This window comes from Bufo gargarizans, chromosome 4 (genome assembly GCF_014858855.1).
Source record: "Bufo gargarizans isolate SCDJY-AF-19 chromosome 4, ASM1485885v1, whole genome shotgun sequence".
Lineage (NCBI taxonomy): Eukaryota > Metazoa > Chordata > Amphibia > Anura > Bufonidae > Bufo > Bufo gargarizans.
The window spans coordinates 309,475,428-309,547,516 of record NC_058083.1 but is presented as its reverse complement, the minus strand read 5'-3'; the positions used below and the strand labels follow the sequence as shown (position 1 = coordinate 309,547,516).

Sequence of the window (72,089 nt, the reverse complement as noted above, 5' to 3'; positions counted from 1 at the left end):
AGAGGAATTGCTCCCCCGGTTATAGACATGCTACAGTGTCTGGGTTTTGGAACATTTCCACCCATTTAGGCCACTTTTTTCAGTGATTTTTTTGTATATCCTTTAACCACAACAAATAGCAGAATGGCTGCATGTTACTTTGGCTGCAAGACATATACAATACAATGCCCCCTTTCTGGCATTAACTACTGCTCTGCAGCTATTGGATGAAGCTGTAGCTTACAGACTTCCTGATCTGCACATCAGAGCACATAGTACTGTTAATACTGAGAGCTCCTTGTTTCCTTCGGCTAATTATCCCTGCTCTCTGGTCAAAATGCAGGAGGAAGCAGCTAAAATGAAGAAAGTTTTCACTATGAGAATTGTGAGGAATATGGATTAATATTTACTGTCAGCCATGTCCTCACACCCCCTATTTGCAGACAACAGAGGTAGGGATTTCCCTGCTTCAAAGCCCCCCAGCCCTGATTGTAATTTTATGCACCTCTTGGCATGACTCAGGGTACATGCAAAATAAGTTTACACCCCCCATGTGCTGACAGATTGCAGAGGTAAGGAACTCCACAGGAGGGCCCTGCTTCAAGGAAAAGTTCACACCTCCATGCACCAGTTTGGAGCCAGCTGAATCTTGCAGGAAACCCCCCCCCCCCCAGCAGGGGGTATCTGCTTTTGCCTGGTTCAATGAGATTTCCTAGACATATTGGCACCTACCTCTCATAAAGAATTATGAATCACCTGGCCACCGCAGACGCAAACCGGATACATATTTGTGTCCCGGTGGCCACGAGGTACGGTCCCATGGTCTTTGTTTACTCGTACCCAGTCGGGGTAGGGAGATACCCATATCTCCCCATAGAAGCCACCTACCGGTACCAGGTTTGGGCTCTAATTGTAGCCGGAACCCAGGCAGGTCCATTAGTCCCAGAACCATCTCCCTGTGACCCTCTGGTCTGGAGCTATGACCCCTAAAGGGTTTTGTGGGTCATTCACCGTCCACCCAGAAGAGGGGGAGTTGACCCCTCCCTGAGGCAGGGAGGGGATGGACCAGCTACAGGTTAAAAGCCTGGTGCCAGCAAGTAGGCGGCGTCTTTTTCTGAAGAGGGGTCACATGCTACACATGTGTTTAGAGGGACCCAGGAAATAGCAGGAGATCACAGCCCCTCGTGTGGCCTCCGGTTCAGGACATCGCCAAGGAACTTTCATCATACTTGGTAACTTACTTTCACCCTGCTTAATCCTATTGTAACCATATACCCTGTAATCTGTAACCTCAGACCACTGTATATATATTGTCTGTGTATAGTGTGTTATATCTAGTGTGCTCTTATAGCGATTAAATCTATAATTTAATCTTGTGCTATCTTGTATCTCGATCACGAATCCCCACGTCCGTGTTTTGGCCTAGTTATAAGCTACCGTGGGTTGGTTTCTGACCCTATATAATCCCGTTAGCGGACCGGGCTTATATCAAACGAGAAACTGGTGGCAGTTACCCGGGCTGAGTGTGGGCTGTTTTCACTGCGGCAGTGAAAAGGCCCTTCCAGCTTGTTGCCTCTCTGTGCCCGCGTGGACAGGAGGTGTGTGTGTAAACTATACCAGCCTGACCTTACGTGCTCCTCTGGAGGGCGTAACTTCACGTTTTTGGTAAACTCTGTGATCATACCAGGTCTCGTGAGCTCGACGTGGTTGACGTCAGCGGACACGAGGGGTGGTATTCATCACAAGAATTATGTGCAAATGCTGTAACAATGGGATGGTCAGAACAGAAGGTCTGTGAGGTGAAGCTTCAGCCAATAGCTGCAGAGCTCTTAGTGATGTCAGAAAAGGAAGCATGGTATTGCCAACTTCTTCTGTACATCCCAGTCACATGCACACATTTTATTTTACTATAGCTGTATAGATGCAACTGGTCACTAAGCATACCACTGACTGACAAAGGGAAGGTGGGTGATAGCATGTACAAAAGTTCATGTTATCCCTCCCCTTGGGGTCATGTACAGCCACAATCAGAGGTCCTTTTTTTTGTTCTTTAAATGGGTTTTCCTAGATATTGGTTATTAGCTTTTGAGATGGCACCAGGCTTACAGTACCCTCTACGGCACTACTGCCAGCACCTGTACCTTCTTAAACAGCTGATTGGCAAGGGTCCCGGGTGTCAGACCCCCACTGATCAGATTCCAAGGATCTTTTAAATAGAGAGTATTGCTCCAGTTCCATCTGTACATATTATAGTGCAGTCCTAATCATGAGGAAAAAAGTGCCATTTTCCCAGGGTTACTCTTAGGCACAGGCATCCTCTGCCTAATGGAACATCTGTCTCTGGTCATTTTACAGCTTGGGCATCTAGGAGCAGTGATAGGGGATTGTCTATGTAACTAGCTGGGTGGGAGGAGCTATAAACTATCTGGGTGTTAGGGGCAGTGATAGGGGAGTGTCTATGTAACCAGCTGGTGGGAGGAGCTATAAACTAGCTGGGTGTTAGGGCAGTGATAGGGGAATGTCTATGTAACTAGCTGGGTGGGAGGAGCTATAAACTATCTGGGTGTTAGGGGCAGTGATAGGGGAGTGTCTATGTAACCAGCTGGTGGGAGGAGCTATAAACTAGCTGGGTGTTAGGAGCATAGTAGGGGATTGTCTATGTAACTAGCTGGGTGGGAGGAGCTATAAACTAGCTGGGTGTTAGGGCAGTGATAGGGGATTGTCTATGTAACTAGCTGGTGGGAGGAGCTATAAACTAGCTGGGCATTGTTAGGGGCAGTGATAGGGGATTGTCTATGTAACTAGCTGGTGGGAGGAGCTATAAACTAGCTGGGCATTGTTAGGGGTGGTGCTGAAGCTGTAGAAGAGAAAGGAGAAGTGCATCATGGGATTCGTTGGATGCAGCAACATGATTTATTTATTTATTACACCTACTTATATAGCGCTGACAGATTCCACAGCGCTTTACAGAAATTAGCATCACACTGTCCCCAATGGGGCTCACAATCTAAGTTCCCTATCAGATTTTGTCCTTGGTTGGATGTGCTACATACAGGATTTAAACAGGTCAGGAGAGTCCAAACTGAAGAACAAAAGAGCATAGTGAAGATGTACAAGGTAAGCAACTATATGAGCATATCTGTTAAAAACCATAGTACTTCCAGAAAACCCCTTTAAGAAACCACAGCACTACTCTGGAAATGCCTATGCTTCCCCATTCTTACCTGACCACACATCTCCATTTAAGCAGAATGGAGAAGTCCCAGGATCACTGTTGTCCTGCCATTGGTACTTTCACTGCTCAGAAAGTGGCTGAAAATAACCATTTAAATTACAGTGCCTTACATTTTCAAGCATGTATAGGTGGCCTCTTAGCCTTCTGTTTAAAAAAAATGACATTGCAATTACCCTAAATTGGCAAAAATCCATTTTTAGAGGCATTGGATAATTTACATAATGTGTTCTGTTACAGTAAATTGTCTGGTGAGCAACAAAATGAGAGGAGGCGTTGAATTTTCAATGTAAAAATGCTAGCATTGTGAAGGGTGTTTTACAGAGCTCAGTTCTACATTTGTGAGTAATTGCTGTATTATGAAACATCAATTTTCCTTGATTTTGGAGTAATACGTACCACTATGTTTTTTATAAACAATCAATTAACTTGTCAAAAGCGATCATTTAAATATATCACTGCTTTAAACCACGGTTTTCTACCAACATCCAATGCAAACTAATATGCTTTTCTTGTGTGCTGGAAATCAAACAATTATTTTGTGTTACTAGTTCACTTCCTGCCACCGATTCCTCTCATCTCATATTTGTAAGCTTAGCTATATTTTACCGTTCAACCAACATTATCATTTACAAGAAGTGGTTGGTTAATACTTGATCCCTAATGATTACTGCCTCTACAAGTCCAGCCTATGATTTCCTGCAACGTAAGCCTTATCCAGAATAAAATCAAGACTTCATAAAGTGGCTGGCATCATTCTGTCCTGATTACATATTTATATTTAGGTATAGTCTTAAAGGTCTGAAAATTAATATGACATGTTGGTTGTTTATATATTTTTTTAATCAGACGGCGGAGGCGATTGCATAAATCATATTTCTGTTTCTGGCATTGATGTATATCGTATCATGAAGGGTATCTTCTAATGTGGGAAGTGGTTTTACCCTTAGCAAGTAAATAGAATTTGTGTCCTCAAAAAGCTTACACTACTAAGGTGGCTGCTTGCTATCAATAAACTACAGCCATTTATCATACAAAGAGACACTTTCTAGCAGTTTTGTGCAACCAAGTGTTGAATGTCCTTTACTTTTAGTATAAAGTTTTAAATACTCAGACAACCCCTTCACAATTATCAGAGTGGCTGATGCTGGATGATAAATCTGTTGCATCTTTATACTCTGTAATGTACATTTACCTATAGGTTGGCTAAGTTTTACTCCAAAAATGCAATAAACATTTTGGCATATTTTTTGCCGCACAGAGGTGCATTAAAGTCATGCCCCCTTTCCACTAATCCATGTCCCTTTGTTGGGCGAGTTGAAAAGGATAAGAAGACCGTCTAAAGCCCTTGACAAATTCAGTGCAAAACCATGTATGCCAAGGTTTTTTGGCACAAATAGCACCAAAAAACTTGGCCATTTCCAATAGTTAGGCTGCATTTAAACGAAAAAAAGTGATTCTGCAAAACGGTGATTAAAAATGGCCCCCTAAAATCAAATTGGGGCTGTCGGGACGTGAAAATGGACAACATTGTTAATTTTTTTTACATCCATTATTAATGGCCAGTGAAAAAACGGCTGTGTGGATAGAATCAGACTGCAATTGTTCTGAAAATGGCCACGTGATGGATGTTTTTCACTGTTGATTGAATGTAGCCTAAATCTGTCCCATTGTCTTGACCGTCAGATTTACATCAACCAAAATTAACAACACTGTTCCAAAGAGTTCTTTTTTGTAAACCACCAGGCCTTTTCTTATTTTTCCTTCACGATGCTGCTCTGAAAGTGAATATAAATATCTTGGTCAGAAGCTGGACCACAGTATTGTCTGAACCATTTATTTGTTATAATGCGGTTTGTAGCACACGAGAATCACGTTTATCTACTTAAGGACAGCTATAATGTAGCATATCAGAAAAATCTATGGCGTTCTCTTTGCTTGAGCTATTCTTATAAATCATTATTATTATTATTATTAAAAACTGCATAAAGCACATCAAGTTTTTAAAAGTAGAACGGTAAAAAGGTTCTGTTCCTGAAGGAGAGATCAGCTTACATTACTTATTCCTTGGGGAGCTTTATTTTATCTCTTCCTTGGTTCTTTTCTTCCTTTTGAGGGAGAGCTCATTTGCATACTTTATTCCCATGGAGTATTGCCTGTAAGTGAAGCCAGTATTACACTGGCTGATTGTCGGCCAGATAATCAGTAACGTGTGTTCGTAGGAAAACGCTCGTTCATCTGGCAATCCAGATTTTTAAGCATCGTTTGCCGATGGCAGATCATGCTGTCTAATCACATGTGCCACCAGCAAACAACTGGTCAGAATGGGGACGAGCAATGGCATTAGCGATCATTCATTCCAATATGGAGGAGGAAATCACTGCATGTAATAGCAGCGATATCCTCCACTAATGAGTAGGTGATTGCTCAGAAGGAGCGCTTCCCTCCCGATAATGCCTGCTGCATCGCTTTATGTAATACAGCCTTAAGTCCCCATATACTAGCTGGATCTCTCTCTTCAATGAAAACCAGTACACCTAAAAAGCTGCATCAAACGCATCACAACTAATGATAAAGCCTGTGTTATGAGCAGTGTGGTATGGAACCACTGCACCAACCAACAGGTTTGACTTTGGGCATATCCTAAGGGTATTATCCTGGCATTCCCCTGATTTTCACCCTTTAACCTCTATACAGGGATCTGGACTTTGCTGCAGAGAACACACCAGGCCACTACCTCTTGGAGTAGTCCCCGTGTCATTGACAGCTGACCCACGGTAGTCAGAGACACTAGTGTGGAGCACTAAGGGTTAAAGCAAAACCATAGTGACAGGACAAGGTCAGAGAAGGCAGAGTACATTCAAATCTGTGAAAGAAGTCTGAGATCAGAGCAGGCAAAGGGTCAATACAGTAATCAGTTAAAGTTCAGGTCAGGCAGCGAAGGGTCAGTCAGGAAACAGGCAGAGATTGGTACACTGGCAGACAAACGGAACAGCACACCTTTGCAGAAACTAGCAATTAAGATTAACCTATTGCTCAGGAACCTTCTCACAGATGAACCAACAGCAGAAGCAGAGTTAGTGGAGTGGTACCCATGCCCATCTGGAGTAGAAGAGTGGCAGTGGGCACGGGCTGCAGATGTAACAGGCTGTCTGTATATAGGTATCCTTTCGAAAGATTCTCTGGCTTAGCTGATATATTTTTCTTCCTTATGGAGGAGAGCTAATTTGCATAGAGCATTGTCTGTAAGTAGTCTTCATACACCAACTGGAACTCTTTAATGAGAACCAGTACTGTTCGGACCTTTGTTCTTTGGAGAGTTCTGTAAAGGGCATTTAGAGGGATCTTTCGAGTAGCATTCTGGTATACGGCCGATGGTTTCCAACTCCTATAGGCATTACGATGCTAAAGCATTTGTGTTCATCCACAATAATTACAAATGTTGGATGCTAGTGAAGATCAATGACATCTGGAAAAACACATACATTACATGACTGTTGTTTCTTAAAATGGAGCTTTGTTTGACAGAAGAATGTTTAGAACAGCTGAATGAGAAAATGGAAGGCCCATTTATATCCTGGTGGAAATTCAGAACATATCGTAAATCTCTGAACGATAACAGCCAATTTTGATCTTCAGAAGCACCTGTAACCAGCATCCAACATGGCAGAAAGTTTGGCCAGTGTGCCACCAGCTTTAGACATTCCATCTAAGAGGTAGCAGTTCAGATTAATAAAGTGTCACTCATGCCCCAGATACTTCTGAATTCAGGTGAACGGATTAAGATGGCTTCTAGCTTTGGGTGTCTGGAATTTGAAGGCTCTTATAAAATTAGCATATATTTCCAAACATTGTGTGTTTTATGTGTCAGACATAGCCAAGTACGTTTTTTTTTTTACGATATATGTTTAGTCTATTGAACTGCATTGATGCATATCTTTATCTCATGTTATACCTACCCCTGATTATAAGCACTTTACATTACATACAGCCTGCTTAGAATTTGATTAACTATGTCAGTTGTGAAGCCCGAATCCTTAACAGCAGGGCTCAGCTATTCCAAACCAAAACTACATATTTCAGAGGCATTTATTTGACCTGCACACGCGTTAATTAGCGCTGCTGGAAAGCCGACTGCTACTTGCAGCATAGGAGTGATTACATTATGCTTATGTTTTTCCATTAAGTATAATATCCAAATTTAGAAACGTCACATTTTCACCAAACATAGGCCATGTGCCAAATTGTATAATGCTTTCCATCTCTGCCTAGAGGGATTTAATTACCTTGATTATACGAGACACCGAGGCCCAGCATCAAGCCATTGAATTATCATAAGTCAACTTAAACACAATCCATCTTAGCAGACCCACCAGCCGGGAGAAGTCCCAATTTCAGTCTTTGCTATCGTTTACTTCATAGCGCCAGGTGTTTACATAAAAAGCTGCACTCTCTTAATGGCCTTCTTGTTCTTCTCTTGTCTTGTTTTACCGCTACATACTTTTCGGTATTAGACGTCAAGAATCATTTGACTGAAGAAGGAATGCCATAAGGTTTCTCACCCTTCCAGGTGATCTCGTATTTCTTTTTAACATTTGCTGAAACATTCATAGGGATTTGTCTTTCTAGGTCAATGTAATGTGGTTTTGAGAAAAGCAATTTATTCCATATGCATTATGAAAACAGTAAAAAAAATCAACTTCTGGTGCTGATTCTGGACCAGGGCTACAACTTCATGTGCCCAGTAATCAGCGTAAAACAATTCTGATGAAATACTGGGTTGTGCTATGTGCAAAACTGAACAACCTTAGGGATCATGAACACATAAGCCTCCGCATAACTAGTCGTACAGTCCAATAATAGGTGCACTATGAGGCTACACTGTGGCTCTGTTTGACTCCAGTATTCAAAGAGACATGGAGGTTTTAATATGGATGAGAATAACCGCACTATAACTATTAACTATCCTTTTGCACTGTTATACTGTTCTGTTGGTATGTGTTACCATTGGCCCTGCTAAGCAGGCCATTAGAGATGAGTGAATCGATTCTAAATTAATCAAATTTGTCTCAAATTTCCAAAAATTTCAGATTCCAGTTGAATCGAAACCTTTAGCAATTTGATTTGAATAGGCCTCTCAAAATGATGCCCATCATTTATACATTAGAGGATGGAGAGGAAGGCATCTGCCTCAAAAAGAAATATTTTTTGGACCATATTTGAATTACAAAAAACGCTATGATGATATGTAACCCTTAGGCCCCTTTCACACAGGGGAGTATTCCGCACGGATGCGATGCGTGAGTTGAACGCATTGCACCCGCACTGAATCCTGAACCATTCATTTCTATGGGGCTGTGCACACGAGCGGTGATTTTCACGTATCACTTATGCGCTGCGTGAAAATCGCAGCATGCTCCTCTTTGTGCGTTTTTTACATAACGCACTCCCCATAAAAATGAATGGGGTTGCGTGAAAATCGCAAGCATCCGTAAGCAAGTGCGGATTCGGTGCGATTTTCACGCACGGTTGCTAAGAGACGATCGGGATGGAGACCCGATCATTATTATTTTCCCTTATAACATGGTTATAAGGGAAAATAATAGCATTCTGAATACAGAATGCATAGTACAATAGCGCTGGAGGGGTTAAAAAAATAAAATAAAAATATTAAACTCACCTTAATCCAGTTGCTCGCGCAGCCGGCTTCTCTTCTGTCTTCTTTTTTGCTGTGTGCAGGAAAAGGACCTGTTGTGACATCACTCCGGTCATCACATGGTCCGTCACATAATCTTTTACCATGGTGATGGATCATGTGATGGCCCATGTGATGACCGGAGTGACATCACCACAGGTCCTTTTCCTGCACACACCAAAAAAGAAGACAGAAGAGAAGCCGGCTGTGCGAGCAAGTGGATTAAGGCGAGTTTAATTCTTTTTTATTTTTTAACCCCTCCAGCGCTATTGTACTATGCATTCTGTATTCAGAATGCTATTATTTTCCCTTATAACCATGTTATAAGGGAAAATAATACAATCTACAGAACACCGATCCCAAGCCCGAACTTCTGTGAAGAAGTTCGGGTTTGGGTACCAAACATGCCGATTTTTCTCGCGCAAGTGCAAAACGCATTACAATGTTTTGCACTCACACGGATTTTCCGCGCATGTTCCTGCAACGCACCCGCACCTTTTCCTGCAACGCCCGTGTGAAAGAGGCCTTAGAGTTCTGGAATGTATTGTATTACACTGACAGCATTATGTCAGTGTAAGGCCACTTTCACACTAACTTTTTCAATTCTGCTGTTGAGATCCGTCATAGGATCTCAATAGCGGAAGAAAACACTTCAGTTTTGTCCCCATTCATTGTCAATGGGCAGCATGGTCATTTCATGATTGTGATGTGGCTGTACAAACTGCAATGGTCTTTAATTAAACTAATTAGAACAGTGCTGTTTAATATGCTTGCTTGTTAAAGGCTAAACATCTATTAACAATGCAGGCAAAATTAGTTCCATTAGGGCTTGTCGTAGCATGTACAGCCACATGGTCCTCAACTGCAACCGCAACAGTTGCTTACTGCATCTTAAAGGGGTTATCCCATGACTAATTTAAAAAATGAAAATCAGACATGCAGTACATGACAAAGCTAGAACCAGCCCTGTTCCTCATATGGGTCCAGAGATCTCCCCATACAATGCTCTGCTAGGTTTATATCAAGCTGCTAGCTCAAAGGGAGTGTCTTTTCTGCTGCAGCTCAGAGGGCGTGTCCATGCTCTCCCTATCACAGCTCAGGGGGCGTGTCCATGCTCTCCCTATCACAGCTCAGGGGGCAGTTGAAAGATGAAACGGAGCATGTGCGGCCATCTCAGTGAGCAGGTCAAAGAAATAAGAAAAAACAAACAGCAGGTGGGACTACAGATACATTTTTTATTGAATAACTCAGTGGCTATGCTACATTTCTAATAACATGCAATTACAAAAGTATTCAGATCAAGATGCTGGTTTTAAAACTGCAGAATATTTTCCGTGGCACAACGCTTTTAACCTCTTAAGGACACATGACGTACCGGTACGTCATGATGTCCTGGTACTTAAGGACACATGACATACCGGTACGTCATGAATGGTTCCGATCACCGCCGCTCGGCGGGCGGTGATCGGAACCCGGTGCCTGCTCAAATCATTGAGCAGGCACCTGGGGCAAATGCGCCGGGGGGTCCTGTGACCCCCCCATGTCAGCGATCGCAGAAAACCGCAGGTCAATTCAGACCTGCGGTTTTCTGCGTTTCCGGGATATTCGGGTCTCTGAAGACCCGATAACCCGGAACAGGATGGTGATGGTGGTGTGATTTCACTCCACCAATCACCATCCAGCGATCCTGAGTGGTGATGGTGACATCACCACTCAGGATCGCTTTCTGATTGGTCTGTGGGCAGTCCGGCGGCAGATTCAAAAGAGGCAGGCGCTCCTCTCCTCCTCCTTTTGTGTTCCGGAGGAGAGAGGAGCTGCCTGCACGTGTGTCCGCCATCGCTGCCAGCACCCCCAGGACCCGATCTCTGTCCCCAGGACCCGATCTGTGCCCCAGCACCCCCCATCAGGTACATAGGGACAGCACAGGGAAAGTTTGGTTTAGGCAGGGAAAAAAAAAAAAGGGAAAGTTAGTTTCTGAACTTTTCTGAACTTTGATTGCATCACCCTAAGTTAGGGTGTCTGGGGTCCACTGTGTGACCCTAGACCCCCAGGGGTGCTGCCACTTCCCCCCCCCCCCCTGCCCCACCCTTTTTTGGGGTGCATTTTATATACAGGTCCTTCTCAAAAAATTAGCATATTGTGATAAAGTTCATTATTTTCTGTAATGTACTGATAAACATTAGACTTTCATATATTTTAGATTCATTACACACCAACTGAAGTAGTTCAAGCCTTTTATTGTTTTAATATTGATGATTTTGGCATACAGCTCATGAAAACCCAAATTTCCTATCTCAAAAAATTAGCATATTTCATCCGACCAATAAAAGAAAAGTGTTTTTAATACAAAAAAAGTCAACCTTCAAATAATTATGTTCAGTTATGCACTCAATACTTGGTCGGGAATCCTTTTGCAGAAATGACTGCTTCAATGCGGCGTGGCATGGAGGCAATCAGCCTGTGGCACTGCTGAGGTGTTATGGAGGCCCAGGAGGCTTCCATAGCGGCCTTAAGCTCATCCAGAGTGTTGGGTCTTGCGTCTCTCAACTTTCTCTTCCCAATATCCCACAGATTCTCTATGGGGTTCAGGTCAGGAGAGTTGGCAGGCCAATTGAGCACAGTAATACCATGGTCAGTAAACCATTTACCAGTGGTTTTGGCACTGTGAGCAGGTGCCAGGTCGTGCTGAAAAATGAAATCTTCATCTCCATAAAGCTTTTCAGCAGATGGAAGCATGAAGTGCTCCAAAATCTCCTGATAGCTAGCTGCATTGACCCTGCCCTTGATAAAACACAGTGGACCAACACCAGCAGCTGACATGGCACCCCAGACCATCACTGACTGTGGGTACTTGACACTGGACTTCAGGCATTTTGGCATTTCCCTCTCCCCAGTCTTCCTCCAGACTCTGGCACCTTGATTTCCGAATGACATGCAACAGTCCAGTGCTGCTTTTCTGTAGCCCAGGTCAGGCGCTTCTGCCGCTGTTTCTGGTTCAAAAGTGGCTTGACCTGGGGAATGCGGCACCTGTAGCCCATTTCCTGCACACGCCTGTACACGGTGGCTCTGGATGTTTCTACTCCAGACTCAGTCCACTGCTTCCGCAGGTCCCCCAAGGTCTGGAATCGGTCCTTCTCCACAATCTTCCTCAGGGTCCGATCACCTCTTCTCGTTGTGCAGCGTTTTCTGCCACACTTTTTCCTTCCCACAGACTTCCCACTGAGGTTCCTTGATACAGCACTCTGGGAACAGCCTATTCGTTCAGAAATTTCTTTCTGTGTCTTACCCTCTTGCTTGAAGGTGTCAATGATGGCCTTCTGGACAGCAGTCAGGTCGGCAGTCTTACCCATGATTGCGGTTTTGAGTAATGAACCAGGCTGGGAGTTTTTTAAAGCCTCAGGAATCTTTTGCAGGTGTTTAGAGTTAATTAGTTGATTCAGATGATTAGGTTAATAGCTTGTTTAGAGAACCTTTTCATGATATGCTAATTTTTTGAGATAGGAATTTGGGGTTTTCATGAGCTGTATGCCAAAATCATCAATATTAAAACAATAAAAGGCTTGAACTACTTCAGTTGGTGTGTAATGAATCTAAAATATATGAAAGTCTAATGTTTATCAGTACATTACAGAAAATAATGAACTTTATCACAATATGCTAATTTTTTGAGAAGGACCTGTATATATATATTTTTTTTGGGTGTACGCTGACTGTGGCCGGCACTTAGTGTCCGGCCACTGTTAGCGCATCGCACACCCACCGCTGATCAACTTCGGACGGTTGATCAGCGGTTTTGAATTTTTTTTTAATTTTTGCCCTTTTTTTTGTTAGTTTTTTATTTTTTTCTGTTAGTTTTAGGGTGAGTTCGTGAACACCCGTGCCCCCACACACACGCACACAAAATAAAGAGTTACACACACGCACATACACGCAGACACACACTCCCCTATGGCCCGCCGGACGTTCTCGGCCGAGGAGGCATACGCCCAGCTTGCCTCCGACTCTGAGAGTCCCAGTGAGGACGAGGATGACCCCACTTTCCTGTTGTCATCCGCGTCCTCCTCTTCATCTAGCGATGATGAGCCCCCAAGGCGGCGGAGACGCCGCCAGTCAGAGCAAGGGGACCGCCATGTTAGAGACCCTGTGGCCCAGCCTAGTACGAGCAGCTCTGGGGCTCGTACTGGTTTCCCAGCCCTCCAGTTAAATCCACCAGAGCACCCTTCCGGTGAACTTGTCTGGTGTAGCCCAGAGCGATACAAGCCCGTGATTCCTGATTTTGTAGGCCAATCAGGAATCCAGATTTCCACAGTGGGCTACACTACGCTATGACTTTTTTCGTCATTTTTTCAGTGACCCACTGGTAAATCTGATGGTGGAGCAGACGAATCTGTACGCCCAACAGTTCGTCGCTCAACACCCGGGCTCCTTTTTGGCCAGGCCCGGTGGCTGGACGCCGGTCAGTGCAGCCAAAATGAGGACATTTTGGGGCCTCATGCTGCATATGGGCCTGGTCAAGAAACCCAGTGTCAGGCTGTACTGGAGTGGGGACGTCCTACACCAGACCCCACTTTACAGTACAGCTATGACACGCTCCCGGTTTGAGGCCATCCGGAAATGTCTGCATTATTCCGATAATGCAGCATGTCCCCCCGAGGTGATCCTGCCCATGACCGTCTGTATAAGATACGGCCGGTCATCGATCACTTTGGGGCCAAATTCATGGAGGCCTATGTACCTGGAAGGGAGGTAGCAGTTGATGAGTCTCTCATTGCGTTCAAGGGGAGACTCATTTTCCGCCAGTATGTGCCCTCCAAGCGGGCGAGGTATGGCGTGAAGCTATACAAAATTTGTGAGAGTACCTCAGGGTACACTTACAAATTTCGTATATACGAGGGGCGAGATTCACGGATTCAACCCCCAGAATGTCCCCCCACTCTGGGTGTTACCGGGAAACTTGTGTGGGACCTTATGTACCCACTGCTGGATAAGGGTTACCACCTGTACGTGGATAACTTTTATACCAGTATCCCCTTGTTCCAGTCCCTTGCCGCCAGATCCACGTTCGCTTGTGGGACCGTGCGGAAAAATCAACGCGGCCTCCCTGCCCTCCCCCTCCAGGTACCTATCCCCAGGGGTGAGACCCGTGCCCTTACCACTGGAAACCTGTTGCTGGTCAGGTATAAGGACAAGAGGGATGTCCTTATGCTGTCCACAATTCATGGTAACGGCATCACCCCCGTCCCTGTGCGAGGTACCGCGGCAACGGTCCTCAAGCCCGATTGTATCGTCGCCTACAATCGGTATATGGGAGAAGTTGATCTCTCAGATCAAGTCCTCAAGCCATATAACGCCATGCGCAAAACCCGGGCATGGTACAAAAAAGTTGCGGTCTACTTGGTGCAGGTTGCCATGTACAACTCTTTTGTACTATCCCGAAGCGCTGGCAGCACAGGGACATTCCTCCAGTTCTATGAGGCAGTCCTCATGGCCCTGATCTTTTTGGACCGGGAAAGAGCAGGCCGGAGTACCTCGGGAACTGTAGGTGCCCGGATCGTCCCTGGCCAACACTTTCCGGGTGTGGTCCCCCATACTGGAAAGAAGGGGCGAACCCAAAAAAGGTGCAGAGTGTGTCACAGGAAGGGGATACGGAAGGACACCACTACTCAATGTGACACGTGCCCCGATCATCCGGGCCTCTGCATTATTGGTTGCTTCAGGGAGTATCACACTTCTATGGAGTACTAAATTTATATCCCAATTTAGCACTGACATCGGATAAAAAAACTGGTTCTCAGACTTGAGACACCCAAAAAAACGAAAATAATTTATTAAAATTAGACATATTAGGTATCGCCGCGTCGGAAATAATCTCCTCTATAAAAATACCCCATGACCTAACCCTCCAGATTAACACGGTCAAGGAAAAAAAAAAAAAAAAAGGTGCAAAAAAGATTTTTTTTGTCACCTTACATAACAAAAAGTTTAATAGCAAGCGATCATAAAGTCATATAGCCCCCAAAATAGTGCCAATAAAACCGTCCGCTCGTCCCGCAAAAAATGAGCCCCCACATAAGATAATCGGATAAAAAAAAAATATATGACACCTAGACTTTAGAGATACAAAAATTTTATTTTTGTATCAAAAAGGATAAGTCAAAAACCTAAATAATTGTAAAAAAAAGTAGACTTATTAGGTATCGCCGCGTCCGTAAGAATCTCCTCTATAAAAATATCCCATGACCTAACACCCCAGATTAACACGGTTAAAAAAAATAAAAAAAACGGTGCCAAAAACGCAATTTTTGGCACTTTTCCATTTCAATCCGTTTTTTCCGGTAACAAAACAAGGGTTAACAACCAAACAAAATTAATATTTATTACCCTGATACTGCAGTTTACAGAAATGCCACATTTGTGGTCATAAACTGCTGTATCAGTAAAAGGGAGGCCGCAAAAGGAAAGGACCGACATGGTTTCTGGAAGGCCGATTTTGATGGCCTTTTTTATTGACACCATGTCCCTTTTGAAGCCCCCCTGATGCCCCCTAGAGTAAAAACTCCCTAAAAGTGACCCCATCTAAGAAACTACACCCCTCAAGGTATTCAAAACTGATTATACAAACTTTATTAACCCTTTAGGTGTTCCTCAACAGTTAATGGCATTTTACCAGTGTCATGAAGTACAATATGTGACGAAAAAACAATCTCAGAACGGCCTGGATAAGTCAAAGCGTTTTAAAGTTATCAGCATTTAAAGTGACACTGGTCAGATTTTCAAAAAATGGCCTGGTCCTTAAGGTGAAATAAGGCTGTGTCCCTATGGGGTTAAAGGCTATGGACACCTTTGTGCACTAAAAATCAATAACCCCATATCTTACCGTAATGCAGCACATAATAAAATTAGACATAGATAAATCATTTAAAGGGTTTCCACCATCAGAAATACTGTTATGTAGCTGACTGACATTAGCAATACGCTAATGTCAGCACTACATAACAGTGTGTTTTTTACATTTCTCCCTGCAGCCGTTCTGATAAAATAAGCACTTTTATAATATGCTCATGAGCCTCTAGGTGCTATGTGGGCAGAAAATCATCACCTAGAGGCTCTGTCCACTCACCCTTTATCCCGCCCAGGTCCCCTGTTCTGCCCGCCACACTCCTCTTGATTGATGTCACGGTTCGCAGCATCGCTCACTTCTGTATTCGGCGCAGGCGCAGTGAGTGAAGGCCGCTCTCCTGATGCCGGCTTCCTCCCTGTGGCGTAGTCGGTGCAGTGAGGAATCCGGCACCAGGAGCGCATCATTTACTCACTGCGCCTGCGCCGGATACAGAAGTGAACGGCACAGGCGCGGGATTTCGTCAGCGATACTGCGAACCGCGACATCAATCAAAAGGAGCGGGGCAGGCAGAACAGGGGACCTGGGCGGGATAAAGGGTGAGTGGACGGAGCCTCTAGGTGCTGATTCTACGCCCACATAGCACCTAGAGGCTCATTAGCATATTATAAAAGTGCTTATTTTTATCAGAACGGCTGCAGGGAGAAATGTAAAAAAACATACTGTTATCGCTAATGTCAGTCAGCTACATAACAGTATTTCTGATGGTAGAAACCCTTTAAGAACTGTTTCCACCTTTAATGTGACCTATAAACTGTACAACTCAATTGAAAAACAAGCTGAAATCTTTTAGGTAGAGGGAATAAAAAATATAAAAATAAAATAATATGGTTGCACAAGTGTGCACACCTATAAACTAATACTTTGTCGAAGCACCTTTTGATTTTATTACAGCACTCAGTCTTTTGGGGTATGACTCTTTATTACTGTTACACAGGCGCTTTACACTTCCAATTACTAACGCTGAGGTACCGCCGCCGCTGCTGTTTCACAAGTGACAAGTATATTCTTACAAAAAATAGTCATGCAGTGACGGAGAAAAAGCAAAAGCAGAGACGAAGAATGAAATATGCAACAATGATGAATACAAACATACGGACCTAAGAACAAAATCTAAATAACATCCAGTTCAGGAATATTCACAGGCCCTGAATAGCTTCATGAATATGGTAACAAAAGATATACGAAAAACCAGAAGTCCAAAAAAATCCAAAGGAAAATATATGGGAAATATATTGAAAATAGAAAGAGAGGCAATAACTAAAATGCAGGAAAATTAAGATATCATTTTAAGACCAGCCTATAAAGGTGTGGGGGGATCGTCATAATGGACAAGGAAAAATATCTGAAGGATGCATATACAATACTAGGGGTACAAAAAACCTATAAGACACTAAAAATGACCCCCCAGAAGTATTTAAGACAGAACTCAACAAATTGGTAAAGATGGGTAAAGAAGAAGCTATTCTAAATAAAAAAAGAGGCAGAATTTGTGGAGATAAAACAACCAAAAATCACCGCATTTTATCATACACAAAAATACACAAAAATACAGAACCACCAGGAAGACCAATAGTGTCGGGAGTCGATTACCTAACAAGTCATCTGTCTAGATACATAAATAGAAACCGCATTACATCCTGGGTACATTAAATCATTATATACTATCATTGAGAATACAAAAGGGTGTGATGCAGCTAAATCGTGTTTACAAAATCAGGGAGAATTGGAACAAAATCAAATAGATTTTATTGGAGATTGTATTATGTTTATTTTAAAGAAAAAATATTTTTTATATACAGCAGTGGGGTACCGCGATGGGGACGAGATTCGCACCGGGGTTCGCTAATATATATGTAGGTCAGTGAGAACAGCAGGTTATCCACCCAAATGGCGAGCTCCGGGCGAATCTCGTCCTATGGAAGAGATTCATAGACGATGTGATATTCATTTGGGGGGGAGGGGAGGAAGAATTAAAAATGTTTTTTAATTAAATCAATAAAAATTAAATTTTATCTAGAATTCACACCGGCATTCAGTAACAGGGAAATATCCTTCTTGGACCTTACCATTTATATTGAAGATGACAAAATACAGACAAAAACATATAACAAACCCACGGATACAAACAGCTTCATCTCATGGGACAGCTGTCATCTGCCACAATGGTTAGAAAACATCCCAAAAAGCCAGTTCATGAGGATTAGATGCAATTGTACAGTCGTAGCCAAAAGTTTTGAGAATGACACAAATATTAGTTTTCACAAAGTTTGCTGCTAAACTGCTTTTAGATCTTTGTTTCAGTTGTTTCTGTGATGTAGTGAAATATAATTACAATCACTTCATACGTTTCAAAGGCTTTTATCGACAATTACATGACATTTATGCAAAGAGTCAGTATTTGCAGTGTTGGCCCTTCTTTTTCAGGACCTCTGCAATTCGACTGGGCATGCTCTCAATCAACTTCTGGGCCAATTCCTGACTGATAGCAACCCATTCTTACATAATCACTTCTTGGAGTTTGTCAGAATTAGTGGGTTTTTGTTTGTCCACCCGCCTCTTGAGGATTGACCACAAGTTCTCAATGGGATTAAGATCTGGGGAGTTTCCAGGCCATGGACCCAAAATGTCAACGTTTTGGTCCCCGAGCCACTTAGTTATCACTTTTGCCTTATGGCATGGTGCTCCATCGTGCTGGAAAATGCATTGTTCTTCACCAAACTGTTGTTGGATTGTTGGAAGAAGTTGCTGTTGGAGGGTGTTTTGGTACCATTCTTTATTCATGGCTGTGTTTTTGAGCAAAATTGTGAGTGAGCCCACTCCCTTGGATGAGAAGCAACCCCACACATGAATGGTCTCAGGATGCTTTACTGTTGGCATGACACAGGACTGATGGTAGCGCTCACCTTTTCTTCTCCGGACAAGCCTTTTTCCTGATGCCCCAAACAATCGGAAAGAGACTTCATTGGAGAATATGACTTTGCCCCAGTCCTCAGCAGTTCATTCACCATATTTTCTGCAGAAGATCAATCTGTCCCTGATGTTTTTTTGGGAGAGAAGTGGCTTCTTTGCTGCCCTTCTTAACACCAGGCAATCTTCCAAAAGTCTTCGCCTCACTGTCTCCTAGGCAACCTGTTAGAGTATGATTCAGTGTCATACACTAACAGGCAATGCATTACAATACAGATGTATTGTAATGCATTGCAGAGGGAATCAGACCCCCAAAAGTAAATGTCATAAATAAAGTAAAGTAAAAAAAATTATAAAGTAATAAAATTAATAAAGTAAAAAAGAAAAAAAACGCCCCTTTCCCCTTATTTTATAATAAAAAACTGAAAAAAACAACAAAACCCACACATATTAAGTATCGCTGCATCCGTAATGACCGGCTCTATAAATATATGACATGAGCCACCCTGTCCGATAAACACCATAAAAAAATAAAAATAAAAACTGTAAAAAAAAAAAAAGCAATTTTTGTCACTTTACATCACAAAAAGTGCAACACCAAGCGATCAAAATGGTATCAATAAAACAGTCACCAAAAAAATAATAATATAGATCTCAGAACATAGAGACATTAAAACATCATGTTTTAACTAACTAAAACATCTACTAAAAGTAGATGGTGACTATGTTATGTGTTGTGTCTACATACAGACTATTGAAAGGAAAGTTATTTCCAGTCTGCACATGATCGTCTGAAAGTTTTCACACACCTTCCGTTTTAAATGTGCATAATTCATCCCATGTAAGGCTACTTTCACACTAGCGTTCGTCGGTCCGCTCGTGAGCTCCGTTTGAAGGAGCTCACGAGCGGACCCGAACGCCTCCGTCCAGCCCTGATGCAGTCTGAATGGATGCGGATCCGCTCAGACTGCATCAGTCTGGCGGCGTTCAGCCTCCGCTCGCCTCCGCACGGACAGGCGGACAGCTGAACGCTGCTTGCAGCGTTCGGGTGTCCGCCTGGCCGTTCGGAGGCGTGCGGATCCGTTCAGACTTACAATGTAAGTCAATGGGAACGGATCCGCTTGAAGATGTCACCATATGGCTCAATCTTCAAGCGGATCCGTCCCCCATTGACTTTACATTGAAAGTCTGAACGGATCCGCGCAGGCTACTTGCGCACTTGCGCAATTTTTTAAAGTTATTAATGCAGACGGATCCGTACTGAACGGAGCCTCCGTCTGCATTAATATGATCGGATCCGTTCAGAACGGATCCGATCAAGCGCAAGTGTGAAAGTAGCCTTAAGCTGGGCTTTTTTTTATATGTATTTTAAAGAGTAACTAAACTTTCATATAAACTTTTAATATGTTCTCCCTAATAAAACTCTCTCTAATATACCTTATTCATCAATTTTCTATTTTTACTATACTTTTTCCTACCTAAAGCGCACCATTATCTAGTGTGTTTAAAACTCTGATCTCTGTACACCGCTGACAGCTCACATTTTATCAATGGGGCTGCAGCAGCGATGCGATTACGGTCAGGAGCGCATATTGCTGCTCCTGCCCGTGCTCCCTGGATGATTACTAACTCTTGGCATAGCACATGGGTACCCATGCAGTATGCCAGGACTAGCTGAGCAGAGCGGGCTCCTGCCTGCTCCGCTAAGCTAAGAGTCTTGCATGTCAGCTATTAGGCTAACAGAGCAGGCAGAAGCCCGTTTCGCTCAGCTAATCAGAGTTAGTAATTGTCCAGGGAGCACGGGTAGGAGCAGCAATGTGCTCTCCTGCCCATACTCACAGCGCTGCTGTTGCCCATTAATAAAATGTGCTCTGTACTCAGTACACCGCTGAGCTGTCAGTGGGAGAACAGAGTTTTAAGCGCACAGTGAATGTTGTGCTTTAGGTTGGAAAAAGTGTAGTAAAAATTGAAAATTCATTAATAAAGTATATTAGAGACAATTTTATTAGGGTACTAGGGAGAACACATTAAAAGTTTATATAAAGGTTTAGTTAGGCCTCTTTCACACGGGCGTCGCGTGTGAGGGCCGGATAGGATGCGGGTGCTTTGGGGGAAAATCATACGATTTTACCTGCGAGTGGGGTGAGTTTTGTATGCGATTGCGTTGCTTTCTTCAATTTTTTCCACGCGAGTGCAATGCATTTTGCACGCACGTGAGGAAAAAACTGAATGTGGTACCCAAACCCAGACTTCTTCACTGAAATTCAGGTTTGGGTTAGGCACTCTGTAGATTTTATTGATGGACCATGTGAGGAGCGCAGTGACGTCACCAAAGGTCCTTTTCCTCCCAGGTCATCAAAGAAGAAGAAAGAAGACAAACCGTGCTGCACGAACAAGTGGATTAGGTGAGTTAAATTATTAATTTTTTTAAAATAATATTTAACCCCTCCATCCCTAATTTACTTAGCATTCTGTATTAGCAATGTTATTATTTTCCCTTATAACCATGTTATAAGGGAAAATAATAATGATCGCGTCCCCATCCCGATCGTCACCAAGAAACCATGCGTGAAAAAGTGAAAAATCGCACTGTATCCGCACTTGCTTGCGATTTTCACTTCTATGGAGCCTGCGTTGCATGAAAAAAAATTGCACAGTATAGAGCATGCTGCGATTTTCACTCAATGCACAAGTGATGCGTGAAAATCACTGCTCATGTGCACAGCCCCATTGAAGTGAATGGGTCCGGATTCAGTGCAGGTGCAATGCAATCACCTCACGCATTGCACCCGCGCTGAATTCTCGCCCGTGTGAAAGGGACCTTACTCTAAACATATGCAACTAATAAAAGGACAACGGGAGAGATAAATCAAAACTGGTCTAACGCAAAACTGGCTTAGCTGCCCATCGCAACCAATAAGATTCTGCCTTTCATTTTTCAGAGCTCCTTTGAAAAATGAAAGGTGGACTCTGATTGGTTGCTATAGGCAGCTAATGCAGTGTTCTTTTACAACAGTTCTGATAATTCTCCCCCCATTTTGCGACATTTGACTATTTTGTAGGTTTAGGTCACACAGTGCAATGTTGCTTAAACATCTATAAAAGCAGAAACAAGTGCAATATGTGAATGAGAACAGCATAAAGTCCAGTGCGCTTACTTTGCCCATATAGCCACCGTGGCAAATCTGCAACACATTTGCCTGGAGTGAGCCAGACCTTAGGGGGTCATTCAATACCATTGCTCCATACATCAGTCACATGTTTAGAGCCAAGGATGTGACTCGATTCCCAAAGAAGGTTTTCCTGTTCTCCCAGGATGGAATCCAACCCCTAACTTGGCTCTTACAATATGGTTCATGCAATGAGATGACCATGTGCATGAGCCACTATTCGTGTCAATTATTGGCCAATGCTAAAAGAAAAGATCTCAGAATTGATTCCAGCTGTTACACCTTTTAGGTCACAGCAGCCTCTGCTTTTCATTTTTTTTTTACTTTTAAATGTTAAGTCTGACCAATCTTCTATAATTTACAGCCAAGTAAAATTGTAAATCAAAAGCATCTGTTAATTTATCTATGATCTGCATAAAATGATCTGTTATTCCATCTGGGACTTGAACGTATTAAGAACATGAACTTGTAGTGCCATTTTAATCACTTCTATCCAGGAGAGAATGCACTCACAAATGTGTTTTAATGTATGACCTTATAAGTTACCACTGCTTACACAATTCTTCACGCACAGAAAGTGTCAGATTATAAAAATAGACACACTGAGCTCTGCTGCTTTCAGCACTCCCATAGAAATCAATGGAGCGTGGTTGCGCTCTCTCAAACTATGGGCTCTTCATTCTAGATATAGCAATACGCTACCAATGAGGTGAGACAACACCCTTTAATGACCACTTTTTTGTGACTTAGAGCACACGATTACCGGGTTCAACAACGGGAGTGGCATAGCCATTGAGAGCACCGGAGACACCATAACTGGTAATAAACTGCTTCTGTCTACTCCTTGGGGTCCTCGCCTATCAGTGACATCAAGGGACCGGACCTGCTCGACTGAACATGTATAGCGCTCTTGATTAATGCCCAGGACCAAGAGCCATACATCTACAACGCCTGATTGTAAGGGGGTTAAAGGACCATGACAATGCTGCAGCCAGTGTTTCCATTTTTTTTTTTTTTAGAAACTACATTATACAGGGTGGCCCAATGGCCCAAGAAAAAGTAGCTGGAAGCAAACAACGCAAGATAACACCATTGACAAGCATATGCCTAGGTGTGGATATAGCCAAAAGGCTAAAAAGTATTTGTGGATCTTTTTGGCTCTAAAAAAAAAAAATATATAACATTTTTGGGTGGCTTTTTTAACCAATTTTTAACATACATTTTTTCCTAGCCATTTTAGTCATTATCAGCTAATATCTGGCCGCAGTATTTAAAGTAAAATAAGCCTCAGACATGTGGCCGCCCCAATACTTAATTTTTCTTTATTATGTGAATTGCCTAAAAACATTCCACTATGTTTTGCTGTTGGTAGTGAGACAGAACTGAATCGAGAGTTTAATGTGTCATTTCGGTGACCACACTAACCACATTACAAGATTAGCAATTTAATAAACAGAAGGATATGGCAGAGCGCTGACCACAATGATTTCACTTAGGCACATGATTCATTTGTTTTTGTAGAATGCACTTTGCAGGAAATGAGCATAAACTGTAAATTAAAGGGGTCATCCAGCCATTAATATTGATGACCCATTGTCAGGATAGGTCATCAATATCTGATTGGCGGGGGTCTGACACCTGTCAGCTGTTTGAAGAGGAGGCGGCTCTCCATGCGAGCGCCACTTCATCTTCATTACACTGCACTTCGTCTCCGAAGTGAATGGAGCGAGTGCTTGTAATTATATTACTCCACCGCTCCACATGAGACGAGATGATCTCACAGCTGATTGGCAGGGGTCTGACAGCTGGGACTCTGCCAATCAGAAATTGATGACTATCCTAACGATAGGTCATCAATATTGATGGCTGTACAACCCCTTTAAAGGGGTTGTCAAAGATAATTAAAGGAATCTGAGCAAGCCCCAAATGGTTCAATATAAAAAGATAAATGTAGTTCTTCCCTGATTCTTCAGTGCTGTCCCCTGCACTGCCAGCCTGGTTGTCACGGAATGTGTACAGGTAACAAGGCAAAGCAACATGTATAAACGACTCGCTGGATCCAAAAACTAAGGAACCAAGGGAGACCCCTGCAGAAGACCTGGCACTTTCCCTGGCTGCTCAGCCTATGCAAAGATCCGAATGGTGGAGGTTTGCATATCCACGAACCTTGACTATAAAGCCCTGAGCACCCTACAATAGTGAGGGGACACGACCACCGGCTCCCTACACAAGACACGGAGGGAGTCAGGGTCACCTGGGATCCAGCAAACAGATATTAACAGATAAAGGTACACTTAGCTTTAGAAGCAAACAGGAGGACAGATCAGCGTGCACACACACTCCAGGAAGTAATATAAGCCGCCCAGAAAAGCATTCTGGGGAGGCATTTAAAGGGAAGCAATTAACACATGACAGCTGAGAGAGGCTGACGAGAGGAGGAGCTGAATACCACAACACAGAAATTCAAGGAGGAGGTTCTGAAAGGCCTCTGTCAGAGCTTCTCAGCTGTCTGGTTGTGACAGTACCCCTCCCTCTACGAGTGGACTCCGGACACTCAGAACCCACCTTCTCAGGATGGGACCTATGGAAAGCCCTGATGAGACGAGAGGCCTTAATGTCCGTCACTGGGACCCACATCCTCTCCTCAGGACCATACCCCTCCCACTGAACAAGGTACTGAAGAGAACCGCGGACAAGACGAGAATCCACAATCCTAGATACCTGAAATTCAAGATTCCCATCAACCATAATCGGAGGAGGAGGCAAAGGCGAGGGTACAATGGGTTGAACATAAGGTTTCAATAAGGACTTATGAAAAACATTATGGATCTTCCAAGTCTGAGGAAGATCAAGACGGTATGCAACAGGATTGATGACAGACAGGATTTTGTAAGGCCCAATAAACCTAGGACCCAACTTCCAGGAGGGAACCTTCAATTTGATATTCTTGGTAGACAACCACACCAGATCACCAACATTCAGGTCCGGACCAAGCACACGTCTCTTATCAGCCACACGCTTATATCTCTCACTCATGCTCTTTAGATTATCTTGAATCTTTTGCCAAATAGATGACAAAGACGAGGAGAATCTGTCCTCATCAGGTAAACCAGAAGACCCCTCTCCCGAGAAAGTCCCAAACTGTGGATGAAACCCATATGCACCAAAAAATGGTGACTTATCAGAGGACTCCTGACGACGGTTATTTAAAGCAAACTCAGCAAGGGACAAAAAAGAACACCAATCCTCTTGATTCTCCGCCACAAAACAACGCAGATATGTCTCCAGATTCTGATTGACGCGCTCTGTCTGGCCATTCGACTGCGGGTGGAAAGCAGAAGAGAATGACAACCGAACCCCCAAGCGAGAACAGAAAGCCTTCCAGAATCTGGAAACAAACTGCGTGCCCCTATCAGAGACTATGTCTGAAGGAATACCGTGCAATTTGACAATGTGATCAACAAATGCCTGCGCCAGCGTCTTAGCATTGGGCAAACCAGGAAAAGGGATGAAATGCACCATTTTGCTAAAACGGTCCACCACCACCAGAATCACAGTCTTCCCCGAGGAACGAGGCAGGTCCGTGATAAAGTCCATGGACAGATGTGTCCAAGGACGGGAAGGAATGGGTAAGGGAAGGAGAGGACCTGATGGCCGTGAATGAGGGACTTTGGCACGAGCGCAAGTCTCGCAGGCTGCCACAAAACCCTCAACCGACTTACGAAGCGCAGGCCACCAGAATCTCCGAGCGATGAGATCCAGTGTGGCTCTTACCCCCGGGTGCCCAGCAAGGACCGTATCGTGGTGTTCTTTAAAAATCTTGTGTCTTAAAGCGAGAGGCACAAACAACCTCCCAGGAGGACAAAGATCAGGAGCCTCTGACTGGGCTGCCTGCACCTCTGCCTCCAATTCAGGAAAAAGAGCAGAGACCACCACACCTTCAGCCAAAATGGGACCCGGGTCTTCAAAATTCCCGCCTCCCGGAAAACAACGTGACAGGGCATCTGCCTTCACATTCTTAACTCCAGGGCGGAACGTGACAACAAAATTAAACCTAGAAAAGAACAACGACCATCTGGCCTGTCTCGGGTTCAGACGCTTGGCTGACTCCAAGTAGGCCAGATTTTTATGGTCAGTAAATACGGTAATAGGGTGTCTGGCTCCCTCTAGCCAATGGCGCCATTCCTCAAAAGCCAACTTGATGGCCAACAATTCCCTATCTCCCACATCGTAATTTCTCTCTGCGGAGGAGAGTTTTCTTGAGAAAAAGGCACACGGTCGCCAATTGGCAGGAGAGGAACCCTGAGACAAGACCGCCCCCACACCCACCTCAGAAGCATCAACCTCAACTATGAAGGGTAACGAAACATCAGGTTGCACCAAGATGGGAGCGGAAGCAAAACTCTCCTTGATATCAGAAAAAGCCTTACGCGCCTCTACTGACCAAGAAGAAAAATCTACCCCCTTTCTGGTCATATCAGTGAGTGGTTTAACAATAGAAGAATAATTCAAAATGAACTTCCTGTAATAATTGGCAAAGCCCAAAAAACGCATCAGCGCCTTTTGATTCTCAGGAAGCTCCCACTCAAGCACAGCGCGGACCTTCTCGGGGTCCATGCGAAAACCAGAAGCGGAGAGAAGAAACCCCAGAAATTGAATTTCTGGAACCGCAAACACACATTTTTCCAGTTTCGCATATAATTTATTCTCCCGCAGGATGAGCAAGACCTGACGTAAATGTTCCTTATGAGTTTTGAAATCGGGAGAAAAAATCAAAATGTCATCCAAATACACCAATACAAATTTTCCCATCAAATGATAAAAAATGCTGTTCACGAAATGCTGAAAAACGGCTGGGGCATTCATCAAACCAAAAGGCATAACCAAATTCTCAAAATGGCCCTCAGGGGTATTGAAGGCCGTCTTCCATTCGTCCCCTTCTCTGACCCTGACCAGGTTGTATGCCCCTCTTAAATCTAATTTGGAAAAGACTTTAGCCCCAACAACCTGGTTAAATAGGTCCGGGATCAGAGGAAGCGGATAAGGGTCACGAATTGTGATATTGTTCAGCTCCCTGAAATCCAGACAAGGTCTTAAAGAACCATCTTTTTTCTTAACAAAGAAAAAACCAGCGGCAACAGGTGACTTTGAGGGTCGTATGTGTCCCTTTCTCAGACTCTCAGAGATATAAGCACGCATAGCGATCCTCTCAGGTTGGGAAAGATTGTATAAACGAGATTTAGGCAGCTTGGCGTCTGGGATGAGATTAATAGGGCAATCGTACTCCCTGTGCGGGGGCAAATCCTGAACTCCACTCTCAGAGAAGACATCCGAAAATTCAGAGAGAAAAGATGGTACAGTCTTAGTAGCAACCTCAGAAACAGATGTCGTGAGGCAATTCTCTCTGCAAAAGTCACTCCAACCATTTATTTGCCTTGCTTGCCAATCAATGGTGGGGTTATGTTTAGTGAGCCAGGGTAGCCCCAACACTAGAGGAGTCGGCAAACCGCTAAGGACGAAACATGACACATCCTCAACATGAGCATCACTCACAATTAAACGGATATTGTGAACTATGCCCTTTAATGACTTCTGAGAAAGTGGAGCGGAATCGATAGCAAACACAGGAATATCCTTTCTCAAAGCGCACACCTGGAAACCATGAGTTATCGCAAAGTGATTATCAATGAGATTGACCGCTGCTCCACTATCCACAAAAATCTCACAAAAAATGTTCTTGCTCTCTAGCGCCACCCTAGCCGGCAGGACAAAACGGGAACTACAAGCAAACGGAAAATCTTCAATCTCCGCCTCAATCCTGCCAATAGTAACAGACGGAACATTTTTCAAAGATTTTTTCCTCTTTGTTTCTTTATTATACCCAGAGAACTGCCTGAATCTCCTAGAGGGACAAATATTTGCCAAATGATTAATACCTCCACAACAAAAACAAACCCTCCCATGCGGGCTGAATCTTCTATTGTCAGAAGCAATCAACCCCAGCTGCATGGGCTCCTGCTCAGAAGGGGCTGACAGCGACTGAGACCCCTGCGCAGAGAATGGGACCGCTGCACAGTCCTGGGACCGAGTATGACAGGAAGGAGAGATCTCTCCTCTCTCTCTAAGACGCCTGTCAATACGAACGGCCTGAGACATAGCAGAGTCCAAAGAAATAGGCCTTTCATGAAAGGCAAATGCATCTTTCAATCCCTCTGAAAGACCATGGCAAAATTGACTTCGGAGTGCAGCATCATTCCAACCAGTATCAGCTGCCCAACTCCGAAATTCTGAGCAGTATATTTCTGCGGATTGTTTACCCTGGCATAGGAGACGTAGTCTAGACTCCGCCAGAGCAATACGATCCGGATCATCATATATCTGACCCAGGGCTAAAAAGAATTCATCCACTGAACGGAGGGGCCGTGCCCCCTCCGGCAGCGAAAAGGCCCAGGACTGAGCGTTACCCCTGAGCAGCGATATAATGATCCCCACCCTCCGTTCCTCATCACCAGAAGAATGGGGAAGAAGGCGAAAATGGAGTTTGCAAGCCTCTCTAAAACGCACAAAATTCTCACTACCCCCGGAGAACGTATCCGGGAGCGAGATCTTAGGCTCAGAACAAGCTCCATGAACGCAAGCTGAACCGGTCACTTGAAGCTGAGAAAAAGTCTTACGGAGGTCAGCTACCTCCAATGAAAGACCCTGGAAGCGTTCAGCCAAAAGTGAAACCGGATCCATGCTTAAGACGGTTTTGGCGGCTTATAATGTCACGGAATGTGTACAGGTAACAAGGCAAAGCAACATGTATAAACGACTCGCTGGATCCAAAAACTAAGGAACCAAGGGAGACCCCTGCAGAAGACCTGGCACTTTCCCTGGCTGCTCAGCCTATGCAAAGATCCGAATGGTGGAGGTTTGCATATCCACGAACCTTGACTATAAAGCCCTGAGCACCCTACAATAGTGAGGGGACACGACCACCGGCTCCCTACACAAGACACGGAGGGAGTCAGGGTCACCTGGGATCCAGCAAACAGATATTAACAGATAAAGGTACACTTAGCTTAGAAGCAAACAGGAGGACAGATCAGCGTGCACACACACTCCAGGAAGTAATATAAGCCGCCCAGAAAAGCATTCTGGGGAGGCATTTAAAGGGAAGCAATTAACACATGACAGCTGAGAGAGGCTGACGAGAGGAGGAGCTGAATACCACAACACAGAAATTCAAGGAGGAGGTTCTGAAAGGCCTCTGTCAGAGCTTCTCAGCTGTCTGGTTGTGACACTGGTCTTCCTGCTCGTTTAACCACTTCAACCCCGCTAGCTGAAACCCCCTTAATGACCAGGCCACTTTTTACACTTCTGCACTACACTACTTTCACCGTTTATTGCTCGGTCATGCAACTTACCACCCAAATGAATTTTACCTCCTTTTCTTCTCACTAATAGAGCTTTCATTTGGTGGTATTTCATTGCTGCTGACATTTTTACTTTTTTTGTTATTAATCGAAATTTAACGATTTTTTTTTGCAAAAAAATGTCATTTTTCACTTTCAGTTGTAAAATTTTGCAAAAAAAACGACATCCATATATAAATGTTTCGCTAAATTTATTGTTCTACATGTCTTTGATAAAAAAAAAAAATGTTTGGGTCAAAAAAAAATGGTTTGGATAAAAGTTATAGCGTTTACAAACTATGGTACAAAAATGTGAATTTCCGCTTTTTGAAGCAGCTCTGACTTTCTGAGCACCTGTCATGTTTCCTGAGGTTCTACAATGCCCAGACAGTAGAAAAACCCCACAAATGACCCCATTTCGGAAAGTAGACACCCTAAGGTATTCACTGATGGGCATAGTGAGTTCATAGAACTTTTTATTTTTTGTCACAAGTTAGCGGAAAATGATGATTTTTTTTTTCTTACAAAGTCTCATATTCCACTAACCTTTGACAAAAAATAAAAACTTCCATGAACTCACTATGCCCATCACGAAATACCTTGGGGTGTCTTCTTTCCAAAATGGGGTCACTTGTGGGGTAGTTATACTGCCCTGGCATTTTAGGGGCCCAAATGCGTGAGAAGTAGTTTGAAATCAAAATCTGTAAAAAATGACCGGTGAAATCCGAAAGGTGATCTTTGGAATGTGTGCCCCTTTGCCCACCTAGGCTGCAAAAAAGTGTCACACATGTGGTATCGCCGTACTCAGGAGAAGTTGGGGAATGTGTTTTGGGGTGTCATTTTACATATACCCATGCTGGGTGAGAGAAATATCTTGGCAAAAGACAACTTTTCCCATTTTTTTATACAAAGTTGGCATTTGACCAAGATATTTATCTCACCCAGCATGGGTATATGTAAAATGACACCCCTAATCACATTGCCCAACTTCTCCTGAGTACGGCGATAACAGATGTGTGACACTTTTCTGCAGCCTAGGTGGGCAAAGGGGCACACATTCCAAAGAGCACCTTTAGGATTTCACCGGCCATTTTTTACAGATTTTGATTTCAAACTACTTCGCACACATTAGGGCCCCTAAATTGCCAGGGCAGTATAACTACCCCACAAGTGACCCCATTTTGGATAGAAGACACCCCAAGGTATTCCGTGAGGGGCATGGCGAGTTCCTAGAATTTTACATTTTTTGTCACAAGTTAGTGGAATATGAGACTTTGTTAGAAAAAAAAATATAAAAATCATCATTTTCCGCTAACTTGTGACAAAAAAAAAAATTCTAGGAACTCGCCATGCCCCTCACGGAATACCTTGGGGTGTCTTCTTTCCAAAATGGGGTCACTTGTGGGGTAGTTATACTGCCCTGGCATTCTAGGGGCCCTAATGTGTGGTAAGTAGTTTGAAATCAAAATGTGTAAAAAATGACCTGTGAAATCCTAAAGGTGCTCTTTGGAATGTGTGCCCCTTTGCCCACCTAGGCGGCAAAAATGTGTCACACATGTGGTATCACCGTACTCAGGAGAAGTTGGGGAATGTATTTTGGGGTGTCATTTTACATATACCCATGTTGGGTGAGAGAAATATCTTGGCAAAAGACAACTTTTCCCATTTTTTTATACAAAGTTGGCATTTGACCAAGATATTTATCTCACCCAGCATGGGTATATGTAAAATGACACCCCAAAACACATTCCCCAACTTCTCCTGAGTATGGCGATACCACATGTGTGACACTTTTTGGCAGCCTAGATGCGCAAAGCGGCCCAAATTCCTTTTAGGAGGGCATTTTTAGACATTTGGATCCCAGACTTCTTCTCACGCTTTCGGGCCCCTAAAATGCCAGGGCAGTATAAATACCCCACATGTGACCCCCATTTTGGAAAGAAGACACCACAAGGTATTCCGTGAGGGGCATGGCGAGTACCTAGAAATTTTTTTTGCCACAAGTTAGCGGAAATTGATTTTTTTTGTATTTTCTCACAAAGTCTCCCTTTCCGCTAACTTGGGACAAAAATTTCAATCTTCCATGGACTCAATATGCCCTTCACAGAATACCTTGGGGTGTCTTCTTTCCGAAATGGGGTCACATGTGGGGTATTTATACTGCCCTGGCATTTTAGGGGCCCTAAAGCGTGAGAAGTCTGGAATATAAATGTCTAAAAAATTTTACGCATTTGGATTCCGTGAGGGGTATGGCGAGTTCATGTGAGATTTTCTTTTTTGACACAAGTTAGTGGAATATGAGACTTAGTAAGAAAAAATAAAATAAAAAATAAAATAAAAAAAAAATTCTGCTAACTTGGGCCAAAAAAAATGTCTGACTGGAGCCTTACAGGGGGGTGATCAATGACAGGGAAGTGATCAGGAAGTCTATATGCGTGATCACCCCCCTGTAAGGCTCCATTCAGACGTCCGTATGTGTTTTGCGGATCCGATCCATGGATCCGTAAAAAATCATACGGACGTCTGAATGGAGCCTTACAGGGGGGTGATCAATGACAGGGGGGTGATCAGGGAGTGTATATGAAGTGATCAGGGGTTCATAAGGGGTTAATAAGTGACAGGGGGGGTGTAGTGTAGTGTAGTGGTGTTTGGTGCTACTTTACTGAGCTACCTGTGTCCTCTGGTGGTCGATCCAAGCAAAAGGGACCACCAGAGGACCAGGTAGCAGGTATATTAGACGCTGTTATCAAAACAGCGTCTAATATACCTGTTAGGGGTTAAAAAAATCACATCTCCAGCCTGCCAGCGAACGATCGCCGCTGGCAGGCTGGAGATCCACTCTCTTACCTTCCGTTTCTGTGAACACGTGCGCCTGTGTGCGCGCGTTCACAGGAAATCTCACGTCTCGCGAGATGACGCGTACATGCGTCGTTGAGCGCACAGCTGCCACCTCCGGACCGCAGATCTGCGTTAGGCGGTCCGGAGGTGGTTAAAATTGCAGTGATTTACCGGTAAAAGGCACTGGGCAAATGCAGCCAATCACTGTCCTCAGTGGCCTATCACGGAGGACAGTGCTTGGCTGCAGCGGTCAAATGCCAGGCTCCTGACTGCAGTCTACAGTCATGGTTACACAGGACCTCGTTGATGACCTGCTGTACATTGAAAAACAAGCAGCCTCCAGGATCACATGACTCGCTGTACACATGTTTTTAAAATGCAAGTATATTAGAAAGTTTATTCTTTAAAAAGGTTTGGCCTCATAATAATGTGACAGGAGAACCAGATAGCCAAGTATATATAATTAAAAAAAAAATAATAATAATAAATAAAAATGTTTATTTATGCAAGTTTATGGTAAAGATTGTTTAGGAAACAAAACAAAAAACATACAATTTCCTCTTTATTTAATTTGCAAACTCACACAAGTACTTTTATAAATATATGACTAGCATGTTTCAAACTGGACTTTCTTAAAGGGGTCTTCCTAAAGTTTTTTTTACTGATGACCTATCCTCTGGAAAGACAAATAATGATCAGCCGGCACTCCGTAATAAATTGCGTGGTGCTCGCGTCCGAGATAACGATCCCAGGATAATAGCAAGAAAAGACCGGCACTCACTGTTTCTTGAAGAAAGAAAATCTTTATTGTCACATTAGATCGTGACGCGTTTCGACTCTCGTCTGGAGCCTTTCTCAAACGTGAAGGATGTGAGCATCCTTCACGTTTGAGAAAGGCTCCAGACGAGAGTCGAAACGCGTCACGATCTAATGTGACAATAAAGATTTTCTTTCTTCAAGAAACAGTGAGTGCCGGTCTTTTCTTGCTACTATCCTCTGGAAAGGTCATCAGTATCTAATCAGTGGGGTCCAACAACTGGGACACCCACTGATCAGCTGTTGGAGAAAGCATAAGTGCTCATGGTAGCACCGTGGTCTTCTCTTAGCTAACCAAGCACAGTGCCGTACATTGTATAGTGGCTATGCTCGGTATTGCAGCGAAGCCCCATTCACTTCAATGGGGCTGAGCTGCTCCTAGGCCATGTGACTGATGAACAAGATGTGACATGGCCTAGGCAAGGTGGAGAAGGCCGCATTATGTTACTGCGAGCACCTTTGCCTTCCTAAACAGCTGCTCGGCAGGGTGTCAGACCTCTACCGATCGGATACGGATGACCTATCCAGAGGGGCATCAATGCCAGTAGGCCATCTTGCATCTTAAAGGGTGTCATTCACTATAATGCATACATTCCCAAATCAGCACCTCAGGTACAGTTTACCGCACTCAGCAGTTTTTTAACCAAGCAGCTTGCATATTACACAAGGATTATGTTACCTTGACTTAGGTTGTGCCCATGGTCCTATTCACCATCACTATTTGCTGCCCAAAAATTGCAGTTACCAAAAATGATTTCTTATTTGAAAGGGAGACAAAATAAGTTTCTTCTTCATCCCTTACTGTTAGCAACTGGATTAGTATGTCCTCATAAATTATTGCAAAGCACATTCATGGCATTGGAGCAAAAAACAACTCCAAATCAAATCAAAATTAGAAGGTAAATAACCCAATAATATATACAAGGCATAGAGCAGAGCTTCTATGAGCTATAACAAGAGCTTCATCTGAGTCTCTAATGTTTTAAGATCGCTTCTTTACTGAAACTGTTAACCTCTTGATTTCTTCAGGACAACCTGTAAAATACAGAACAGAACATAAAGAAATAACTTAAAAAGTTGATTTCTGTACAGCTGACTTTGGAAGGTCCTGTTCAAACACCAAGTAAACACAAATCTAACCCAGAATTGCACCAATAAAGAGAAAACAATAGTACATGATGATACACAGTGGAAATATTTTTTTTTTCCCGTAAGGCCCCCTTCACACGGGCATTGCGGGAAAATGTGCGGGAGCGTTGCGGGAACACGCACGATTTTTCTGCGCGAGTGCAAAACATTGTAATGCGTTTTGCAGTCACGTGAGAAAAATCGCGTGTGTTTGGTACCCAAACCCGAACTTCTTCACAGAAGTTTGGGCTTGGGATCGGTGTTCTGTAGATTGTATTATTTTCCCTTATAACATGGTTATAAGGGAAAATAATAGCATTCTGAATACAGAATGCATAGTAAAATAGCGCTGGGGGGGTTAAAAAAAAATAAAAAATAATTTAACTCACCTTAGTCCAGTTGATCGCGCAGCCCGGCTTCTCGTCTGTCTCCTTTGCTGAACAGGACCTGTGGTGAGCATTCATTGATGGAACAGGACCTGTGGTGACGTCACTCCGGTCATCACATGATTCATCACATGATCCATCACCATGGTAAAAGATCATGTGATGGATCATGTGATGACCGGAGTGACGTCACCACAGGTCCTGTTCAGCAAAGGAGACAGACGAGAAGCCGGGCTGCGCGATCAACTGGACTAAGGTGAGTTAAAAAAATAAATTAACCCCTCCAGCGCTATTTTACTATGCATTCTGTATTCAGAATGCTATTATTTTCCCTTATAACCATGTTATAATGGACAATAATAATGATCGGGTCTCCATCCCGATCGTCTCCTAGCAACAGTGTGTGAAAATCGCACCGCATCCGCACTTGCTTGCGGATGCTTGCGATTTATACGCAACCCCATTCATTTCTATGTGAAAAACGCACAGAGGAGCATGCTGCGATTTTCACGCAACCCATAAGTGATGTGTGAAAGTCACCGCTCATGTGAACAGCCCCATAGAAATGAATGGGTCGGGATTCAGTGCAGGTGCAATGCGTTCAACTCACGCATCGCATCCGCACGGAATACTCGCCCGTGTGAAAGGGGCCTAACAGTTTGTATGCTTTCCACCCGCTTTGTGCAAGTTTCCTCCCATAGTCTAAAAACAGAGGTAAATTGGCTTCCCACGAAAATTGACCCTAGTGGCTGTTAAAGGGGTTGTCCTCTTTTGTCATCTTGATGACCTAAGGTCAGGATAGGGCATCAATATCAGATTGGCGAGGAGCCAACCATCGGCACCCCACCAATCAGCTGTTTGACGAGAACGCAGTGATCGTGCGTGCACTGCGTTCTCTTCATTGTTTACCTGCTTGCTACTGACATTGCAGAGGTGACCGGGTGTAATTACAACTCCTCGGTTCCCCTTCACTTCAGTGGGAAGGCTTTGTCCTATACATTTGATATTGATGACCTATCCTGAGGAGAAATCATCAAGATAACAAAAGAGGACAACCCCTTTAAGGGATGAGCATCTAGATGGCAGCCACTGACTCTTTTGTTCCACATCTCTCCAACAATGGTTTGCAAGCTGTAGGAAATGTTTCTAGACCTCCATCTATGGACATCTATTCCATACTGAGTGTTTTTGGGGGGAGGATGAATATGGCAAAGCCTTATAAAGATATGGCAAAAATAAAAAATAAATAAAATGCAACAAATCCTAAACTTGAGTCTGCATGTGGTGGGTATAATATGGCCAAAAATGTGGTAGCATGCCGTTTCTAGGGTTGCACAGGGTATCCAATTATCGATACCTTTGTACCGTCCTGGGAAAAGCAGATCCGTCACGACCCCCAATGCAAACATATAAAAAGTGGAACAGCACCTCCAGAGACAAATCACAGGTGCAAGCTACCAAGCAACAATGTACAAAAACCAAAGAAAGCAGCAGGACACTACTAAAAGCACTAAGACTGAGTGAACAGGTGAATGTGTGAACAGGGTCAAATACATGACTCCAATACTTACTATCAAGCAGGGGAGAAGCTCTTAGCGTATATAATTGATCAAAAATATGTTGGGCCCATCTACCAGACGTCAAGGTAGCTTCTCATCAGATGGGACCTACTCTAACACGGAATGTCCAGCTCCATTGTTACTCTGATTAAAAGCACCAAGGGGGTGGTGGATGGGCGGGGAGTGCTAAGTTCCAAAGAGGATGCTTATTCCTCTATATTACATACATCCCCCACCCCCTGGTGCTTGTAATCAGAGTAACAATGGAGCTGGACACTCCGTGTTAGAGTAGGTCCCATCTCATGAGAAGCTACCTTGACGTCTGGTAGATGGGCCCGACATATTTTTGATCAATTATATGCGCTAAGAGCTTCTCCCCTGCTTGATAGTAAGTATTGGAGTCATGTATTTGACCCTGTTCACACATTCACCTGTTCACTCAGTCTTAGTGCATTTAGTAGTGTCCTGCTGCTTTCTTTGGTTTTTGACCCCCAATGCAAGTCAATGGGGATGGATCAATTTTCTCTGACAATCTGCCACAATAGAAAACGGATCCGTCCTCTTTGACTTTCAATAGAGTTCAAAACAGATCTATTTTGGCAATGTTAACGAAATGTTAAAAATAATACAACCGGATCCGTTCATAATGGATGCAGATCGTTGTATTGTCAGTTACGGAAGCGGGTTTTTTGGACACTGCTGGATTCAAAACGGTAGTGTAAAAGTAGCCTTAGTTAAGGTCTCATTTTTTGCAGGATAAGGTGACTGTTTGATTGGGACTATTCTAGGGGGCATACGCTTTTTGATCGTTTGGTGTTGCACTTTATGTGAGGTTAGGGTGACAAAAAATACATTGATTACTCTTATCGGTAATCCATTTTTCATGAGCCCATGACAGCACCTGTGAGAGATCCTCCCCTTCCAGACAGGAAACAGGAACTTCCCAGATCTTTAAAAGGGTCATCCATACTTCATTCCTCATGTCGTAGTTTTATTCTGGCCGCCTCTCGGCATGTTTGCCGTGCTGCTGCAGGAACTCCGGCCCGCCCCCATTATAGTCAATGGGGTTGGATCAGTAGTCCGGGGGCACGCTTGCACTAGCGGCAGCACGGATCCAACAGGCTGTTCACCTGCCGGAGTTCCTTGCCACTAGTGTGAAAGTACTAAGGGAGTCATCTATAGAATCACCTGCGAATGCCCCTTGGAATACATTGGCAAAACTAAGCGCGAACTACGCCGACGCATTGGCGAACATCTGGGGGATATTAACAACAAAAGAGATACAGCAGTATCACGCCATGTACATGAATACCATCATGGAGACCCCCGAAGTATTAAAGCTATGGGCATCGAGGTCGTGGCCCCACCACTGAGGGGAGGGGACTGGGATCGCGTGCTCCTACAACACGAAGCACGTTGGATCCATACCCTACGTACCGCAGCCCCGAAAGGGTTAAATGAGCAACTATGCTTTGGATGTTTTATTTGACAACCACTATATAAGCCCCATACACTAACATGAGAAGCTCACTCTAAACCCCAAATACACGATATCGAATATGCATGCCAATTTAAAACTCAAAAACATGCCACCAAAAAAGAATTAAGATCACCCGTAGGACAAAAAATAAAAATGTTATTAATGACTGTTGAGGATCCTGTAAAGGATCATCTCCCCATAGAGAGGAATTGCTAAACTGGGTGCTGCGACCCCTGCGTGCGTGTCCGAACCATACCGACCAGAAACCTTTATTTTTATAATATTGCATCAAATGCCACTTTTAAATACACCGTATTTGCTATAGACGGTGTCATGATAATGGCTGCCTCACAATGTCCCGGTTACTAGGCAACCCACAAAAACACTGGCCATAGGAATGGATCCGTCTCGGGCCGATGACGTAATTCCAGGCCAGCAGGAATGACGTAACTCTTCCTCAACGTGCTGGTATGTGTGTTCTCCACTTACAGCATAGACAGCGCATGCGCGGCGGCGCCGGCAGGTCCGCTGACGTCGCCGCGCTGCGCATCGAGCCTCTACCTGAGAGGACACTAGCTGTACTAAGTACATTGTTTTGCGCATGCGTGCGAATGCGCGTAAATATGCCACGACGTCATCACGCTGCACTCCAAGCCTCCTTCTGAGGCGAAATTATGTTTGCGCATGCGTGCGAATGCGTGCGAATATACCACAACGTCATCACGCTGCGCTCCAAGCCTCCTTCTGAGGCGGAATGATGTTCAAATAGAAGCGCCCGGCGTCCAGCAAGCAGGCTACATCACGGCCTCAGGACACACCGTGGCGCTCTAGGAGAAGGACGTGACCATCACCAGGCCATCCTTTCACCATTGCCTCAATACCATGAGGTGAACAAGGCGCCCAGATACATAAGTGGAGTCTGGACAAGAGATTACCACTTTAAGGTATCATTTGTGTCAATCACTATCAAGCATAACTGTGTTGATCATTATATCAAGACAGACACTATATGCTTTATTGCCCCTTTATGTGTGCCTATATGCCCCTGATGAGTGTTTTTACGAAACATGCATGTAGGGATTAGCTACACTAGGGCACAATAGGGGTAAGGTTCCGGACGGGGTCGTTCTTATTAGAACGGGTGCTCCGTGGTTAGGACGTAAGGGCCATGATAGTACCCACTATCTAGGGCTGTCTAGGTACCTCCTATGCATTTACACCACCGCCCAGCCCTAATTGAGTTAATTTATAGCTGATCAAGTGCTATTCGAACATCAACAGTAGCCAGAGGACCCCAAACCCACTAACGGTGGGACCACTGGTTACTTTAGGTGCTGCCGAACATCAACTACTTCGTAGGTAAGGCTGTGCACCTTTTTATTATTTTTTGTGTATCCTGTGTTATCATCACCTTCTTTATATCAAAACTAAACACATAGGGACCCTATTCTATATATAACCAATAAAAGTTAAATTTTAATTATAAATCACCATTTCCAATCCATATACCTAAACTAAAAACTCGGTGATTCAAATCATCAATTAAATATATAGCTCCCCATCACTCCAACTAGTGTGAAAGTACCCCAAGTCATGCGCAGAAGATAGATCCAATCTATAATGTTTGTAAAAAGTGTTTGGGGAACTCCAGGTAGTTGCTCTACAAATTTGGTCAATGGTGGCACAGCCCCTCTATGCCCAGGAAGAAGCTATAGCTCTCGTTGAGTGGGCCGAGAACCCCGAAGGAACCTGAAGACCTGCTGAAGAGTAGGCTAGGCTTATTGGTCTCATTATCCACCTGGCAATAGTATGACTTATAACCTTTAGACCCTTGTTTGCACCCTGAAACTGAATAAGTAACTGTGGGGATTTTCTCCATTCTTTGGTTGAGTCTAAGTATTTACACACACATCTCCTTACATCTATAGTGTATGGAACCTCTCCTCTCCAGCATTTCTTGGACTTTGGCAGAATGAGGAAAAGATAATTTCCTGCGACCTGTGAAAATTGGAAACCACCTTAAGGAGAAAGGCAGGATCTGGACTAAAAACAATCCTGTCTTACAAGATCGGGGTATAAGGAGGGGAAGCAGATAAGGTAGAAATCTCTCCTACCCGTCTGACTGATGTAATTGCTACAAGGAAGGCTGTCTTGTAAGACAACATCTTCATAGAAATTGAGTCTAAAGGTTCAAAGGGACTTTGGGTTAGCATGGAAAGAACAATATTTAAATCACAGGGAGATGATCAGGGTTTAACAGAAGGATTTAATTTGATAGAGGCCTTTATGAACAGTTTGATCCACGGATGCGCTGCCAGACTACTGTCAAGCAAAACACTCAGAGCAGAGACCTGAACCTTTAATGTGCTGGGTCTTAATTTTTTATTGAGACCTTCTTGCAAAAATCTTAGAATTAATGGGATATCTGGAGGAGCTGATCGATCCAAATCCGACCCCACAAACCCCATAAAGGTTTTCCAAATTCTCAAATAAATATTGGATGTAACTTTTTTCCTGCTGGCTAGGAGAGTATCTACTACCTGTTCTGTCAGACCCCTGGATTTAAGGAATAAGGAATTCCCTCTCAATATCCAGGCCGCTAAATGAAGTTTCCCTATCTCGGGATGACGGAGGGGCCCGTGGAATAACAAATCCTCCCTCTCTGGATGTATCCATGGATCTGAAAGACAGCTTCTTTAACCAAGTAAACCACTCTTTTCTGCCAATAGGGGGCAATTAAGATTACCGTTGCATCCTCCCTCCTTATTTTCTGGATTACTCTGGGTAAAAGAATGAGCGGTGGAAAGGCACAGAACAGATCCCCGCCCCAAGGTTGAGACAGTGCATCTATCCCAAGGGCCTGACCCTCTGGGTTGAGAGAAAGAAACCTCTTGCATTTCTTGTTTTTTCTGGAAGCAAAAAGATAGATGGGGTCCCCAACAGAAGCACTATATGGTTGAACACCTTCTGGCAAGGGCACCATTCTCCCTGACTGAACTTGTGCCTGCTCAGGAAGTCTGCTTGGGAGTTCTCTGAACCTTTTAGGTGTACTGCTGAAAGAGAAAGGGCTTTAAATATTTTGACGAGATATTTAGTAGCTGAGGAGATCCCCCTGTCTGTTGACGTAGGCTATTGCAGTCGCACTGTCTGACATAATCTTGACATGTCTGTCTATAAGGGAGGGAAACCATTCCTTCAGGGCACAATATATTGCCCTCAATTCTCTGTAATTCTGGGACTGATTGATTTGTGTCCCCTGACCATTGGAAAACCCCAAAACTGAGTGAGCCCCTCACCACTGAGGGCTAGCGTCCGTTGTAATTATGTGATTGTCCCTTTTCCATTCTACCCCTTGACTCAGGTTTTCTAACCTTGTCCACCACTGCAGGGCAATTCTTACAGATATGGGCATCAAACATTTGTAAACTAAGGATACCAGCTCTTTGTCCCAGAGTGAGAGGATATGCATCTGAAGAATTCTAGACCTGAATTGAGCCCATTTTACTGCTGGTATGCAAGATGTCATTAAACCTAGAATTGACATGGCCTCCCTTAGAGTGGTCATCCTGGTTTTGCTAAATTCCCTTATCTTCTGCTGCATTGAAAAAGCGATTCCCCACTGGGAGGTATGACTTTTGGGACACGGAATCTAGCAGAATTCCCAGGAAGGTACATTGGGGACTCTGCGTCAGACGCGATTTCTCCTAGTTTACTTTCCATCCCAAGCGCGTCAGTATCTTTAACACTTTCTGAATCTGAGCTGAAAGGGAACTCGGCGACTCACCACTTGCAGATCTTCTAGGTATGGCATCATTATAATGTCCGATCTCCTTATTTGTTCCATCACTTCTGCCATTAGTTTCGTAAAAATTCTTGGTGCCTGCGATATCCCAAAGGGGAGGGCTCTGAACTGTAGGTGGAGAACAGACTCTTATACCCGTACCGCTACCCTGAGATATTTTTCAGACGAGAGGTGTATGGGTACATGGTAATAGGAGTCCTTAATATCTATTGACGCCATGACGCAATTGGGAAATAGATGCAGAATTGTTGATGAGATTGATTCCATGCGAAATTTCTGATACGTTAGGTATAAATTTAGGTCCTTCAGGTTTAATATAGTCCGATAGGACCTGTTTGGTTTGGGGACCAGAAAGAGTTGAATAAAACCCTTCCCCTATTTCTTCTGTGAGAACTGGGACTAGAACGGATTTGTCCAGGAGATATTTTATTTCCCCCAATAAGGCAACCTGTTTTGGAGAATGTTGATGCAACACCGTAATTTCTAGCCTTTCCGGTAGGGACCTTTTAAATTCTAAACGGTATCCTTCCTTTATTATATCTTTTATGCAGGAACTTGATGTGATATTTTGCCAGGCTAGAAAATATAAAGACAGCCGACCCCCACCTGAGCCCTGGCGTCATTGCTGAGAAACATTGAAAGACTGGGGCTTGGACTTGAATAAAAGGCTTCTTGATTTATTTCTTCTCCACTCATTGCCTTTCTTTTGGCATCTAACCTCATCTCTTTTATCTCTAATCCGAAATGGCTTCCTATGCTTAGGAAAGACGGGCACCAGGAATCCCTTTTTTCTATCAGATTCTTTGTCTAATATGTCATACAAAGCTGGACCGACTAAAAAAAATTTCCCTTCCATCCCTTCAGCCAAAGGGATCTTCTGGCCGAGTCTGATAATGCCGCTGCTCTAGCAGATAACCTTAGAGCGTCAGCCGACACATCCAAAATGAAGTCTACAGCTTTTAACATTGTAGGTATTGCTTCCAGCAGTTGATTCCTCTGGGTTCTGTTAGTGATATGAGATTCTAACTCCCCTAACCAGACATTAAGCGATCTAGCAACAGATGTCGTAGCAATATTTGGTTCAAAATATGTAGATGCTTCCCAATTCTTTCTAAGATAGGTGTCTGCCCGTTTAGCCATCGGATCTTTAAGGGAACCCAGATGCTCAAACGGTACCGCTGCTTTTCTATTAACTTTTGCCACCGTAGTGTCCACTCTTGGACACTGCCAGACCGAGATGTCTTAATAATTAAAAGGGTATTTTCTCTTAACCGGGGGAACAAAAAACGTCTTATCGGGTTTATTCCATTCCCTTCTTATCAACTCCTTAACACAGTCCTGAATAAGGAACACTCTCGCCTTTCTTGGTTTCAGACTGTCAAACATTAACTCCTGTCTTGATTTACTCTCCTTTTCTTCTTCTATCTCCATAGTGGACCTTATCGCTTTTAATAGAAGGTACATGTCTTCTACTTTAAACAGAGGACTTCCCGTAAGATCTTCAGAAGAGGAATCTGAACTTTCTAATACCCCTTCCTCCTCCGAATCTGACTCAGTAAAGGTCCAATTCAGCCACTTGAGCCTTCCTCTGCCTACAAGGACCAGGAAGTGACTTCTTAAATTGTTCCACTGAGGAACGGACTTCCATCTTGACCAGATTTTTTATATTCTGAAACAAGGATGGGGATTCCTCCACTACCAATCTATCCTGGCAGGGCTGACAACATGTCTTGGGGTAAGACGGACTAAGCTTCTTTTTGCATATCCCACACTCTCTGCCTTTCGTCTTGTGGGTAGCTTTCCTGGGGGCCTCCTTAACCTGCATCAATACATAGCCCACAATAAGTTACCAGAAACACAATAAAATAATCTCCCCTAAAGGAGACTGTGGGGTACAACCCCTCTTACCCCCCAGGAGTACCATGCCGGGTTCGGAGTGTTGCTCCTGTTTTTCATTGCGCTGTTGTACTTCCCCCTTCTTCCAGCATCTTGATTGCGCATCCAAGGGGAATACGGAAGGAATAACTGGCTGTCCTTCTGAATCTGCCACGCTGCTGCTACACTTCTCTCCTTGATGACTGGCCAGCATTCCCTTTTTTACAGGCTGCGCACCGCCCGCCATGTTTTCTTGGCCCCTCCCCTTCGTAGTGTGGAAAGCACGTGTCATTTCCGGCGCGCCCGCCAGAAACTAGGCCTGCAGGATGAAGGGAACAAGGTGGCCGCCAGGAATCCTCCCCATGGCAAAAAAAAAAAAAAAAGGGCAATCAACAAACTGGTCTTCCACAGCGGCTCATAGTGGAGTCTTACGCTGTCAGCAACCTCCATTAGGTAAGAAGAAAGACCCTAGAGGCCCTGCAGCCCCCTAACAGACCCGGGAAAGAAAACTGAGGAATGAAGTATGGAGGACCCTTTTAAAGATCTGGGAAGTTCCTGTTTCCTGTCCAGGTGCAGTCATGGGCATAATGGAAATGGCTTTTTTGGATTTTTTTTTTTTACGGTGTTCAACTGAGGGGTTAGGTCATGTGATATTTTTATAGAGCTGGTTGTTACGGATGCGGCGATACCTAATATGTAAACTTTTATTTATTTCACTTTAACACAATAATAGCAGTTTGAAGCATAAAAAAAACATATTTTAGTGTCTCCATTGTCTGAGAGTCATATTTTTTAAAATTTTTTAACCGATTGTCTTAGGTAGGGTCTCATTTTTTGCAGGATGAGGCGATAGTTTGATTGGCACTATTTTGGGGGGCATATGCCTTTTTGATCGCTAAGGGCTCTTTCACACTTGCGTTCTTTTCTTCCGGCATAGAGTTCCGTCGTCGGGGCTCTATGCCGGAAGAATCCTGATCAGTTTTATCCTAATGCATTCTGAATGGAGAGAAATCCGTTCAGGATGCATCAGGATGTCTTCAGTTCGGGACCGGAACGTTTTTTGGCCGGAGAAAATACCGCAGCATGCTGCGCTTTTTGCTCCGGCCAAAAATCCTGAGCACTTGCCGCAACGCCGGATCCGGAATTAATGCCCATTGAAAGGCATTAATCCGGATCCGGCCTTAAGCTAAACGTCGTTTTGGCGCATTGCCGGATCCGACGTTTAGCTTTTTCTGAATGGTTACCATGGCTGCCGGGACGCTAAAGTCCTGGCAGCCATGGTAAAGTGTAGTGGGGAGCAGTATACTTACCGTCCGTGCGGCTCCCGGGGCGCTTCAGAGTGACGTCAGGGCGCCCCACGCGCATGGATGACGTGATCGCATGGCACGTCATCCATGCGCATGGGGCACTCGGACGTCATTCTGCAGCGCCCCGGGAGCCGCACGAACTGTAAGTATACTGCTCCCCACTACTACTATGGCAACCAGGACTTTAATAGCGTCCTGGCTGCCATAGTAACACTGAACGCATTTTGAAGACGGATCCGTCTTCAAATGCTTTCAGTTCACTTGCGTTTTTCCGGATCCGGCGTGTAATTCCGGCAAATGGAGTACACGCCGGATCCGGACAACGCAAGTGTGAAAGAGCCCTTAGTGTTACAATTTTTGTGATGTAAGGTGACAAAAAAAAAATGGCTTGTTTGGCAACGTTTTTATTTATTTATTTTTATGGCGTTTATCGGACGGGGTGAATCATGTGATATATTTATAGAGCCGGTCGTTACGGACGCGCCAATACCAAATAGGTCTATTTATTTATTTTTAACTTTTTTTTTTTATTACTTAACTGGGGAATTTTATTAATTTTTTTACATGTGAAACTTTTTTTTTTTTTGTTTTAAAACACTTTTTTTTTTTTTTTTTAAGCTTTGCGTCCCCCATAAAGTCATACAAGACCTCTGGGGGACATTTAACTTCACTTTTTGTTTTCACCATTGATTTCTCCTGCAACTGGGGCTGACATAGTAGCCCCAGTTACACGGGAAATACACCCCCCAGAGAGGCTGTACAGCACTATACAACGCTGTACAGCCTCAGTGCAGGGCTGATCGAGGTCTGTAGAAGACCCAACAGCTCCTGCACTCTCCCGGCCCCGGCGGTCACATGACCACCGGCCAGGACAGGAAGCGCATAGCGCTTCCCGATCTGTATACACAGCGCTCGTTGAGCACTGTGTATACAGTGATCTAAAAGGCAGGGACTGTCCCTGCCTTCTCTCTGGGGTGCCCTGCTGTCACAGACAGCGCCCCCCCCCCCCCCCCTCCCTCCACTCGGCAGCTGCACGATTAGAGAATAACCTCAAATAAATGTTCCTGCCATATATGTAAAAACACCTTAGATGAGTCTTGTCTCCTCAATACTTCAGAGCGGAGTCCAGCGTTCTCTGACTTTTGGAGTGCAGCCATGCCCACAAACGAATAAGACACACCCTCTACGATTGCTCATCTCCACCCCTTCTCTTCCAAGTCTCGCAGCTGAGCAGTATACATTATATGATCAGTGTGAGATGAGGAGTGAGGTGACTGGTTCTGCAAATGTGCGGGATTTGGGATGTGAGTTTGTGACAGTGAAAGTGGACTGTAAAAGAAGTACTTGGTGGTGGTTAAAAAAAAAAAAAAAAAAAAAAAAAAAAAAAAAAAAAAAAACATTGGTGGCGCAGTGCACCCCCCCAACCCCCCCAGTATTAAATCGTTAGTGGCGCAGTGTGCCCCCACCCCCCCCCCAGTATTAAATCATTGGTGGCACAGTGCGCCCCCAACCCCCCCAGTATTAAATCATTGGTGGCGCAGTGCGCCCCCAACCCCCCCAGTATTAAATCATTGGTGGCAGTGGCCACAGGGTCCCCTTCCCCCTCTTCATTGGTGGTGCAGTGGTAGTGGTGATCGGAGCCCCAGCAGTGTAATCCTGGGTCTCCGATCAGTTACCCTGGCAGCCAGGACACTACTGAAGCCCTGGCTGCCATGGTAAGCTCCCTGCTGCTGTGTGTAATATGCACAGGGCAGCAGGGAGAGTGTAAAGTCCTATTCACCCTTATAGATCCCTATTAGGGTGAATAAGACAAGGGATTAAAAGATCCCAAGTTGGGGCGTGGCCTGGCTGCTGAGCGAGATGGCCGCATGTTAGAGGAGCTCCTGCACCGCAGCGACTATTCCACAGCCAGCCCATAACCATCAGCTTCTGTGTGGCCGTTCTTCCTCCCACCGCCATCACTGCCGTCCCCTACAGCCATGGGAAAACCGAAGAAGTCCCTCCCGAAGCTACAGTACGGATCAGTGGACTCTTTCTTCACAAGGGGGAGAGGGAAAGATGGCGCCGACCGCATGACGGAATCCCCGCCGGCATCCCCACTCAGCGCTCCGTCGCCCTCACCTGCAGTCCGCTCCCCGTCCCCACCGGACCATCTGGAGCTGACTCACCTCCTCCATGGCCCCCAGCCATCGCTCCCTCCGACTCCTGCAGACGTCGCAGATCCGGCACATGTTGGACAAGATGGCGCCCGATCCCCCTCAGTCAGCGCGGGCCTCTGCGAGTGGCCACAACTTAGAGATTCCCAGCAGCTGAACCTGGACCTCTCCGAACCACATGCTGGGCAGGTCAGTGACTTTGTTAGCAAGTCTCCTGTTGCTGAGCAGCCAGAAGACCCGTTCCAGAGTTTCCCTGCTTCTAATAATTTAGTCACTGAGGATTCTCTAAAGAATATGCTGCTGGCCTTAAAATCCTCTCTTAGCACTGATATGGGGAAGCTCATTAACCCCGTGCTCGCCAGAGTACAGACAGCTGAAAGAAAAATTACCCATATTGAAACAAAAATGGGCGAGTTTGCAGCGTCCCAAAACGAGCTTATTGACGCTCATAATGAAATGGCGGATCAGATTGAAGCCATTAATTTAAAGATTGCTGATATGGAAGATCGCTCCAGGCGCAATAATATTAAATTTAGAGGCATCCCTGAAGAGGTGACCCCAGAGGACTTGCAACCATACTTGAAAGGCCTCATGAAATTGCTCCTGCCTCAGATTCCGGGTCCAGACATGATTATAGATCGAGCTCACAGGATTCCAAAGCCCTCTCATCTAGGGTCCCATATCCCGCGTGACACCCTGGCTCGCATCCACTTTTTTCATACCAAGGAAGCCATGATGTCAGTGGCGCGAAGAAAACATCCACTCCCAGCGCCGTATGAAACGGTGAAGCTTTTTACGGACTTGTCCCGATTTACGCTCCGCCGTCGCAGAGAACTAATACCTATAACTATGGCTCTTCAGGACAGTGATGTCCCCTACAAATGGGGATACCCCCTGAAAATTCTTATTCGCAGGAACGGGCAAGTCCATGCGATCAAAAATCTGGATGAGGGGAAACATCTCCTCCAGCTCTGGGGTATCCCTTTATCTGCTAAGTCCACTGGAGATAATCCCCCTGTCTCATTATAACCTTATTCATTCTTCATAGGGACTGTGACGGGCCCTCCATTTGATATATAGCACTCCTGACAGGAATGGACACTTTGAATGTATGGAACCCACCGGATGACGGAACTAACACGGCATTCGGACTCTAATAAAGGGCTATTTTCTATTGCTCACACAGAACCGGTGCGATCTCCTACCTCCTTCTACTTGTTCTCTACCTCGCCAGCCCTGGCAGTGGACTTTCGCCCCTAGTTTGTCTAGGTGACTGGTTAGTCGCCTCTCATCCTATCCCGTCCTAACCCTCTTTCCTTCCTCCCTTTGTCGTCTAACCCTTCCTTCTCTGTCTAGGAAAGTTGTTTTTACATCTGTCATTTTAAGGAATATTTGTCTGATTTTATAGTTCCATTTTGTATTGCACTGAGCTGAAGTTGTATCTCCGTTGCTTTCCTAATATATAGGTGTCCTGCACTGTGTAGAGATGGGTCTCAAGATTATGAGCTTCAATGTCAAAGGCCTCAACTGTCCTCAAAAGCGTACCTATCTCTGGTCTGAAGCATTGGCTTCTCATGCCGATGTGCTGTGCATTCAGGAATCCCACCTACTCCAAGCAGACGCCTTTCGAATACATCATCGCCTCTTTTCAAACGTCTTTCGCTCACACTTCTCCAGGAAAAAACGAGGTACTTTTATTGCAGTTAAAAACACAGTAGCTTTCACCATAATTGCCTCCAAGACAGCCCCTTCTGGCCGATACGTGATCTTAGTGTGCTCCATCAATAATATAGTATACACTCTCGTCAATATATATGCCCCTAATTCACATCAGTTGGCGTTCCTACATAAAGTCTTGCGCCAAGTTCACTCACTTAAGCAAGGTAAACTGATTATCTGTGGAGACTTTAATTCGGTCCTGCAACCTACCGTGGATTCTTCCTCCCCCTCCCGTAGAACAGATGTGGGTATAGCCCCCTTTTTGCAGTCAGAGGGATTGTATGATGTGTGGAGGGCCCAACATAGCCTGGAGAGAGACTATACCTTTTTCTCGGTCCCGCATCTCTCCTATTCCAGGATAGACCTTTTTATGGTAGACCATACCTCCCTACTTCATACTACTTCCTCAGAGATAGGCTTGATAAAGTGGTCTGACCATGCCCCCATCACTATCACTCTTGAAGAACAGTACCAATCCCACAGGGCCCCAGTGTGGAGAAACAACACTTTTCTTTTTAATAACCCTAAATACATTGAGGAATTGTCTGCCCATCTCTCAGAGTTCTTTCAGTTCAACGTTGGCTCTGTCTCGAGTGACTTTGTTTTATGGCAGGCCCATAAAGCCTTCATGAGAGGCTCCCTAATTAAATTGAATATTAACTTAAAGAAACACAGGGAGAGGGAGATAGCGTTGATCTTGAAAGAAATAGAGGATCTGGAAACTACCAACAAGTTATCCCCCACTCTACACGGCTCTAATTCCCTCCGAGTAGCGCGGAATAAATTGAGTGCTTTATTGATGCAAAACTATCATAAATCTCTTCTTAGACTGAAAGCAAAGTTCTACGCTCAGGGAAATAAGGCCGGCCGTCTCTTGGCCCAGCAGCTTAAAAAGCAACAAGCCAAATCCAAAATCCCATACTTACTTCACCCGGTTACAAAGGCGAAATTGATGGACCCAAGAGACATCGCCGATCAATTCAAACAATACTATCAAACCCTGTACAATTTAAAAGACCATACCCCTCTGCCGCAAGATTACCCGACACTGGTGGCGGACTTCCTTTCCAAAGCGTCCTTGCCCACTCTAAACGAAGCGCAACTTCTATCTCTCGACTCCCCTGTTTCCTCCCAAGAATTGACCAAAATAGTCATGTCATTACCCCAGGGTAAATCCCCGGGCCCCGACGGGTTGTCGAACGAATATTATCGTCATTTTCTACCCGCCCTTCTCCCTCACCTACTAAGTCTGTTTAATAGGGTAATGGCGGGTGACCCATTCCCGGCGGACATGTTGGAAGCTTTAGTGGTCACAATTCCTAAACCAGGCAAATCCCCTGATGTGCCCCAGAATTTCAGACCGATCTCCCTGTTAAATTCTGATATAAAACTTTTTGCCAAGCTCATTGCAAGCAGGCTCTCTCCCCTGATCCCTTCCTTGATCCATCCGGACCAGGCCGGCTTCGTGGCGGGAAGACAGGCTTCCGACAATACCAGACGCATTGTAGATTTGGTTAACTTTGCGGAGGTGCATTCTCTTCCAATGCTTGCAGTGACCTTGGACGCCGAAAAAGCGTTTGATCGCTTACATTGGGATTACGCTTTTTCCACTCTCCGATGGATGGGGTTCTCAGGTCCGATTATTCATGCCATCTCCAGTCTGTACTCGCACCCCTCGGCGAGAGTATGGGTTAATGGTATCCTGTCGGATCCGTTCATAATCACTAACGGGTCGAGACAGGGCTGTCCGTTGTCGCCGCTTCTATTTATTTTGGCATTGGAGCCACTGGCACAACACATCAGAAACCTGCCCACCATCTCTGGGATTGTAGTTGGTAATAGAGCCCACACAATTACCCTATACGCTGATGACATCATTCTCACGTTGACAAACCCCTCACAATCCCTCTCGGCCACATTCGATGTGATCTCTCACTATAGCTCCCTCTCGTATTACAAGATTAATAGCTCGAAATCTCAGGCCCTCCCTATCAACATTTCACCTGCAGATTTAGCCATTTTGAAAGCTTCCCACGACCTGGACTGGCAGTGTTCAGAGGTTCCCTATTTAGGAATCAAGGTCACCTCGCCCTGTTCTTTATTATACACACAGAACTATGTCCCCCTTCTCAATACCTTGTCTACGGACTTCGCGAGCTTCTCTATGCAGACAATCTCTTGGGTGGGTAGGATTGCATCGTTCCAGATGATGACCTTGCCTAAGCTGATTTATATCTTTCGGGCCCTTCCAATCCCGATCCCAGCTGCATTTTTTCAGAAAGCCCAGGCATTATTGGGCAAGTACATATGGGGAGGTTCTAAGCCTAGGATAGCTCGCGAACTCTTGACCAGAAGGAGACGCGCTGGTGGAGCGGGTCTCCCAAACATTAGAGATTATTTTATAGCAATCGGCCTTTCCTTTGCTAGGGAATGGTGGGCGTCGAGTAATGAAAAAGCGTGGCAACAGATTGAGAGCCATGCGTTGAAACACGTTCCGGTTAGAGATTACTTAATCCACCTGTTGTGGGGTCCTGCTTCCCTCGCACCCACGCTGCTCACAATATCGCATGTGGGAGCCCTGTGGACCACCATACATAATGCATCGAAAGATGATTCATCCCAGCTCTTCAAAATAGCCTCCACACGGGCTATCGAGTTGTCCATACCCGACATTAACTTAGCGCCTTGGCGAGATAAAGGGGTCGTCACTATTTCCCAACTGATAGCTGACCACTCAATTCTCCCGTTTCCTACCATTCAAAGTGCTTTTGCATTACCTCACTCTGAATTTTTCACATATTTAAGAATACATCACTTCCTTTCAAAGACCCTTCAATCCCCTCCACAGATCAACTCATCCGTGATGCGATTATTCCAGTTTCCCTCCCTGTTCAGAAAACACTCCACAAGATCACTTTATGACATACTGGGGGATAAAGCTTCTTTTGTTAAATCCCCTCCTGTCCTCAGATGGGAAAGGGATCTAAATAGGACCTTTTCAGAGGACTCATGGACTGATGCTATTGGATTTGTAGCTTCAAATTTCAAGTGTGTCACTCACTATGAGGCAGGTCTAAAAACCATCCTACATTGGTACTTTACCCCCCAGAGACTTCATATAATTTATCCTTCTACATCGCCATACTGTTGGAGAAACTGTGGAGGAGGCGGATCCTTACTCCATGTCCTATGGTCATGTCCCATCCTAAACGACTATTGGAAGTCAGTCTTCCGTTTGGTTTCAAATTTAGCGAGGCGGAAAATAGACCCATCCCCTGAGTTAGCCTTGTTGTTTATTGGGATTAAGGAAATACCGCTCCCGAATAGACACATTGTAGGCCATGTTTTGCTCAGCGCCAAATTGGTAGTTACCCGGCACTGGAAAAGTCAGATCCCTCCTTCGATTTTCGAAGTTATACAAGAGATTAATCAGACTTGCAGGTATGAACATTCATTACCCCCATCAACCATACCCATTAAATTGAGACAGGCGACTTGGAGTGAGTGGATCAGTAGTCCCTTCTACTCCCCTTGAGGAGGGAGTCCGGGATACAGGCGGAAGCAGCGGAGATACAGCTGAAATACGATACGGGTATTTCTTAACCCTTCCTTATGTGTGTTCCTCCCCCATCCCTCCGTTATTTCCTCTTCCCTAGAGGAGGCCTTACCCTAGGTTGCTCTGTGGTTATCCACAGCTCTTGGTTTGATCTGTTTATACTGTTGGTGTATACGGCGGCATGGCCTATGCTGCGGAATGTGGATAACACCTGTAGGTGTTTTGGCGTTACACCTGGGTTACTGCTGATATGTACGGTTATGGTGTATTGTGCATTATTGTGTGGCAGTGGCTGCGCCCACTGATGTATTGCCATATCGCATCTTCTCATCTGACTACTGTGATGGTGTCTATGTCCGAATACTTCTTTGTTTATTGATAAAATAAAAAAACTATTGAAACTAAAAGATCCCAAGTTCTAGCCCCTAAGGAGGGGAAATAGTTATTAAATAAAAAGTTCAAAAAAAAAAAAAAAAACACACCAAAATATTAAGTATAAATTACCTCGTCTCCCAATTTTACAAATAAAATATATGGACAATAAATAAACATATTACATATCGCCACGTCCGAAAAGGCCAAACTATTAAAATATTTAAAAATATCTCCTATGCATTGAACGCTGTAACAGAAAAAAATTAAATAACAACTGTGCGATTCGCTATTTTTTAGTCACCTTGTCCCCCCAAAAAAAATAGGATCGGCCTGTTCGATTATGGGTCGGACTTTCCATCAAATACGAAATGCAGGCAGCTTTTTGGGCGTTTTATTTTTTCCGCGTCGTATCGAGTATCGCAATACTTTTTTATGGTATTGAAATCGAATCAAAATTTTGGTATCGTGACAACCCTAGCTGTTTCACTGCAAACTGGCATGGTTTTCACACTGACAAGTAATAGGTGCACAATTTTGGAGGTAAACTTCCGCCGTTAACAATCAGCAATTTAAAAAACATGCAGATTACCGTAAATGGTAAAATCTACATGTGGTTTCATCCTACGGTCCGCATCATATGAGCCTAATACAGTAACATGTGTACACCTGTATTATGGCGGCAAGTTCTGGCCCACCCACAACTGCCATCATCAAATGCATCCATCATGCTGTCAGTTCAGGCCGGGCCCTGTAGTCATAATATGGGAGCACAAATGTGGTCGTATTACACTCGTGTGAAACTTGCCTTAACCCCTTAATGCCAAGGCCCATTTTCATTTTTGCATTTTTCCTCCCCACATTCCAATAATCATAACTTTTAGATTTTTCCGTTCACATAGCTATAATAGTGCTTATTTTTTTGCAGGACACAATGCATTTTAATGCCACTATTTAATTTACCATGCCTTGTAATGGAAAATGGGGGAAAAAATTGTGTGTGTCTGCTAAAATGACCTGACGTCCTCATTCTGCAGCTCAATATGAATGCGGCAACACCAAACCTCTATAGGTTTTTTTTGTTTGTTTTACTACTTTTAAAAGAATTTTAAAAAAAATCTAAATTTTCTTTGCATTGCCCTATTCTGACAGCCATAACTTTTTTATATTTCAGTCTACAGCGCTGTATGAGGGATTGTTTTATTGTAACAAACTGCATTTTATATTGGCACACGTTTTGTGTATGTATGACTTTCTGATCACCGTTATTCAATTTTTTGGGGGGGGAGCAAGATGACAAAAAAAAAAAAAAAAAGGAGAATCTCATGTTTTTCATTTTTTTTCCATTGCGGCATTCACCTTGCACCCTGAATCCCAGGAGAGGGTTTGTGCAATGACAGCCTTGCCTGTGCATATGAGGGAGGAACGCTAGCCCTGACAGGCGGTAACACCTCTAACACGTCTCTTGGAGAAAGCGCAGTATGTGGACGTTTTTTATTTATTTACAGTAATTGGGGACCTTTTCAAAGAAGCCCCATGGCTGCTGGGGGCTGAGGTATGATGCAGCCTGAGAATGGGTGCTAGACTGCAGCAGACGGATCCAGACTCACTCCGTACAGTATTAGAACCACATTTTATGCGAATCGAATTCGGATGTTTCATCCGAAGTCGATTCGCTCATCCCTAGTCATAACCCCTGGATACGAGCAGTGTATAATGTGATGGAAAAATGAATGAAGACGGCAAAGGAGGCAATATGGATAATCACAATACATTAGTAAGTGCCATTTCCTGAAGTGAGAACTCCTTTGGCGGACTGCCTAAGTTCAGGCGTACTTGGGACAGTTGGCAACTATGTATTTGGTTTCCACAGCAACCCATCATAGGGCACCTATTATTTCTTAGCGCGGAGCTGCGCAGAGATTGGCCGCTATGATCTATAAATGGAGGTTTTAACCAGACGTGGCTGACTGGTCCCCTACCTTGGCCACTGCCCTGATGTGTGCAGGCTTTATCACCGAGCATCTCTGCTCTATGGCTTTTAGGCGGGCTTCTGTCGCCAGTCTCTGCAGGAACAGCACGCAGTTCAAATAGATCTAAGAAAGAAGAACTCTAACATTAGAACCATTGGCAACTCTTCTCCCAGTGCCACCTGTATGCAGAGCACCCACTCCTCACCAGCAGGTCCACGTTGGCATCCAGCCGCAGCTGAGGAAGGCGCTTTTTAATGGCGGATCTGACGGTGGCCCGGGGCACGGTGCGCAACATAGCGGTAATGGGCAATGTTCTGTGGCCCTCCCGGCTTCCTAGCTGTTTGTTTTCGAACGACCCGGGCCTGTCACGTGACGCACATACAACGGCGCGGACTGATGACGTCAGCTGACAAGTGCGGGTACGGGCGGAAGTATCGTGTCTTTCCATTCCCTGTAGCGGGAAAAGCCAGCAGTAGTTAGTTCTGTCACACAGGCAGTACATGTCGCCAGTAACTTGTGGACGTGAGCCTCTTGGCTGCGCTCATTTACTGAGAATAAGGAAAATGGGGCACAGTGCACCACATGTATTAACATGGTGCATGTGGCTTAATATGTATAGGGTCAGGCATGTTCGATTCTGTTCACCATGGTCTCATGGTTCTGTTAGGCTTCCATAGTACAATTATACATCAATGCGCTTTGTAAGATTTGTCAGGGATTCTGTAAAAATTGAATACCTAATGCTGGTGTGAACAGAGCCTTACTTCATAGAGCATTGTCTTATTCCCCAAGACAGCGCGCCTCCAAAACTGTCCTGGTTTACTGTCAATTATTATATATATATATATATATATATATATAAAATGGTGGAAAACACATGTAAATAAGGTATAGGGAAGATAGTGGGCTTAACATGGGCACCACATTTTCAGTGCAATTACCCCAGAGATCATTGCTTTAAGGCCTCTTGCACACGGCTGTTGTGGCTCCGTTCCGTTCATTGGGAACTGCAATTTGCTGTCCCCAATGCACGGGAAACCTCTGTACGGCGGCCGAGACAGATCCAGACCCATTTAACTTAAATGAGTCCTTGATCCTTCTGTTCCGCAAAAAGAGAACTTTTTTTTTGCGGAGCAGAAGCGCGGAACGCCACGGAAGCACTCCGTAGTGCTTACGTGGGGTTCCATTCCGTGCTTCCGCACCGCATCTCCGGATTTGCAGACCTATTAAAGTGAATGGGTCTGCATCCCTGATGCGGAATGCACATGGCCGGTGCCCCGTGTATTGCGGAACTGCCATATGCGGCCCGCAATACGGCCACGGGAGCACAACAGCCGTGTGCAAGAGGCCTAATAGAGAGGTCCCATTGTTAAAATCTTTATGCCCCTTTATGGCTTGTGTGCATCCACAACAATGACCCACATTCACTAATCCTGCAGATGGCGTGGAGGGTAATGTAGTTGAACACTGAGTGTCTTGGAGGTTTCTGACTGTTTGTGTGCCTCCATATAACCTTTTGGAGTGACTTTTTGGTCAAAAAGCCGCAGTGATAAATCTGTCTAAAAATGTCCTACCTGCAAAAAATAATACATTTGCAAACATTTCAAAAATTCTGCCTTCATGTTCTTATTAAGGGGTATTGAGTGCAGATTGATGGGGCAAACTTTTTTTTTTTTTTTTTGTACAAGGCATAGGAAAAAGTGAAATGGTCTAAAGACTTTCCAAATGCACTGTATATGATCTACAAATCTCCACGTGAATAAAGAGGCTTGCATGTGTCACCCATAAACCATGGACAAACATAATATTAAGATTGGAATATCCCTGGAGGTCTAGAATAGTGCAGGGGTTTCCATACATCATCATATCTACTAAAGGCTACAGGGATCCTTGTCTTTCTTTTGCTCTGTTATCCCAGGACACAGGAGCAGACTGCTCAAGTATCTGCCAATCACACAGCAGCTCAGCCAGTCTAAGAGGCTTTGTGATTGGCCGATAAGGCTGATGCTTAGAGATGAGCGAACTTCTGTTTTAAGTTCGGCGTCTAAAGTTCGGGGGCGGGTTAGCGGAGAATCCCGATCTGGAACCGGATATGGATTCCGACTTCCGTTGTGGTCCGTGGTAGCGGAATCAATAATCGGCCATTATTGATTCCGCTACCACGGACCACAACGGAAGTCGGAATCCATATCCGGTTCCAGATCGGGATTCTCCGCTAACCCGCCCCCGAACTTTAGACGCCGAACTTAAAACAGAAGTTCGCTCATCTCTACTGATGCACACTACCGCTGGATGTTTTACGGTCCGTAAATTGCGGATCTGCAAAACACGGATGCCGGCCGTGTTTATTCTGTATTTTGTGTAACTGAACAGCTGGCCCCTGATAGAACAGTCCTATCCTTGTAGGAAATGTGGACAATAATAGGGCATGTTCCGTTTTATTTAATTTTTTTACGGCTCCGTTAAAGTGAGTGGTTTCACATACAGACAAAAAAAAAAAAACAGAACAGAGACGGACAAAAATACATTTGTGCATGAGCCCTTAGATAAAGAATGTAAACCGCACTTGGCCAGAGTCAGCCCCTTCTCCTTGGTATTTAGTGAGCTACTATTGAGATATGCAGAACTCGCTGTCTTGACTATTAAAGAGTATTACCAGGAAACGAGGAAAGAAAGTGACCCAGCATTTTGAGGTGATGTGACAATAGTCTATGCTGACCTTAGTTAGAGCACCATAAAACTGGTGACATGTTCCTAAATGAGTCAGACCATCTATACTGGTTGTATGAAAAGATGCACAGTTTTCACCGTAATAGTCATGAGGTGGCATAAGGAAGGAAAACATACCAAATATATTCCGCCACAAGTACCTCTTTGACTGACACAACTTGCACTATTTTCACCAGCTCCACGCTCTACGGTTCTAGTCATACATTACCCCACTTGTTTAGGATCTTGGAAGAGAGAAATCTTCAGATTATATTAGGCACTATTTCTAGGTCACTATTCAAATTGAAACAACCTTTTGACTTTAGCCATATTGATTCTTTGCACAAAAAGGCTATGCTAGCCTGAATTCTAAGGCTACGTTCACACTGCAATTTGGGGGAATGTATCAGGATTGAACTTTTTGAGGTCAGTTTTGCTTTGACCCTTTTAGTTGGTGAAAGGAGTGCCAAATAAAGTCACACAATGTTTGTTAAATTTGAAGCATCTTTAAACCTTACACTTTTGTCTAGAAATGCTACTCCACTTTACCTATGCCAACCCTACTAGAGTGATAAAAAAAAAGTGCAATAAGGAATCTACTAGGTCTCTAATTACCATACCTAACCATGAGCACTTTGAAACCAACTTTTAGGGGTGGTGTAAAACAGCAAAAAGTTAAAAATTCTACCACAAAATGGCATTTGCTCCAAAATCTGTGACTTTTGTAGGCCAAAAAATGGTAGGCCGTTGGTGTTTATGTTTAGCAGGACTGTTTATCTATAAAGCTCCATATGATTGACATAAAGTCACTGTAAAAGGTTTTTTTTCCACAATTCTAGTCAATCATTTCCCCACTTGCTTAGGATCTTGGAAGAGAGAAATATATGTTTTTTTTTCTGTAAAAGTGCAGTTGACTGCTTTACAATACAGTCTAGGTCAGTGTTTCCCAACCAGTGTGCCTCCACAGACAAAGGCTGTGCGGGCATGCTGGGAGTTGTAGTTTTGCAACAGCTGGAGGCATGCTGGTTGGGAAACACTGGTCTAGGTTATGGGATCCCACAGTATACTGCCTAATGTATGCCAAAAAGACACTCTTGGCTCACATTTGACAAGTCAAAGGGATTTTCTGGACCCACCTTAGCTACTCATATCTTGCCTGTAGAAGAAAGTTACTGATTGGTTCGGATGCTCAGAAACCCTATCACATGACGCTCCTCTAAAAGTCCTCTTTTCACCAATATGACATCCTTTACCAGGGTATAGCCTGAACTATGGATAGGACATGACGCCTGCTGCCTAGGTTGGAGACACTGCTGTGGACTGGCCCAAACTGTCTTGTTCCCTGGCACATGCGCAAAATCCTGAGTCCACTTTATCTGTGCATAAGGCAAGAAGTGGAAACACAACACCTCCCCTGTCTTGGTCTGCAGAAACAACATCCGATCCATAGCCCAGGATGCAGGATTGTCAGAAGCAGTGTCTTGTGCCCAGATTCCTGAGCGGAGTGGCGTACTTAGAGAAGTAAGGGCCCCATAGCAAGGACCAAACCAGCCCCCTACACAGGACAGAAGGATTTCTGCCTAACCCCCTTTTAATGACCCTTGGGCCATTGTTTTCCACTGCCTCGTTTGCTAAAAGTTGTTTCTTTAAAGGGTAGAGTTCTGACCAGGTTTTTACTCCCAGTAGAAGAGGAGATGATCCCAACTGGGCCCCCTCTTGCCCTGGGCCCCATAGTAGTCGCATGGTCTGCCGCTATGGTAGTTACACCCCTGCCTGAGCAGCCAATCCACACAACTTTGAGACTGTATATGTACTTGAAATTCTTCTTCAGGGCCTTCTGGGTCCTCGAAGATTCCTTTTAAAGGCTATGTACACCTTTGGGGGCAATTTTCTATGATTGCATTTTACTCATTTGGCAAAACATTTTTTTTTTAATTGGCCTTTATTAAAAATATTGAGCCGTTCTGTCACAACGGCTCAATATTTAATTGTGCCGGTCATCTAATAAACCTTATCTCTAAACTATTGAGAGGTCATAAACACTTATTTAACCACTTCACATCTGGGCCATTTGCCCCCTTCCTGACCAGGCCTAATTTTGCAAATCTGACATCTCACTTTATGTGGTAATAACGTTAGAACGCTTTTACTTATCCAAGCCATTCAGAGATTGTTTTCTCGTGACACATTGTACTTCATGCTAGTCATAAATTTGAGTCAATATATTTCACCTTTATTTATGAAAAAAATCCCAAATTTACCCCAAATTTTGGAAAATTTGCAATTTTCTAAATTTCAATTTCTCTGCTTTTAAAACAGAAAGTGATACCTCATAAAATATTTATAACTTGACATTTCCAAAATGATACCAACATAAAGTAGACATATGGGGAATGTTATTTTATTTTTTTAGGACGTTAGAAGGCTTAGAACTTTAGAAGCAATTCTTAAAATTTTTAAGAATATTGCCAAAACCCACTTTTTAAGGACCAGTTCAGGTCTGAAGTCACTTTGTGGGGCCTCCTTAGTGGATACCCCCATAAATGACCCCATTGTAGAAACTATACCCCTCAAGTTACTTAAAAACGATTTTTTCAAACCTTGTTAACCCTTTAGGCATTCCACAAGAATTAAAGGAAAATGGAGATCAAATTTTTAAATTTCACTTTTTTGGCAGATTTTCAATTTTTATCCAATTTTTTCTTTAGCACATCGATGGTTAACAGCCAAACAAAACTCAATATCCATTACCCAGATTCTGCGGTTGACAGAAACGACCCACATGTGGTCGTAAACAGATGTAAGGGCACATGGCAGGGCGCAGAAGGAAAGGACTGCTGCATGGTTTTTAGATGCCATGTCCCATTTGAAGCCCCCCTTACAGTAGAAACTCCCAAGAAGTGACCCCATTTTGGAAACTAGGGGATAAGGTGCCAGTTTTATTGGTACTATTTTTGGGTACATATGATTTTTTGATCATTCATTATAACACTTTATGGGGCAAGGTAACAAAAAAATTGGTTGTTTTAGCACAGTTTTTATTTATTAAATTTTTTTTTACAGCGTTCACCTGAGGGGTTCGGTCAAGTGAAAATTTTATAGAGCAGATTGTTACGGACATGGCGATACCTAATATGTATACTTTTTCTTATTTATTTAAGTTTTACACAATAATAGCATTTTTGAAACAAAAAAATTATGTTTTAATGTGTCCATGTTCTGAGAACTATAGTTTATTTATATTTTTTGAGCGATTTTCTTATGTATGGGCTCATTTTTTGCGGAATGAGGTGACGGTTTTATTGGTACCATTTTGTGGGACATACACCTTTTTGATCACTTGGTGTTGCACTTTTTGTGATGTAAGGTGACAAAAAGGGCTTTTTATTGACACAGTTTTGGACTGGGTCGATCATGTGATATATTTATAGAGCCAACTCGGCAATACCAAATATGTCTATTTTATTTTATTTTTTCTATTTTTAACTTTTTTTTTTAATCCTTACTTGGGGATTATTATTTTTATTTTATTTTTTACATGTGAAACCTTTTTTTTTATTTTTTATTTTGCACTTTGCGTCCCCCATAAGGCCATACAAGACCTCTGGGGGACATTTAACTTCACTTCTTTTTTTGATTTCTCCTGTAACTGGGACTGATATAGTAGCCCCAGTTACAGGAGAAATACACCCCCCAGAGAGGCTGTACCGCGCAATACAGCGCTGTACAGCCTTAGTTTAGGGCTGATCGAGGTCTCTGTATACACAGCATTCGGCGAGCGCTGTGTATACAGCGATCTAGAAGGCGGGGACACCTAGGCACTGTCCCTGCCTTCTCTAAGGGTTGCCCTGCTGTCACTGACAGCGGGCAACCCGATCAGCAGCTGCACGATTAGCGAGCAGCTGCGATCTCTGAATGGACGTTTTAAAACGTCCATTCAGAGATAGAGAACCACCTCCCGGACGTTTATAGTCAACGTGCAGATGGGAGGTTGTTAAGCCACATTTCTATCAGTAAGATAAGAACTGAGCTATAATGAGGGTTTATAATGTCAAAAAAGCAGAGACATGGAGCCCCTCTGCTCCTAGTCTGATGGAAAAGACAGAAAATCCAAAGGCTGCTACTAGAGTATCTCAGCTCTGTACAGAAAAAAGACTCCATATTGTTAACAAAGACCAATTAAAAAAAAAAATTCGCTCAAAATGAGTAAAATGCAATAATAAAGAAATTGCCCCCAAAGGTGTATATAGCCTTTAAGTCTTTGAGCTGTCCATGTCAGCATATATATCGGGAGATTTTTCAGATTATGACAGCACACCACAAATATACAATAGTATGAATTTAGTGTTTTGAATCCGTGTTCATTTAAGTGGGTCAAAAACACCAAGCAGGTGCAATTTTATACCTTGTCTCTGACTTTGTAGGCCCAATTTTTTTGTTTTGGCCAACAGTCATCACTGACGGAAAATATTGACTGTGATAATAGGAGTCAGCGGACAGTGTGTAACTGCAAGGAGCAGACTAGGGTGCAGACTGTTACAACTAGATACATTTTTCAACCACATTTATTCGTAGTAGTCTTAGGGCTGTATTGCACCAACAGATTATCTGACAAATTTTCTGAAAAATCATTGGTCAGATGGCCAATTAGACACACAGATCTTTTGTGATACACACCAGCTATTGGACAGATATTGGTCAGATATGTAAGGGCTGAATAACACCCATTGTTTACTCTAACAACATGGCACCTGTTTACCACCCCCGAGCCATTGTCTAAATAGCAATAACTGTGCTTTATGGCCCCTTCACTCAATCATTATCCCATATTAAATGCTTGTCCTGCCAGTGGAAGTCTCTGGAACATTCCTTCCAAATGTCTGGAAGGTTGATTCCAGAAACCTCCCTGTCTGACCAGAAGCCTGTAGAACATTCATTTATTACATAACACTGATCTTGAATTGTATTCCACTTATCTCCTACAGCCCACAGTCTATTTTCCATGAACCCTATAAGAAATGAAAGCTCTGTGCTGTGATCTGTTGATTTGGCCAACAGACAGTTTTTCGTTTGGACAGTTTCATAAATCTCCCAGTATGTCTGCACTTGCAGCTGAGCCAAGCTAAGTCTAGACTCTTCTGAAGTAGTGATCATGTGAGACATGGCATGCAGATTCCATGAAGTAATTCATGAAGAAATACTATTTTGCTGGACCTAGGTCTCTTCTCTCTATATATAGCAATAACAGCAGCTCTTTTTGATTGATTACTTCACAGAATCAGCAGCGCAACACATACAGCATGTCAGTCACAAGCTGTAACTGAGACTTGCTCAGAAGAGTCTGTCTTTAGCATTCTACTAAGCACTGAAGACATCTGTGTGTAACAGGTCAGATTAGGCTGGGTGACTACCAGTGATAGGGCACATATACATAGAGACTGGGGTAGAGACAAGTGGCCCCTGGAAGCCTCTGTATGTTACACACAGGTATCTTCAGTGCTTAGCAGAACTGAAGACTGAAGTCATATTCTCCTTAGGGACGCTCCTTTAGAGCTTTCCAAGGAAGACTATACATCCTGTTTTTTAGTACAAAGAAACATCTTTCATTAATGAAGTATACTACAATCACTTTTCTTATACCATATCAACCCATTTCCAACCGCCTTACGTATATATACATCGGCAGTTGGGACTTTAATTATGGCGCCTGCTCGCGTGTGCAGCGAGCGCCATAGCCGCCGGATGCCTGCTGTTTTAAACAGCAGGTACCCGGGGCTCATTTCTGCGACCGGCGGTAATGCCAATCTGCTCTTTTAACCCTTCATATGTCGTGGTTAAATGCGACCATGGCATCTGGAGGCTCAAAAACCCGGAAGCGCACACTTCTGGGAGTGTTCCGGCTCCCCCAGCGGAGAGTGTGTGCAGCAGTCGCTGTTCTCCTGTGTGACAGGAGGCTGCTGCAGATTAGTATCTATGGAGCCCCTGCCTGTGGCAGGGCTCCATAGGAACATAGGGGGTCATTTATTAAGACCGGTATTTTAGACGCAGGTCTAAATACCCTTTTAGCTGGCAGTGGATGCGCCGAATTATGTAGATGTGCCGGCCTCAACATAACTTCGGCGTATCCACCACCTGTCTAAATCTACACCAGCTCTCTTGAGCCTCATGCAGACATCCGTGGAACACGGTCCGTGAGATACCTGGCTGGCATTGCAGGAGCGCACGGCGTCATTGGTTGCTATGACGCCGTGCGCTCCTACAATGCCAGTCCGGTATCTCACGGACCGTGTTCCACGGACGTCTGCATAAGGCTTTGCTGGCATAGATTTAGATCAGGGCTGGCCAACCTGCGGCTCTCCAGCTGTTGTAAAACTACAATTCCCACCATGCCCTGCTGTAGGCTGATAGTTGTAGACAGTCTGGGCAGCTGGAGAGCCGCAGGTTGGCCATCCCTGATTTAGATCATTTTCTGTGCCTAAACAGGCGTAGGAAATGCCCGCCTCTTTTTTAAACCTGGCGTGAGCGGAGAAAAGTCATACATTGAGGCACAAAAAAAAAAGTTCTTAAAAATATTACAAATAAAATAAGAGTAAGTAAACAATTTCAAAAATAAACATCATGGGTATCTTCCCATGCAAAAACGGCCGTACTATTAAAATATAAAATTGTTTATCCTATATCGCAAAAGGTGAAATGGAAAAAAAAGTCAAAATGGGCGATTTGCCATTTTTTGGGTCGCTTCAGCTCCCACAATAAAATGGGAACTTTTCCCTGCTTCCCACTACAATGTATGCAACCGTAAATGGTGCCATTAGAAAGTACAACGTGTCCCGCAAAAAAAACAAGACTTCATACAGCTATGTGAATGGAAAAATAAAAAAGTTATGGCTTTTGGAAGGCTGGGAGAAAAAAAAACGAAAATTGAAAATCTCCCGGTTATTAAGGAGTTAAACATAAACTGAAATAACAGTCACACTTTAAGGTGCTGCACTAGTAATTAGAGACAACAGGCAACTAAGGGACTTCAAGAGCATAGGGGCTACCATGACTCCCCTGAGTGATCAGGTGGACAGGATGGCCAAATACACCCCAATACACTCCATTGAAGTCAGAAGAATGCTGACCAAGGCAGAAATCTCCTGACCTGACATAGACCTGCTGGAGCATCTTCTTTGGGGACTATCATGGATGAGGCCTGCTGTTTAGACCTGAGGGAAGCATTCCTCCAACCTCTTAGGCCTCTTTCACACGTGCGTTGCGGGAAAATGTGCGGGTGCGTTGCGGGAACACGCAAAAATTTTCTGCGCGAGTGCAAAACATTGTAATGCGTTTTGCACTCACGTGAGAAAAATCGTGCATGTTTGGTACCCAAACCCGAACGTCTTCACAGAAGTTCGGTCTTGGGATCGGTGTTCTGTAGATTGTATTATTTTCCCTTATAACATGGTTATAAGGGAAAATAATAGCATTCTGAATACAGAATGCATAGTAAAATAGCTGGAGGGGTTAAAAAAATTATAATAATTTAACTCATCTTAATCCACTTGCTTGCGCAGCCCGGCTTCTCCTTCTGTCTTCATCTTAGGGTACTTTCACACTTGCGGCAGGACGGATCCGACAGGCTGTTCACCATGTCGGATCCGTCCTGCGGCTATTTCGCCGTGCCCGCGGACCGCCGCTCCGTCCCCATTGACTATAATGGGGACGGGGGCGGAGCTCCGGCGCAGCACGGCGGTGCACGGAGAAAGGCCGCCGGACTAAAATTACTGCATGTCAGGCTTTTTAGTCCGGCGGCTTTCTCCGTGCACCGCCGTGCTGCGCCGGAGCTCCGCCCCCGTCCCCATTATAGTCAATGGGGACGGAGCGGCGGTCCGCGGGCACGGCGAAATAGCCGCAGGACGGATCCGACATGGTGAACAGCATGTCGGATCCGTCCTGCCGCAAGTGTGAAACTAGCCTTAGCTGTGTGCAGTAACAGGACCTGTGGTGACGTCACTCCGGTCATCACGTGATCCATCACATGCTCTTTTACCATGGTGATGGATCATGTGATGGACCATGTGATGATCTGAGTGACGTCACCACAGGTCCTGTTACTGCACACAGCTAAGTTGAAGACAGAAGGCGATGCCAGCTGCGCAATCAAGTGGAAATCGCAACCGTGCGTGAAAATCGCACCGCATCCGCACTTGCTTGCGGATGCTTGCGATTTTCACACAGCCCCATTCATTTCTATGGGGCCTGGGTTACGTGAAAAACGCAGAATATAGAGCATGCTGCGATTTTCACGCAACGTACAAGTGATGTGTGAAAATCACCGCTCATGTGAACAGCCCCATAGAAATGAATGGGTCGGGATTCAGTGCAGGTGCAATGCGTTCAACTCACGCATCGCATCCGCGCAGAATACTTGCCCCTGTGAAAGGGGCCTTGGGAGTCTGATATTTGAGGGAGGGGGGTCACCCATGCTCCAGGAACTGCTGGAGGAGGCAGAACAGAGGTCTGGGCCGATAATCGGTCCGCCAATTTAGCTTCAGTATGCAACATAGCTGCAATTTTAAAAGCTGACCAATCTTAACAATATTCTTCTTAGGCTACTTTCACACCTGCGTTCAGGTGTCCGCTCGTGAGCTCCGTTTGAAGGGGCTCACGAGCGGCCCTGAACGCAGCCGTCTGGCCCTAATGCATTCTCAGTGGAGGCGGATCCGCTCAGAATGCATCCGTCTGCCAGCGCTCAGCCTCCGCTCCGCTCAGTGAGCGGACACCTGAACGCTGCTTGCAGCATTCGGGTGTCCGCCTGGCCGTGCGGAGGCGAGCGGATCCGTTCAGACTTACAATGTAAGTCAATTGGAACAGATCCGCTTGAAGATGACACCATATGGCTCAATCTTCAAGCGGATCCGTCCCCCATTGACTTTCAATGTAAAGTCTGAACGGATCCGCTCAGGCTACTTTCACACTTAGAAAATTTTTCTAAGTTATAATGCAGACGGATCCGTTCTGAACGGAGCCACCGTCTGCATTAATATGAGCGGATCCGTTCAGAACGGATCCGATCGAACGCTAGTGTGAAAGTAGCCTTAGAATGTTCTGGTGGAGTCCGCTGGGCAAGCATTTGTACCACACCCCCAATGACTCATCCTGGTGTGGGCAGGAGAAATAGAAAAGCTCTGCACAGGCAGAGCTTTTATATGGAATCTTCCTCCTGCCAAAAGCAAAATGGTCAAATTAATTACCCTAGTTTGACATGTACCACCTACCTAAACATTGTTGCAGATCTGCATTTGCTCAAGCATCTGTGGAATGTGCTGGCAAAACAAAAATGGAAACAGCACCCTATTATAAAGACAGAGTGGGGGCCCAGTCCAAAACGGTCCCCAAAATAAATCCAAAAATAGAAAAAAGGGCAACACTCGCTGTTGCTAGTAAAAACGATGTGTAAATTTATCCAAAGACTGGTCAGGGGTCTTGTAAAGTCCATGCCTTGACAGGTCAGAATTGTTTTGGTGGCATGAGGAGGACCTACACAATATTAGGCAAGTAGTTTTAAAGTTACAATGAAATTTAGTGTATTGACTTGATTTTGTTCTCTCATGTTACATAACTAATGTTGTACAAGTCGTGTTTTAATAATGTTGTCCCTACTGTCTACCTCCATGAAGGGGTCAAAGTCAGCTTATAATAGTATTTAGGCAAACCACACCATTCACAGTTCAGATTTCCCCTGCCGTCCAAATGTGTATTTAAAGTTTGTGAAGGTGTTAAAGGGGTATTCCCTTCACAGACAATGGGGGCATATCGCTAGGATATGCCCCCATTGTCTGATAGATGCGGGTCCCACCTCTGGGACTCGCACCTACAACAAGAACGGAGCTGGGAGAGCTGTGGCTGGAGGACCCTGTATTTCCCGGGATCCGTCCGCCACCAAGCGCTGCTCCCCACTGCTCCCATAGAAGTGAATGGGAGCGCACCGCGCACGCGTGGCCCCTGCTCCCGTTCATTTCTATGGGGCTATTTTCGGTGGCCCCATAGAAATGAATGGAGGGCGGCTGCGGCTGCGCCTGCGCGGTGAGCCCTCCGTTCATTTTCCCACTCCGTTCTCCCAGAGGTGGGACCCGCACCTATCAGACAATGGGGGCATATCCTAGCGATATGCCCCCGTTGTCTGTGATTGGAATACCCCTTTAAGCCAATATAAATGATATCTATATTTTTTTTTATGAATACCTTTATATTAGTTGAAATGTTTTACCCTGACCTGCTAAATCACATCTGTCCACATTATTTATTGCTGCATTCTCATAAGTGCACCGATTATAAAATTTTATGGGAAATTTTACTCCAGTATTTTCTTTACTAAAATAGAGAATATACGTTACATAAGTAATTAGCTACTTATGCAGCTATGCTCCAACAGCGAGTGCGCATGCACATAAGTTAGCGGGCTACCATCCGGCTTCAATATAAAGTAAGCCATTCATAAATTGTTGTGGTTGAGTATACTTACAACCAGTGCCAAATCCTGAGCCAAACATTTTGTCTGAGCGAACCGCAAAGTCTTGTTTGAAATGTTACAGCCCGTAGGTTTCTGATAAAGCACAGTTCCCAATCCATCATGGATAACAAAAACACATGTAGTTCATAGCGCTTCCGTGAATTAGAATACATTTGAATCTGAAGTTGCATTCTGTATTGAAATGCATGGTCACAATCTGAGGCTTCCTGCAGAAAGTTGCTGGGGGAACATTATCTCTCCCTGTACTCCAGAAATCTGTCTTTAAAATGTTACAAAACTTTTACTTTTTTACTGTTACTTGCACAAAAATTTAGTTTTTTTTTTTGCATTTTAACACCACTCACTCAATTTTCAAAAGTGGGTGGGAAAATGTTCATGGTTATCTATAAGAGTGAGTTTCACAACAGATTTATCAACTGAGACTTTTTTTTAAAGTAAAAAAAAAAAGTTACAAGCACTGGAGTTGAAACACTGGAGTAGCATTTCTTGACAAAAGGTTTGAAGATACACCAAATGTATCAAACAACATGCGACATTTGATAAATTTGGTGCAAATTATGCCAATGCAGACTAAATAAAACTGGCTTCAAAAATGACTCTCATGTTAAATACACTATTTTGTTATGTTAATACCCATAATAAGAAATTTCACCCATTACAAATAGTGATTAGCAAAATTATCAAAAATTCGATTTGATGCTTCGCTGAATTTCACAAAGAAATTTGCTTTGTGGCAAATTACTTTGTAATTAGTGGGTGCAATGATGGAGAACAGCGATTGTGCTGCTCCTCGTCACTGATCCCCTCAGATGCTGTGTTCATCGCTGATCGCGGCATCGGAGATGAACATTGAGGGCTTTCAGGGGGTTAATCCAGTGGAAAAATAAAAAATACTCTCCTTATCCATTTGATCGCCATCTTGTTTGAAGATCCTACGCCGTGACGTCATACGTCATCGTGTGCAAGATTTCAATCAAGATAACCACGTGGTGTCTTTGCGTGCAAATTATTTCCCCCCCCGCCCCCTCCTTATTTCAGGGAAAATTGATTGGTTACCACGAAGCACAAGGAAATTCGGTTTCTCGGCTAATTGAATTTTCCCATCCATATACTGCAGTTTTATATGACGAGGTTCATATACTGGAGAGGCTACCAGATCTGTGTAGGACTTTTTACAAACTTACAAAGATATTCTTTTTATTTCTGCAGCCATCAATGTGGAACATATGTATCATGAGGTATCTTCCCTTCAGCCATTCTAGTTTAAAAGAAGTCAATTGCAGATAGATAGAACAGTTTAACTTCACTGACACAACTGTAGATGCAGTGGCATACAAAACATTATGGTAACTGTCACTTTAAGAGGCACAATATGCTTATTGGTTTGAGCCTCATATAAGGAACAATCTCTTAATGTTAGAGGAAAACCAAACCTATAGAAACACAGATAATAGGTACAACCTGCTTTCCTAGTTTCTGGTTTGCCTCACATGGACCACACCCTGCTGCTCCATACAGTCTCAAACCAAAATCTCAACGTCTGCCATGTATCTGATGCCGGCACTCTAACCAACCCTACTCTCATGGGCTCTGCAACAAATACCCTGCCTCTCATCGGGTTTGTCCACTCATAAGCAGACCTCTTAAAGATACTGGAGGAGATTTATCAAAATCGGTGTACAGGAAAACTGGCAACCAATCAGATTCCACCTTTTATTTTTCACAGCTCCTTTGGAAAATTAAAGGTCGAATCTGACTGGTTGCTATGGGCAACTAAGCCAGTTTTCCTTTACACCAGTTTGATAAATCTCCCCCAACGTGTCATCACAAAATGGGCAGTTGTTTAAACCGCATTTTTATGTTAAACATATATTTTTTAGAATATTTGGTTTTGCATTTTTATTTTTAGTTTCCATGTAACTGTCTAGATTTTAACATAATACACTGAACAAAAATATAAACGCAACACTTTCGGTTTTGCTACCATTTTGCATGAGCTGAATTCAAAGATCTGAAACATTTCTACATACACAAAAGACCCATTACTCTCAAATATTGTTCACAAATCTGTCTAAATCTGTGTTAGTGGGCACTTCTCCTTTGCAGAGATAATCCATCCCATCTCACAGGTGTGGCATATCAAGGTGCTGATTAGACAGCGTGAATATTGCACAGGTTGTCTTAGACTGCTCACAATAAAAGAACACTCTGAAATGTGCAGTTTGATCACACAGCACAATGCCACAGATGTCGCAACGTTTGAGGGAGCATGCAATTGGCATGCTGACTGCAGGATTGTCTACCAGAGCTGTTGGCCTTGCAATGAATATTCATTTATCTTACCATAAGCCGTCTCCAAAAGCGTTTCAGAGAATTTAGCAGTACATCCAACCGGCTTCACAACCGCAAACCACGTGTAACCGCACCAGCCCAGAACCTCCACATCCAGCATGTTCACCTCAATGATCGTCTGAGACCAGCCACCCGGACAGCTGCAGCAACAATCGGTTTGCATAACCAAAGCATTTCTGCACAAACTGTCAGAAACCGTCTCAGGGAAGCTCATCTGCATGCTCGTCGTCCTCATCGGGGTCTGGACCTGACTAGTTCATCGTCGTAACCGCAAATGCATATTCGATGGCGTCTGGCACATTAGAGAGGCGTTCTGTTCACGGATGAGTCCCGGTTTTCAGTGTTCAGGGCAGATGGCAGACATTGTGTGTGGCGTTGTGTGGGTGAGCGGTTTGCTGATGGAATGTGCGATTTTTGGAGTATGCAGTTTTTGGAGCGCTCCTTTCTCGATGATCCCTCACTGTTAATTACCAATAACTGCATACTCCAAAATTCGCACATTACAATATTGGGGATAGTAGCGATCTTCGAATCGACTACCCACATCTACAAGTGATCCGAATTTCCGCTCGAAAATTTTAAATCACATGACCGAACAGTAAACCACGTGGGACGCCACGTAGGTCCTGGTACAGTAGGTCACAACGGTGAACTGTGCTACACTATCGCACCGCATCCACAGGAGCGGGGGAAATTTTCACCTACAGTTTCATGCAGATGATGGTGGATATTGGCGATAACAGATGAAGATTTGGTAATGTATATAATACCATTAACTTCCTGTGGCTTATAACATTTATGAGTGCATACGAACATATGATCCTGGGGCCAGTTCGGCTGAACTGATACGATTGCGATATAGACCCGATTGTTCCACTCCTATACCGGATTATGCGTATTGAGATTTTTTGTAAATTGCGGTACTTTTTTTATGATATGTAATGATGTGTATGTGATCTATTCTGTATTTTACCTCTTCTGGTGTCAAATGGCCTCCAATGAATACAGGGAGCGCAGGCTTCAGCTTCATACTTCCATTAATTAAAATCAGCCTGTGGGAGAGACAGGGTAGTCAAGAGAGGTGAAATACAGAGTGGGCTTCCTGAATTTATTGGAGGACAGATGGCACCAAAAGAGGTAGAATTTAGTGTAGGTTCTGCCTAGGCCACCAAAAAGTCCTGTTTACCTGCTCTCACTGCTGAGTCCTGGCTCCTGCAGTGGTGACCTACATCCTTTGCGTCCTATCAGTTGGTCACGTGATGCAAGTGGGGGCTGACTGCAGCGGCGTCAAATTGAATGTTGACAGTGGGCAACCTGACCAAGGCTGAGGAGTGAAGGAGTCAGGACCCAGGAGTGGTGGTTAAGTATTTTTGCCTTTGCAGCTCTACCCAGGAGGAGGGATTGGCAAAAAACAAAAGGTGGCCAACTCCTTTAAGTCTAAGGCCTCTTTCACACGGGTGATGCGCGGGAAAAGATGCGGGTGCGTTGCGGGAAATTTTTTTTTGCGAATGCAAAGTGTTTTAATGCGTTTTGCACGTGCGTGAGAAAAATCAGCATGTTTGGTACCCAGACCCGAACTTCTTCACAGAAGATCGGGTTTGGGTTAGGTGTTGTGTAAATTGTATTATTTTCCCTTATAACATGGTTATAAGGAAAAATAATAACATTCTTAATACAGAATTCTAAGTAAATTAGGGATGGAGGGGTTAAAAAAAATAATAACAATAATTAAACTCACCTTATCCACTTGTTCGCGAAGCCCGGCTCGTCTTCATTCTTATTTGAGGACCTGGGAGGAAAAGGACCTTTGGTGATGTCACTGCGCTCATCACATGGTCCATCACCATGGTGATGGACCATGTGATGAGCGCAGTGACGTCACCAAAAGTCCTTTTCTCCCAGGTCCTCAAAGAAGAAGAAAGAAGACAAGTGGATGAGGTGAGTTTAATTATTATTATTATTATTATTTTTTAACCCCTCCATCCCTAATTTACTTAGCATTCTGTATTAAGAATGCTATTATTTTCCCTTATAACCATGTTATAAGGGAAAATAATAAAGATCAGGTCCCCATCCCGATCGTCACCTAGCAACCATGCGTGAAAATCACACCGCATCTGCACTTGCTTGCGATTTCTTGCGATTTTCACGCAGCCCCTATTCACTTCTATGGGGCCTGTGTTGCGTGAAAAACACAATATAGAGCATGCTGCAATTTTCACGCAATGCGCAAGTGATGCGTGAAAATCACTGCTCATGTGCAC

At 44.1% G+C, this 72,089-nt stretch overlaps 1 protein-coding gene across 1 annotated transcript; it reads right to left on the bottom strand.

Annotated features, from left to right (window-relative positions):
- Positions 1–33,092: 33,092 nt before the first annotated feature.
- Positions 33,093–54,637, bottom strand: CENPW (centromere protein W). The gene is made up of 3 exons (XM_044290318.1): positions 54,454–54,637; positions 54,258–54,371; positions 33,093–33,970 (listed from the first exon to the last, which is right to left on the bottom strand). Exons 1-3 carry the CDS (start codon positions 54,541–54,543, stop codon positions 33,944–33,946), a joined length of 231 nt encoding a protein of 76 aa, XP_044146253.1. The 5' UTR covers positions 54,544–54,637; the 3' UTR covers positions 33,093–33,943.
- Between the last annotated feature and the right edge of the window lie 17,452 nt (positions 54,638–72,089).

What these genes read in the sequence shown, in the direction of transcription:
- CENPW (XM_044290318.1), bottom strand. Translation starts at nt 54,543, where the DNA reads ATGTTGCGCACCGTGCCCCGGGCCACCGTCAGATCCGCCATTAAAAAG. An exon ending in ATGCCAACGTGGACCTGCTG is followed by an intron (nt 54,372 to 54,453) that starts GTGAGGAGTGGG and finishes CTTCTTTCTTAG; the next exon opens with ATCTATTTGAACTGCGTGCT. An exon ending in ACATCAGGGCAGTGGCCAAG is followed by an intron (nt 33,971 to 54,257) that starts GTAGGGGACCAG and finishes TGTATTTTACAG; the next exon opens with GTTGTCCTGAAGAAATCAAG.